At 40.0% G+C, this 72089-nt stretch overlaps 1 protein-coding gene and 1 pseudogene across 2 annotated transcripts; one reads left to right on the top strand and one right to left on the bottom strand.

Moving 5' to 3' along the window:
* Window positions 1-13288: 13288 nt before the first annotated feature.
* Window positions 13289-69413, top strand: CBFB (core-binding factor subunit beta). 2 transcript variants are annotated; one of them, XM_045818977.1, is made up of 6 exons: window positions 13289-13672; window positions 13900-13986; window positions 18540-18656; window positions 46433-46549; window positions 55367-55462; window positions 67142-69413. In XM_045818977.1, the coding sequence occupies exons 1-6, from the start codon at window positions 13595-13597 to the stop codon at window positions 67208-67210; spliced, it is 564 nt and encodes a 187-aa protein (XP_045674933.1). In that variant the 5' UTR covers window positions 13289-13594; the 3' UTR covers window positions 67211-69413. The 2 variants fall into 2 exon arrangements, with proteins under 2 accessions (XP_045674933.1, XP_045674934.1); XM_045818978.1 differs by having other exon boundaries at window positions 55367-55493.
* On the bottom strand, window positions 36213-36507 carry LOC123806098 (annotated as a pseudogene).
* Window positions 69414-72089: the final 2676 nt, after the last annotated feature.

Genomic DNA, 72089 nt, shown 5'->3' with positions numbered 1-72089 from the left:
TGTATTGGGGCCCACCCCTCCATCTGGAATGTTCTCCCAAAGGAAAGCCTCATAGCATGGAGACAGTAACAGAAGGAGCAGGGTGGGGTGTCAGCACCCCATGCCCTGTCCCAAATGCCACATCCCATTCTGCCCCCAGGACATGCCACAGATGAGGGGAGGGTGCTGAGCCTCCGGATTACGAAATACTGGGCCAACTGTGCCCGCACAGGGTGAGTCTGGCCCCCCAACATGCATGGGCAGTCTTCCTGACCGCTGCTAGACCCAATGCCCCTTCTGCCTCGGCTTTCCCTGGCTGCCAGGTCCTAAATGTCCCTAGAGTGTGTCCCTCTCTCTGTCCCATTACCAGAGTCTTCAGTTACTCAAGCATTCAAGTCATTCCCAGCTCTCTGGTTTCTGGCCAGCCCAATACTGGAGGCCGGAATCCAGAGGTATTGCAGACACGAGCACCATCCTCTGCCAGCCTGTTCATGATCTGAGCCCTTGAAGGAAGGGAGTGTTGCTGCCTGGTCCTCGTTGGGCTGAGCCTGGGAGCCAAGCTCAGGCAAGGGGAGCTACAGCGAGGTTGCCTGGGCTGCGAAACACTTAGCTTTTTTCATCATTGTCTCAAGTGCACCCCTCAGGACATCCACACTCCATGTCCACTTGTCCATCGGTTTGGGTCTCAGTGCTGCTTCCAGGCTCCTCCCTCTCTGTCCTCTCTTGCAACTTGACCCTGGCATACTCTAGCTTGTCCCACAGGTGTTCTGTTCTGTTCTGTTCTGGGTTTTTTTTTTTTGGGGGGGGGGTGGGATTGGTGGTAAAATAGACATAACATAAACTGTATCAGTTTAACCACTTTAAGTGTCCAGTTCAGTGGCATTAAGTACATTCACACTGCTGTGCAACCAACATCACTATCTCCTGAACTCTTTCATCACCCCGAACTAAAACTCTGTATCCATTAAACGATAACTCCCTCTTCTCTCTAACCTCCAAATCCTCATGCCCACTATTCTACTTTCCTATTAATTTGACTATTTAACTGATATAGGTGGAATCATACAATGTTTGTCCTTTTATGTCTGGCTTATTTCATTAGCATGTCTTCAAGTTTCATCTGTGCTGTGGCATGTGTCAGAATTTTATTCCTTTTTAAGGCTGAATAATATTCCGTTGTATGTACATACGACATGTTGTTTATCCATTCACCACATGTTGTCTATTCCATATTGATGAATATTTGCGTTGTTTCCACCTTTTGGCTACTGTGAATAATGCCATGAACATTTATGTAGTGTCCCACAGGCTTTATGCCCCAAACTACAATGCTGAGTAGGCTCTCTGCTCCTAGGGCCCCCTGAGTCTCTCAGACAACCGGAGGCTGCAGAGACCTGTGGGGTGAGGAGCACCCAGTCCTTCATACCCCAGCATCTAAGCCCCCAAAGCAAAGGGATAGTTCAAGGAGGGGAAAGTCCCTTTCTTCACAATAAACCTGTCACATGGATTTTGTTACCCCTACTTTACGTGTGAGGAGACTGAGACAGAGACATGAAGATCTTGCTCAAGGTCGTGACCTCGTTCGTGGTGGCAGAGTGGGATTCGGATCCAGGCCTGTCTGACTCACCCTGCCATTTCCGTCCTGCAATCCCTGAGGAAGGGTGGCCCCCAGAGGAGGTGTGACATCTCCGCTCTCAGGGGACGCAGAGCTAGCAGAGTACCCTGCCCACCTCTAACCAGGGCACAGGCAACCACAAAGGCCCTCATCAGTGAAAGCCTGAGGGCTGGGAGCTCCGCCCCCCGGGAAGGCGGTCCAGCTGGGCTTGATTCACCCCAGTGCCTGCAGGGGGCATCCGGACCTGGAGGTCCAGAGGTCCGACTCTAAGCTGGTCTAGGCCTGCTTCGGAGGATCCCTCAGTTCTCCCCTCCAGGCTTTCCACGTGTCTGGAGAAGAAACCTTTTCCACTAGCCACTTGTCTAGAGGTTATCCTTTCCCCAATTAGTGTGCAGCTGGGCAAGAGCCAGGGCTCCGTCAGGGCATAACCAGGCTGCAGCAAATGCCAGGATTGGAAAGGACTCTCGGGGAAACCCTAAGACCTCCTCTAGAAAATCGAGCCTGGAAGACCTCGGGTGGGCAGACGGGATGTTGGGCTGGCTCCTGCCTCCCCCAGCTCCAATTCCAGCTAGAGAAGGTTCCAGTCTTCCAGTGTGATCCTCCACAAGCGGCATTGCTAGATGAGGTGGGAGGGAAGAGCTACCGACTGCTCTGGCTCCATCCTGTCTTCCTGCCTGTCCTGGGGTTCCCCGACGGTCACCCAGAGTCCTAAAGCCCCGGCCAGGCCCCGCCTCTCAGTGAGCAGTTCTCAGGGCTGGTTGGATCTTGGTGAAGCCACCGCCACACACACACACCTTTGTGGTTCCCTCCCCTTCCCCGACTCCCGATTTACTCGGCTCCAAGGAGCCACCGTTAGGACGAAGGGTCCCCGTGTGCAAAGGTGGCGTAGAAACAGCGGGTAAACATGCCTGCTGAGGGCCCCTGCGGCTCAGCTACTGCTGAGCTCGACTCCCCGCTCCGGAAGCAGTGCCCCTTCCTCTTCTCCAATACCCCTCCAGCCGCGCGCCCCCACCCCCGCCCGCCCTCAACGTCCCCACCCCCCCCCCCCACCAGCAGCAATTACTGGCCGAGGCGGCTGGGAAAGGGCCAATTAGTGCGGGAGATGACGCCCCTACGCGGTGCCCCCTCTGACCGCAGCCTCCCGCCCCCAGGCTCTTGCCGCAGCCTCGCCAGCCGCCCTCCTTGCCTGGCCGACAGCGCCGGCTGCCTGGGAGCCCCAGGGGACGCCCCGCCCCGCCTCCAGCCAACTGCGGTGTTGGATCCAGCTGCCTGGCTCAGGGCCAGAGCCCTGGCGGACGCGGGGGCGCCGCGAGCTGTAACGCCGACGCTGGGTGGTGGGGGCAAGCGGGATGGGGCCTCCCTCCCAGTGAAGGCTCCTGCGCTCTTGACAGCCTGCGCCCTCTGGCGCAGTGGGAGCAGGGCTGCCCCATGCTCGGGCAGGCTCTGACCAAGCCCTTGTATGGCCTCATGATCCCCCTGGCTTTGGGACCTCCAAGGCTAGACCTGAGCTGGCCATACTCAGAGCAGCTTCCTGCTGGTGGCCGTGGCAGGGCCTGGCCTTAGAAACCTTCGTCTGTGAAGGATCAGCGCCCTGCGGCAGGGAGCTGGGCAGCAGGGTGGGTGGGCAGTACAGAGCCACAGGTGCTCATCACCTATCAGAGAAGGCATGGACTTCCTCCCCTGGGCCCACGTCCTGCACAACCTGACTGGCTCACCTGTGGGCTCTGGGAGACCCAGAGGAATCAGTCCTGCCCTCCAGGAGCCCCAGGCTACGTGGGCAGAGACTCCAGGGGCTTGGCTGGGACTTTGAGCTCAGAGAAGCTCTGAGGTCCAGAGAGGCATCAGGTAAAGGAGCCAGGGGCTGCCAGAGGGAGCATCAGGAGCAGGCACCACCACTTCAAGGTCTCCCCTTCGCCACTGACCCCTTTCCAGCCCAGACTGGACACACTGGGGCCCTGCAGTGAGGAACAAGGTGGGCCAAGGTGGGTCCAAGACACACTCTAGATGAGGCTGAAGTTTCTAGAAGGAAAGAAGCAGTCAGTTGGAAGGACCACGAATGGGTCTGAGCAAAGAGATTTGCAGCACTTCTGTTTCCCCCTTCACTGCCACAAGGGGCTGGGTTAGAGGTGCTGAGGCCCCTGACAGGTCATGGGGTTGAGGGTGGCCTTTTTCCGGTACCCTTCCCTGCTCTCGCCTCTTCTTTTTCAGATCTGACCTTGGCAGGGAAGGGCTGGGGGCTTGCTGTGTGCTGTAGAACCTCCATCAGGCCCTGCTGGGTCAGACTTTCTGCGAAGGACGGGGGATCACTTCCCCAAAGCAGTGAGAACGCCCCTTTCCATGCATGAAGGCCGTTAACTGTGTGGAGAGGGAGAGAGTGCCTGCAAGAAATTGGGCTGTGGGGACGGAGTGAGGAAGGAACACAAAGACACCACCTGAATCCTTCACGGAAGGAGGTGGGCATGTGTTAAAGCACAAGGAAAGGAACAGAGAGATGAAAGAGACAGTAGACCAATCTGCAAAGAAAGTCAGGGGGCGAGGAAGGAAACGGAAGCAGGTAGACACACAGCGAGGCAGGCACACGGACAGGGAGCCAGGGGGCTCTCCAGGCTGGATGAGGGCAGGGGGCTGGGCGCTCAGAACGTGATTACGGGCAGGAATGTTTCTCACTCCAGTTGCTTGACCACTGAGATCCCCTAACAAGGGTGTCCAACCCACGGCCTGCGGGCCACATGTGGCCCGGGGTGGCTGTGAACATGACTCAACACTAATTGCAAATGTACTTAAAACAGAATGAGATTTTTTTTGTGTGATTACGTGTTGCAATGTATTTAACGTGTGGCCCAAGATGACTCTTCCAGTGTGGCTCAGAGAGGCCAAAAAGTTGGACACCTCTTAGGGCCTAAGGGTTGATGGAAAGGGTCAGCTGGAAACTCTGTGGGGGCACAGAGGAGGTGACCTACCTTGGGCTGGGGTGGAAAACAGTGTCTGAAAGGACCGATAGGGAAGCAGGAGGGAATGGAGGTGGGGAGGAAGGGGACGCCCTGTCTTCTCGAGGGTACAGCAGGAATGGAGGCCTAGAGGCAGGAATCAGCCTGTCCCATCCCAGCAGCTCCGGGTCAGTGTGGCCAGACCAGGAAGTCTAAGAGAGGAAACTTCCTGGAAGGCCTGGGAGGGAGCTTGGACTCTACCCTGAGGCACTGGAAAGCCAGGGGAGGGACACGTCCTGGCCAGACATATCTTCCAGAAGGATCTTAGAGGTTACAGAGAACAGAATGACCGGAGGAGAGAACACATGTGGAGAGAACAGGGGAGGGTGGTACAGAGCAAGGAAGTTCATAAAGCAGATGGACTTGCTCACAATGAGGGGGTGGGAGATAGAAGACTCCTAGGAATCCTGTTGTTCCAAGGAGTGGTGGGCCAAGGCGGGAGGTGAGTTCTGACCACTCCCCCTTCCCCACCAATAGAACGGCTCCTGGGCACTCTGGTTCAGAGCTCTCCCAGCCATCCTAGGCTGGGAATTCACGTGACCCCTCCCCAGGGTCAGGGAGACCTCAACCCCTACTCACTGGGACCATGATAAAGCCCAAGAGAGTCCAGTCAAGGCCAGTGGTGCAGGCAGGGCCAGGTGTTGCTGGGGAACCCCTGCACTCCCATTCATCTCCATAGAAAGCCAATCAAGAAGGCACTCCAACCTCCCACCACTGACCCTCTGTTATCACAATAATAGCTCCATGGCCACGAGGAATTGGGTTTGCGCCCATTTGTCTGTGGAGCAAATCAGAAGGGGAGGAAGGCCCATTTGAGCCCTGAAAGCGCTCAGAGGCTGAGATCAGATGACCTCACGGAGCAGAGTTCAGCATGCCTCTTGTAGGCAGCATTTGGGAGCTGCGTGTTCTTGTCTGGGCCTGTCCTGGCCCTTGCCTCTCTGGGCCTGGTTCTTCTCAGCAGTGTGCTGGGAACAATGCCTGGGGGTAGGACACTACTGCAGCCCAGGGTCCTCCATCTGTGGCCCAGGACTCGTGTTTACTCCAGGCCCCTTCAGCCACAGGCGCTGTGGTAGAGCATGCCAGGGACCTCACCAAGGAGCCACTGGGTAATTGTTATGGCTCTCCTACAGTGAAAGAGCAAGAACTCTTTTCAGTGGGTAGCCTGAAGGTGGAAGAAAAGCCTTTCAGGAAATTAGCAGCAGTGGCAGGAATATTCATCAAGAGCTGGTAGGGGTGCCTTTGAGTGATTCATGTCTCTTTCCTAAGGAGAAGCTCTTCTGGCCAAAGGAAAGAACTGGTAGCCTGTAAGGACTTCCAGAGACCCCAAACCCAAGTCTCCAGACCTCTGGCCCTGTTGCTGGGCCTCTCAGCACCTGCTGGAGGTGCCACCACCGATTTGTTGCTCTAGAATCATAGGATTCTGCATTTCTAGGAAGGGCTGCTCACAGGGAGAGTTCATAGGTTCCAGTACAACTGTTCCTCTGCCGTGTGATCTCAGACATCCAGCTGGCCTTTCTGATCCTCTCTGCCACGTGAAATCCTGACATTGCTTGGCTTCTAAGTAACTAATATATCTACAAAACTCAGCACATCTGGGAAAAGAATAGTTTTTCCAAGAGTGAGGATGCAATTATGCCCAGTCAAACCTTGGTAGTGGAGTCTAATGAGAAAAGCAGGGAAACCATCTGGATATGCAACCCATTATCCTGGGTGGCACATGCTTCCCTCTCATAGCACCCGAGAATGACAGGCAGAAGAGCTGTTGCAGCATGCACCTCCAGGGGGCACCACTTACCTGGTTTACAGTGTGAACAGGCCTCTGGACAGAACCAGAACTCAATGACCTGCCTCCTCTAGGCTCGCCACCTGCACACACTCACACTTATAACACACACGCTTCAGAGAAGGCTTTGATTGGTTGATTGCTCAGTCACCATCTAACCCAAAACATCCACACTGGGCAGTCTTCGAAACCCAATGTACTCTGTCTAGCCTATCCATGGCATCTCTGTGTCCATCTCAATCTCCAACACTACCTAAGTTGCAAGGCATGCTGGGAGCTCCCCTTGGGCAGATGGGAGCAAGATGAAGTTAGTATAAGGTGAGGCTAAGATGGCTGGGGTGGAGAGAAAATGGGGGGATAAAAGGGGGAGGCTAGGAAAGCTCCCAAGACTGCAGAGTGCCTTTGAGGAGGTTGGCTTCAGTCTCTAGGGCAGGCATTGATGAGGGGATTTTGTGGGCCAATCATTCTGCCCAGTACAGTGGAGAAAGGCTTCTCAGAAGACTCTGGACCCACACTTATTGAAAGAATACGAATCTGCCTGGCTGAGAAAGAAGAAAGAAGCAAGCTAGATAGAGGAAGTTAGCCAAGGCTGAAGCTGAGCTCCTTGCCCACTCACTTAGAAGTATCATCTAGAAACAGCAATTCTCATTGCTGTTTGCTTTATTAACTTGTGTACCTAGAGGTGAGGCAGGCTGGCGAGGTGGCCATGAGCTAGTAATTCTCACTGCCAATTTACAAGGCAACATTACAGCACAATGGGAAACCTGGCCTGCCAGGCTGGTTTAGAGCTTAGGAAATTTGGGAAAGAATCCAAGAACAAAGCAGAGTATCAAGGTATCATCAGCAGGGAGACAAAAGGAGAGAAGGTAAAAGCGGATGCATTTGGATTCAAGAGTCAATAATGAGCCAGAAGCGAATGTTGAATTATTCAGCCTCCTCTATTGATCTATTGATATCTTTCTGCAGGTCTTGGTTTATTCTTGGTTGGCATTTCCTGTGTCTGAGATGCTGGGAAGAGAAATGCAAGGAGGAAGAAACTGAGCACTCCATTTTTTAAGACTCAAGAAGAGAGACATTTGGCAACAGGTATTGGGAACCTTAAAAAGCTCATACTTTTTGACACGGTGGTTCTACTATCCAAAACTTTGAATAAAAAGCTTTAAGACCCATGATGTTCACAGAAGCCTATTTAATAACAGTGAATAATAGCAAGCAACCAAAATAAATGCCCAATAATAGGTGATTGGCCAAGGTGTCATTAGGAGTTTTACATGATTGCATGAGAAAATATTTCTGCCATAGGGTTAGAATAACACAGCATTCAAAACTGCACCTATAGTTTGTCGTAACTGTGTGAAGAGATGTGGATGGAAGGGGGCCAAAGAAAATAATACTGGAATGTTAGCAATGATTGTTTCGAGGTGATGGGACTCTCCTCTTTTCCTTCATTTCCAAATTTTTCTACCAAGTTTTAAATAATTAAAACAGTTTAAGAGACACTTCTATGAAGGCTGCACAGTAGTACAATAAACAAGTTATCGGGGAACCAAATCCTCCCAGAACCCAGGGTGTTGCAGTGTCCTAGGTGAGCTGACCATCTCCCTGGCACATCACATGGACCCAAATGATCAAATGAGGGGACGCTGTCGGGCAGTCATTCTGTGTAGGACAATCAAAGACCCTTGGACTCATATTTAAAGGAAAAGCATGGGTTTTCCCTGCAAAGAAACAGGAAAAATCTCTGCTAGACAGAGAGAGTAGTAAAAGCAAAAGCTCCGAGGTATGCGGGAAATGCAAGCAGGCCATTATGGCTGGATTGCAGGGTGCCATGGGGAGACATGGAGGGAGGTGGGATTAGAAAGGGAAATAATGATTATTGGGGGGTCATAAATACTGAGCTGAGGGCCTTTGCCTTTCTGCCACAGGCAAATGGGAGACTTGAGGGTGGGGACTTAGGCAGAAGGACAGTGTGGTTAGAGCTCACCACTGTCATTCTTCAGTCCCCTAGTCTAGTCCAGGGGTCCCCAATATCTCCAGGCTGTGGACTGGTACTGGTCCAGGCCTGTTAGGAACCGAGTTACACAGCAGGAAGTGAGCTTGAATGTAATGGGCCTGAATCATCCATCCCCCCTCGCCCTGGTCCACAGAAAAATTGTCTTCCAGGAAACTGGTCCCTGGTGCCAAAAAGGTCAGGGACTGCTGGTCTAGTCTGTTTCCTATCACCCACCAGAAACTTGGAGAGTAGGGAAGAGGAAGGGGTGCAGTCCAAAGCAGCCCTCAAAGGTGGTCAGCCACAACTCCTGACCCCAGCCTCACCCTCTTCCTACCACACCAGGCTCCGTCCCCTTCCCCAGGCACCCAGACAAATCTCTCGCCTCCCATGACAAAGAGGCTCATTTGGAGCCTGGGCAAGATTTGCAAACGTCAAACTTGTAATTACAAGGATGAAATCATCTGGTTCCTTTTAAGCAAACGGGTTTATTGATCCCAACACTGAAGAAATGCTATTCTGGGGAAACTTGCTCCTCTCCGCTTTCCTCTCCCTCTGGAACGGCTGAGCCAGTGGGGGAGAGTGGCCCGGGAGCTAAGAAGGGGGAGAACGAACCTCCTGGTAGGGGAGATTCTTAGGGGCCTAAGGGTGAATTTTATGGTATGTAAATTATACCTCAAAAAAGAATTCTTTAGGGCTCAGGAAACTGCCTCATTCAGACCGATGACACCCTCATCCTGGACTTAGGCCCATCTCTCTCCAGAAACTAGAAGCTGGATAAAGCTAGGGCATTAGGCATTGTGCCAGCCACTAATTTCCCTTCTCTCCCACCCCGTTCCAGTCTCACTTGTGGCTTCAGTTACTATTTCAACTTCTAGATGGTACAATATTTCCTCAGTCACTGAAGGAAAAATGGTTTCCTTAGAAAAAATTCACCAGAGTCTCAGGGACCTAGGAGGGCCTCACTCCCTCTTCAAGGAAAGGAAGATGTTAAGGTGGCTGCCGACACCAGACCTGGATAAAGCCAATCTTTCTATTGGACTTGGGAAGGCAGGACATCTAAGCCTTGACCTTCCAAGTCAAAGAAGGACAGAGAGTTGGGCTTGGGCACAGGAATGCATAGCCATCAAGGGCAAGGGCCACATCTTGCCACAAGATCCACAATAAGACCCCTTCATTCAACCTGTTTTTGACCCTTGGGAGCATGTTTGGGTGCTCCAGGAGTAATGACCCCAGCCACAGCTCTGCATGAGCTTGCTGTTCAATTAGGGAAAAAGGTAGGACTTTTGACATTTCCACCAGCAGACGCCTTAGAGTGGGGTGGTTAAGAGCATGACCCTGGGATCATGAGCCCCTCTGAGCCTCAGTTTCCTCATCTGAAGAGTAGGGTCAATAACACCAAGCTTGCAAGGTTACAGTGAGGAGTGAACAAAGACTCACTAAGCATGGTATACTCCCATGCTTAGCTATTCTCTTATCTCTAATTGGTAGGGTCTCGTCACTGTCCCATGGTCACTTATTTACATGTTCAGAGTCTCTATTGTGTCATTTGTCAAATGGGGGCGAGAAGACCTGTCTTAGAAGGTGGTTGTGTGACTTAACTGAAATAAGAGACGCAAAAGTACCAGCTCAGAGCCAGACAATTCAGGGTTCCCATGGCCTGTTCAGTGTCATTGTGCATTCTCTGCCCACCCAGTCAAGACCAGTCTGGGATTCCTGCAGGAGCAGCTGCCCGCCCAAGATGGTAAGGAAGAGGAGGCCCTGGGCTGGCTGAATCCTTAGGAAAGGAAGGCTCCAAGCAGTGGGGCTTCACAGAATTCAGCCAGATTTGGGGGGTGAGGAGGGTGTTTCTAGAAAATAAACAGGTACCCTCAGCCTCCTATCGGTGGGCCCTACCAGAGCTGGCTGTTAGCAAAACCCTCCTTAGAGTAGTACCTGGACCAATCCAAACAAGGCTGGACAGAAGCACAGAGCTAAATATAGTTGACACGGGTGAAACTTTCCTCTATTAATTTTCTTCAGTTCTGTTTTAAAAGTAAGTTTAAAAATGTTTTAATAACAACAACAAAAGCAACAAAAAAAAAGGCATGCAGAGGTCAGCTAAGGAGATGGCTTCCTTCAGCCTGCGGCTTGTTTCCCGGTCCTCCTGGCCAGTTGGACGCCAGACAATGCCGAGTGTGGGTTACCCTGTGGCCTGGAGTTGCCAAAGGCTGTCTGTGGTGTTGCTGTTCTGGGTCAGCCTGGCAGGCTTTCTCATCCCTTTCCCTCAGGACATCATTTCCCACCCCCGTGAGGCTCACAGAGTACTATGCCGTGCTCTGCACTCCCACCCGTCCTCCTCCCACTCCCTTGAACTTACAAAGGATTTGCCTTGACCTTGACCTTTTCCTCGTTAAAGCTCATGGTGTCTGTTTGGGTATCTTAGCCTTTCTAGTGATATTTCGACTTTTATTTATTCCTTGTCAGAAACAATGATTACTGGAATCCAAAGACCATGATCAAATGCAGGTCTGTGAGCCCCAACCGGACCCATTGTGGATTAAGAGGGTTGCCTTATGCATCATTTTTTTAGAGACAGAGTTTTATACAAATGTCTACCTAGACAGAATATGGTGGTGCTGAACGATATCCTATGGATGTTCTTTTCTTCCTACCGTGGAGGCTAACAGCAGAAACTGCTTTCCTAAGCACTGGCCTTTAGACAGTCCTTGGTGACTGGGAGCAAAGTCGTCATCTTCCTCTCATTTGGACTGTAGCTGTGTTGCCCTAGTGTCCAAAGGCCTTAGTTGAATTGGGAAAACTTGAGGTAGAGGCAGCAGATGAATGATGCTTCTATTACTGTGAGTGACTTAGTGCATGGTGCCCTGGGATTGAGGCTGCTTCACTCACCTCTTAGAATAAGTTGCAGATGTTTTAAGGCTGGTTTTGTCTGCACTTTGCCTGTGCTGATGTGGAGTTTCCCCCTCCAGTTTCACCAAAGCCTTTAGGCAGCAAAATAAAAATGACATCCTTTGCTAGATGTAACTGATACAAACTGTTCAGTGGGCCCGCACAGCACTCTCACTCCTTACGTTGGGTGAAAGTGCTCTTTCCCTCTTTTAACCATCAGGCTCTCTCCGAGGCTGTCATTCCCAGGTCCCCGATCCCAGATGGGAGAACATGTGACATAAACTGGCCAGTGTCATCACATCATTCTGGGCATAGTGCGTTGGTGGAGGGGAGGTTATGTGACCCAGACTAGGCCAATCAAAGCCCTTTCCAGGAATTTTATGACTTGGAGATGAAGAAATGGCTGCTCCCATCCTTTGCCAGGAAACTAATGCCATCAAGAGAGCTTGAGAGAATAAAGGAGCGAGAAGAAATGGAGAAACAAATAAAAAAGAGACTGTCTCTGTCTGATTTATTTACTAAAATAAAATGGACCCCCTTTTAGCTTTGTTTACTTGAATTGGATTTCTGTCACTTGCAGTTGAAAAAGACCTGAGAGGAAGATTCTGAGATGCAAGGAGGCCCAACAATAGTGGTTGGTGACATCCATCTCTATACCCCCTTCAATTTGTGTACACACATACATTCATTCACACAGGCCTGGTGGGACAGGGAAGCATGCCCTTGAAAACAGTTGACTCTATGTTTGCTATTCAGAAAGAGTGTGCTTGTTAAAATCACCAGTACACAGATTTGACTTTGCTGAAAATTCCCTCCCTGACCTTAGGTGACAGAGCATGCCCTGGACCTTGGTTAGGGTTACCAACTGTCCCATTTTGCCAGGGACTGGGTGGTTTTGTGGGACATGGGAATTTTGTTGCCGAAAGAGGACAGTCTCGAGAAAACCAGGACAGTTGGTCAACCTAGCTCAGTATTATACCTGTAAAATGGAGATAGGACTAGACAGGGGTGGGAAATTCCGCCGAACTCTGCATTCACACATTGCCAATTGCCCTGGGCACTGATTCCCGGGGGTGTAGGTGTATCTTCACAGTCCTTTGCAATATGGTCAGCTACTGTCAATCTAAGTTGGCACCATTTGCATTCCTTGGACTGAGTTTCAACAAGCTGTAATTTTAAGGATCATAATTTATTGAGGCCCAACTTTGAGTCAAGCTCTGCCATAAATCTCATGTCAGACTCTCTCCAACTTGAACTAAATGGCTTTTCTAGATGCGAATCTTTTTAGGATTTCATTGCACGTTTAGGTAAAAAATATGTGGACTGGTATTAGGATATATTTATAAATTCAGCTTGTTTTTCTTTGAAAACATAAATTAATTGAGTGCTCATTATGTGTTTGGCTTACATAAAGGCTCTCACGCTAACACTGTCAACTTGTTTATGTCTTAACTTTGTAAGTAAAGAAATGGAGACTTAGCGGTCCAACGCTTGTCTAAGGCCCCAGGCAGCAGGCAGGGATGTTGAGTAAGATCCTATCTAGGACCCATCTGACACCAACAACTCCGACCTTTCCATCATGATGCGGATTTAGTGGGATGCTCTGGTCGGTTTCCACCTTTAGTCTTTGATGTGCACAGCATAAACCCATTCCTACCGGTCTGGGGAAGCAAAGTCCCCCGAAACTTAAAAAAATTGTTCAGTCACAATTTGGGGTTACTCCACGCGGCTGCGAACCCTAACAGTTCCACACAGTCGAAAGAAAGGACCCGCGCGGGCTACTCCTTCTCCAAGGACCGGGCAGATCCACACAGGGCAGCTCCACACCGACTGACTGGCCCGCGGGCCGGCAAGGGGAAGAGGGCCCAGCCGCGGGAGGAGCTCGGGTTCGCGCAACCCAGCCGCCCGGCAAGCGGGAGGGCGGCGCATGCGCGGCGCGGGTCGCGGAGTTGTGAATGGTGCGTTTTGTTTGCAGGAGTTTGGGGCGGTGGGGGGGGCCGAGGAGGAGGAGGGGTGGGGCTGGCGGGGGCGGGGCCGGCGGGCCAGTGAGGTGGGCGGTGAGAGGAAGTGGCGGCGGCGGCCGGGGGGCGGCGAGTGCTGGGTCCGCGCGGGCTGTAGGCAACGGCTGTGGCGGCGGCGGCGGCGGCAGCGGCAGCGTGGGCTGGGCTCGAGCGGGCCGCAGCACCTCAGACTCCCGGGAGCGGGAGCCCACGCGGGCGGGCGCCTGAAACAAAGGGAAGCTAGAGTCAGGGCGCCCGGGGTGGGCGGTCAGTCGGTCAGCGCGGAGCCGGCCAGCGGGTGCCCGCGCAAGTCCGGAGCCCGGCGGGCCGGCGCGATCTCAGGGCGGGAAGATGCCGCGCGTCGTGCCCGACCAGAGAAGCAAGTTCGAGAACGAGGAGTTTTTCAGGAAGCTGAGCCGCGAATGCGAGGTGAGGCGGACGGGCGGCGGGGAGGCCGCAGCGCGCCCCGAGTGGGCCCGGGCGGAGAAAAGTTTGGGCACCCGGGAGCCCCGCTCCGGCGCCCGCGGAGGGCAATCTCGCCCGGGCGACCGTCTGCCCACAGACTCTGCTTGCCCTTATCGGCGCCGCGCGGGGCGGGAGGGCGCGCGGGCGGCGCCGCCGCGGATTTGGCTCCTGATTTCGTCTCTTCCTTGTAGATTAAGTACACGGGCTTCAGGGACCGTCCCCACGAGGAGCGCCAGGCGCGCTTCCAGAACGCCTGCCGGGACGGCCGCTCGGAAATCGTAAGTCAGCGTGGCGGGGGGCGCGGGGCGGCGAGGCGCGTGCAGATCACTTGTTGCGCGGGAGCTGCCGCGGCCCCGGCTCGGTTCCGGACGCCGCTGCTCCCGGAACTGAGCGGGCGCCGTCTCACTTCCTATTCGGGATTCAAAATGCGAAAGCAGACACTGGCGGGCCGCGTCCCCGCGCAGCGAGGCTTCCCCGTGGCCCTCGGCGGGTGGGTATGTTTCCCAGACACGATCATGATTGAAACTCTGCAGTTTGCCGTCAGTGGAACTCAACCCCGAGGCCAGCTGGACAAGGAAAGGTTATTGTGTAGGCTGTGACCCGAGTAAGAGATCGGGTATTTCTAAGGAAGAAAACACCTTTTGCTGAAAAAAGAATTGGGCCTCATTCAAAGACCTGACTCCTGGGCTGTAGTTTGTTTCTGACACGCTAGTTTTGTTGGTAAGTCTACATGTGAAGCTCTCTCCCGCCCAGTATCGCTGAGAATAATAAATCTTTACGCCAGTTATCTATTGTCCTTATGGAAGAAACAAACAAACAAACAAAGCCCTAGAGAACATGCCGTGTTCTTAGAGTGTTAAACCTCAGGAGACTTCGAAAGAAACCATTATCGTCTTTTTTTCAAACCTAAAAAGCATGCCCCGTTAGTGCTGCATGGATTAGCGAAAACCACAGTTGATCTTGAGACTGTGTATTAAGTGGCAGATTTGGTGCTTCGCCTCTCCACCAAGCCTGACGTAAAAAAAAAAAGTGTTCTAGTTCCCCTTATCTCCTTTTGGCTTGTCCTGTACGGGTGCTAATGGAGGGGTGGGGGGTGAAGAAGCCAAGGGATGGGTATGAAGAAACGAAAGAAAGTGATTCTCAATTTCTTAAAAAATGAAATACTATATAATAGAATCCAGTTACCTACTCTGTGGTTGGGCCCCTTGCATTTGAAGAGACTTGAAGCTGCAGCGCAGTTTGAATTTGGGTTAACAATAGGACGACGTACTGGAACACTTATCCCACCTTCTTTATAGAGAATCTACTTATTTTCACTGATATATAATTCGCATACCATAAAATTCTCCCTTTTCATTCCTGAAACCAAGTTTATTTTTAAAGAAAATTTCAATATTTAAAGTGAACACTTTTTAGAATCTATTACAAATAATGAGCAGATACTGGCTAAATTTATCAGGAACTCTAGAACGGTTGGTTATTATTGCATGTTATGGAAGAAAATCTCCAGCTTTTAGCCCACTGTCAGATTTCTTGAGTAGTTGTAATAATCATGATTAAAATGTGTAATACAAATATTTTTTGGTTTTGGCACTGAGAGGTAGAAGAATTATTTATTAGTGCAGTGATTATATTATTCTTTGCCTGGGTTTCCTTTTGCAAAAGGTGATGGTAGACCTAACCAGTGGATTTCCTGCAGGTAATTGATACAAGTGTAAAAGGTGGGACACAGAACAGTCAGGATTTTTAAAAGCTGATGGGTTTATTGGGAAAACTAAGTGAAGAATAGCTATTATAGTTTTTCTGCATGTAAGCTATTAGACTTTACTGCATGTAATTATGAGCTGCAAGTGTAATTTAACCCACAGTATGTCTGAATTGCTGTAATATATTATAATATTTATAGGCTTCTTGTATTTGTCATAAATTTCCAGGGATAAATCAGACAGACATTCTAGTTCTTCCTCTCTTCTAAATATTTGATTTTACAAATTTTAATAAGGTCTTAATATCTGACAAGTATTAAAAGTTGAAGGTACATCGAATTCTGTATAAGATTTGCTCTTAAGACAGTATATGTGTCTTAATTTGTTGAATAATGCAACTATTTGTATTTGGGAAGGAATTTCACATTACCCCCTCTTTCTAGTTTCCCCTCTTTAATTCATTGTTCTCCACATTTAAATTATGGTATTCTTAACTCCTAAAGGGTGGAGACTGCATTAATTCTGTGGTATATTCATTTAATATACTCCCCTTTGTGCAGGTACTTTGCACAATGCCTTTTGCATCATAGGTATTTGATTAATTCAGTTTAGAGATTACTTAATGTAATGCCCAAAATTTATTTTTTGACTTATAAATAGGTAGTAGCTTTTACTTATTTGTGGAGAATAGATGTGGAAAAGGCATTCTTTGGCCTCTATTTTGACAGCAGTTATATAGTAAAAATATACATACTGGTTGTTCCCAAAATTATTCCCAACCCTTTTTTTCCTTTTCTTTTTATTTTGAATGTCTTTTTTATGTGTCAGTGAGGTTAATGAAGAATTTATTTTGTATTTAGATGTGAAATAATTTAAGGACTGTGATACTTACCTCTTCTTAACTATAAAACTTACCCAGATTTTATCATAGCATGAATAAAAGTGATTATGGATGAGGGATAGAATCTATTTGGTAAACTCTGATTTATTTCCCAGGTAAGTTCTTACTGTAGTAAAAGTGTTGGCGATGTCTTCAACAATAATGATTAATAAAAGAAAAAAATACTTAATGATAGGTATAGTGACTGTACTGTGAAAATAGTAAAAACCATGTATTTTTAATCCTGAAAATGGAAGGATAAAACTATGGTGGATTGGCACACAGTGTGCTGTTTTATAGTTTATTGAAACTTATAAAGTTAAATCACGACAATCTGGAAATTGTACATATAGCCAGGGTACCAGTGTAGCATTTTTATGTTTTGGAACATAATTTTCCCAACTCTTATGGATATGTAGATATTCCATTAAAGAATTCTGTGGTCAGATAAATTTGGGAAATGTTATTTTAGAATGATCTGTTTTTATCACTTCTGTCTCAGAGAGAGGGATCTTGATGAGATAATGGGTATAAAGTGATGAAGCAGGAAATCTCTTCTGAGGTTGGCCTTCAGACAGGAGGTGAGGTAATGAGATATGTAGACTGTTTTTACTTCGCACAGAGCTGATTTCAGGTAGGGGTGGTGGTGGAAGGATCTGTTCCTAGGTGAATACTGAGAAATATGCCTGGGGGGTTTGGCACAGGGCATTAATTTCAGGGGCTGAGTCTCTTATCTATCTCTACCATTCTGCTCTGAGAATTTCATTATCTGAGGGTGGGAAAAGCTCAAAATTATTTCTCTTATTTTATTTGGCAGATACTTATATAGCATTTACTTAGTACTGTTCTAAGCACTTTACAAATAATAATTTGTGAGGAAACTGAGGTACAGAGTTAAGTAACTTGCCTCAGGTCACACAGCCTAGGCAGTTTGCCGCCTCCTCCTCAAATCTGCTTTTCACTTGAACTGTAATGTTGGTTCATTTCATTTCACTTGATTGTTTTTTAAACTTATGCTAATTGTGGGGTAAGATATTTTTTAAGTTAATACTGTAATGACTTTTATTCAGTGTCTGTTCATAAGAAAGGGTATCCTAGTTGATGAGAGAAATGTCATTGAAACTGTCAGTAGAGATGTAGCAGTTAGGTTGACAGTTGTACCTAATGGTACCAGTAATAGAAATGGGAAATACAATTTTTACCTCTAAAGAATCTAAGCCGTTAATCATCAGGAGAACTGGAGGATAGTGGAATCAGCTAAAGGCTTTAAACAAATTGTCAAAATGTGAACCCCTTGCTTTCAGATGAAGACAGCCTAAAAACATTATGCTATAGAACTTTAATTGTAAAGTAAAACAAAATTGTTCTATTTTAATTAGTAAAAGAAAACAAAAAATTTCAACATAGAAAAATTTACATTTAGATAATGAAAAATGTATTTTTTTTTTTCAAAATGCTTTTATTCTTAATTTCCCTTGGGAAGAAAGACAGTGTTGTTTTCATTTTTTACTTGGGGGAAATATACTTAAATTGCTCAGGGACTACACAGAATGGCACTTTATTGAAATGGTTGTAGAATGTTCTGTCTGTTGAGCTGTGCCATCCAAGTCTTTTATAAATATTAGATGAATACGCTTTTGTTATAGTCAGATCCAGTTATCCTAAAGTCAGATTTTAGAAAATGCATATTTTTTTAATTACCCAAGATTTAGAGGGAATGGGAAGTGCTGTCACAGCATATGCTAATATATGGTTTATCAGAAGAGACAGTCCTGTGCACTTTCATGGGCTTCAGAGCATAGCGTTTACTTGAACAAGGGAAATAAAAAAAATTAAAATGTCTCATTTACACAACTCTAAATTGTGATGCATTTTAAAATTCAGAATGTTTAGATATTCGGTGATTTTCACATTTAAAAATACAAGTTTTTAAATTCAGGGATGGTGGCTTCTGGTTAGACATTAGCAATGCGCAATCCTAACGTCAGCAAAAACTGACCTGAAAGAAAGTATTGATTCCATGTCTTGATTTTATATTTAAGCAGCCAATGGCAAATGTCCTCAAAATGGAATCAGATGTTTGTAACTTAATACTTTAAAAAAATGATGAGTGCATGTTTTTTACTTTTAAGTATTCTCAGTGCTGCCTGGCTTAAGACAGAAACTGATGTAAAAATAAATGACTGCCTGCATAATTTATGTAATGTCCTGCTCCTGATCCTGTTTGTATTGATTTTTCTAAAAGGCTTTTGTGGCCACAGGAACCAATCTGTCTCTCCAGTTTTTTCCGGCCAGCTGGCAGGGAGAACAGCGACAAACACCTAGCCGGGAATATGTCGACTTAGAAAGAGAAGCAGGCAAGGTAGGAAACATTTCTTTACAATTTGAAATTCCGTGGATTGTTTTATTAGAGATTATCTGATGATTTACATTTTAATAAAGAAATCACTGTTCTGGTTATACAGGCATATGGTCAGATTTGTTTCCGTTTCGTATAAGGATATAATAGAATTTTTAAAAATCACTCAAATTTTGTTATTCCATTATTGATTTCATGTATATATTGTAACAGTCTCTATAGAAAGTTCTTTAAAGAGAATAGTATACTTTATTACACATGACATTCAAAACTTAATTTCTTTAAAAGTATTGACACGATGCCCTGGCCCGTGTGGCTCGGTTGGTTGGAGCATCGTCCTGTAAACTGAAAGGTTGTGGGCTCAATTCCTGGTCAGGGCACATGCCTAGGTTGTAGGTTCAGTCCTCCAGTTGGTTCTCTCTCATTTTCTCTCTCCCTCCCTTCCTTTCTCTCTAAAAAATCAGTAAGTGGGTCCTTGAGTGGTCATGAAAAAAAAAGTGTTGATGGGAAATTTTTTTTTTACTAAAATATGTGAGTACAGTGCTGTAAAAAAGAAATTAAGAGAAAAATGAGAAAAGGCTCTGTAGGCTTTAAATTTAATAATATTTAGAAATAGTTCATCGGTAACTTCTATTAATATTTTAATTTAATTTGGAAAAAACAAAATTTTTACTTGGAAATAATTTGTTTTGAGAAAATAAACAGATGTATTAAAATGTTCATGTTGGAAGTTTAGGTTGAAGGTGAAAGATGTAAGTGGAAATGTGTAAGCTGAGAGCCCTGTTAAAATCTAAGTTAAATGTATTATATGATTTTGGTGAAATTGTAATATCTTAGATTGGTTCATCTTTTTGTGTAGACATTGACTTCAATAAAATATTTAAAGAAAAATTTTTAACCTCATATATTGAATACTTAATTTTCTTCTGTTTCTTTTGCAGTGTTTCCATACCTGTTTTTCTTTTTTTAAAGATTTTATTTATTTATTTTTAGATAGAGGGGAAGGGAGGGAGAAAAACATCAATGTACGAGAGATACATTGATCAGTTGCCTCTCACATGCCCCCAACTGGGGACCTGGCCTACCACCCAGGCATATGCCCTGACTGGGAATTGAACTGGCAATCTTCCGGATCACAGGCAGGCACTCAATATACTGAGCCACACCAGCCAGGGCTCCATACTTGTTTTTATCAGTTTGTTATTACTTTTCCAAGTGTCATCATGGATTGCATAATGCAAAACATAAGAAACCTCTAAACATTTCCTTTGAGGAACTTAAAAAAATTTTCTATTAGGATGTATGAGATAGGAAAAGGATTTCTGATCTTCTGTATATACAGTGGAGAGGGGTTTTTTGTTTTATTTTATGAAATAAGATTTGATCTCTCATCAGTAACTAATCGTTGTAAAGGGAAAGGGAAAATAGATTATAGAATGTTAAAAATTAGTAATAATAAGTAATTTGCTTTCCTGTGTATTAGCGTACTTGGAAGATTAAATGCAAATGTTCTGGATTTTACTATTTGGTGATTCCTATATATAAGGGAGAAGTTTTGAAGTCACTGTAGGATTATTACTTTTGGTGGGTACGTCTATTTGGTGTATGTATGTGTGACTAAATTAAGAAATTATTGTTTCTCTTGTTCAAAATACATGCTTAAAGTTTGTTTAATGTGGTAGGTCAGATACTACAGACCTACCAAAAATAAATCCTTTCCCTTCAACTTTAATGCTAAACTATTTTTAGACTTCAAAATTGATATCTCAATGTTACTGAAGTCCTCCAGTGTTTAATAACTATTAAATGGGTGTCAACTCTACTAGGAAGTAGTTTACTTGAATTAATTTAATGATATCTGTTTATTAGATTGAAGACCATTATTATCCTTGGACTTAATCCATTGAGGTGTTTTTCATTGTTTGACCAACAATAACAAATGTTTTAACGGCATATTCTAGCACTTAGAGGATATGTTTTCAAATATATCAGAAAAGTGATAAAACTGATGATGTAAGGTATCAGGAAACGTATGTTTTGTTAATATTTGTTTTAGAAGTTTTCTTTCTGTAAAGGGCCAGATATTAAATATTTTCAATTTTGCAGGCATATGGTCTCTGTTGCAACTACTCAGTTCTGTTCTTAGTGTGTGAAAAGAGCATAGACAACATGTAAACAAATGAGTGTGGCCGTGTTCCAAGAATGGTAACACTGGCAAAAAATCAGTATCTTTCCCTCAGATTTAAATCTGTAAATGTTTATGTGTAGATCATGTATTTTTCAAATACAATTTCGCCACCACTTATAGTGGCACTAGTAGAATCTAGAGGATGAAAAGCATTTTAAAGCAAAAAAAAAAAAAAATCCTGCTCATATTACCCCATGCCACTGGGATAAAGTATGCCAGTGAATTTGGAAAAAAGATACTGACCCATGTTTTCTCATCCATGGAGTTCAGGCTATAGGGTCTCTCTTCCTCCTTTTTTATGATCTTTTTCTGTTCAACATTAGCTTTTATTTCTGTCTTAACAGGACAAGGACTAGAAACCAGGAAAAACTGAAGGAACCCCCCCGCCCCAATGTTAATTATTTGCCTCTCCTCCTTATATTGGGTCATAGATCAGTGTCTTGTTTCCCCCAAGTACTCTCCACCAGTTTACTTCCTGAAGCAGCTTTGTTCTCTTCCCATTAATGGGTAAGGCTTTAGAGTCAGGCAGAATTCAGTCCTGGTTTTATTTGCTATTATGTAACTTTGGGCAGATTATTTAATCTTATGGTTCTCAATTGTAAAATGAAGTTAATGCATACCTCCTAGGGTTGCCCTAGTGATTGAAATAGTGAATGCAAAGTGCTTAGCCCCCTATGTGACACAGTTCAAAAAGTTACTCACTTAGAAGGTATTTGTTGAATATCTGTTATGTATACTGGACACTGTCTTAGGCACTTTGATATATTAGTAAACAAAACAAAGATCTTGCCCTAGAGGTTGTTTTATGGAAGGAGTGGAAGAGTGGACAATATACATAATAAATAAATTATATGTATATTATATTGCAAAATGGTAAGTACTCTGAAATAAAGAGAAAAAGTAGAGTAAAATAAGGATGAGTAGGAATGTCTGCAGTTTTAACTAGGTAGTCTAGGTAAAAAAGTCTAGGTTGAGCAGAAACCTGAAGGAGGTTAATAAATGATGAGCCATGCAGGTATGGGGGGGAAAGGTGTTCCAGGCCCAGGAGACAGCCATTGTAGAGGCCCTAGAGTGTGTGTGTTTGATAAACAGCAAGCAGGCCAGTGTGGCTGGAGAAGACTGAGCAAGGAGCAGAGTAGTAGGAGTAGTGGGAGGCAAGACTGGGGAGATAGTAAGGAGCTACCAGTTTGTGTGACCATGGTAGGTAGCTATTGGAACAAGATGGACTTTGAGTGAAATGGGGAGTTGTTTCATGTTTTTGAGCAGATGAACCATATGATCTGCCAGGGTTTTGAAAGGAGCACTGTAGCTGCTGGGTTAACAATAGGCTGCAGGGGGCAAGAGTGAGAGACCATGGGGGCAGCAGTGGAGGTTGTGAGAAGTAGTCACAGTCTACACGTATTTTGAGATAGCGCCAACAGGGTTTGCTTATGGATTGGTTGTGGGGTGTGAGAGTCAAGAATGACTAACTGTTTTGGCGAGAGCAACTGGAGTATGGGATCACTGTCATCTGAGATGGGAAAGGCTGTGGGTGGAATAATTCTGAGGAGCAGTGTAGGGCCTGAGTTTGTGGTGGTAGCTTGTTACTGAAGCTTCTATTTTCTCACTACTTATCTTTTGAGTCATGGCACTGCTTTTTATAAGTGACCCTTTGTCTGCTTATCTCAAGAATTCAGTGGCCTCTTTTTTAAAAAGAATCAACTTTACTGAAGTATAGTTCACATATGATAAAATACACCCATTTTAAGTGTGTAGTTTGAGTTTTAACAAATGTTCACACCCATATAAAAACCACCCACAATGAAGATAATGTTTCAGTTATTGCCAAAAGTTCCCTTGCACCCTTTTAATGGGAATCTGGGAGTGGCTTGGTTGGGCGGCTCTGGATCAGGGCTGGGGCTTTGTAGTTCTCTACAGGCTTGACTAGAGCTAAACTCCAAGCTCAACTCATGCGACTTTAGTAGGTGGCTTCAGTGGCTTCAGTTCATAGTCATGTGTGCTGCTCCATAAAGAAAAAAGTGAACCCTGGCTGGCGTAGCTCAGTGGATTGAGTGCGGGCTGGGAACCAAAGTGTCCCAGGTTTGATTCCCAGCCAGGGTACATTCCTGGGTTGCAGGCCATAACCCCCAGCAACTGCACATTAATGTTTCTCTCTCTCTCTCTCCCTCCCTCCCTTCCCTCTCTAAAAAATAAATAAATAAATAAAATCTTAAAAAAAAAGGAAAGAAAAAAAAAAGAAAAAAGTGAAGTCACTCTGCCTTTTATGACCTGTTCTTAAATTGCTTGTTTATGCTCTGTTTATTAGAAGCAAGTCTACCCCACACACTCCAAGCTGCACTCAACAGGGAGGGGGGAGATTTATTCACACACTTGGAGCTGGGATTGTTGGGACCATCTTGAAGACTGGCAACTATAATATTCACTTAGATTTAGTGAATTCAGAAAAAAGTAGAATGCTAATCGGAATCAAAAACTTTATGTTCTCTTTGATTTGAAATAGGGCTTTATGATCTGAGAAAATAGGCTCAGTAAAACCAGTTCTTTTATCTATTATAGGAATATTTTCAAACCAAGGGTCTTCAGTAAGAAAGGTTTATTAATAGATAGCCTGACTATAAATAGGTACTTTGTATATGACCAAGTTAGAGCACACACTTTTATAATCTGACTATCAAATATATTTGGAACTTTTGTACCCTGGTATCTAGTGAGCTGTCTACACTGACTCTTAATACCTAAGGGTCTTTTTCAAAAGAAGGTTTAAAATGATACAGTGTAGTGTCTATTATTTTGAAAAAGCTCTGGATTTGAGTCAAAAGATAATTATTCATAGTCATTTTCCTTACCTGTAAATGAGAATCAAAATACCTGCTTTATGCATATACCTCATGTATATGCAGATTAAGTGAGGTGCCAGAATATGTGAAAATGCCTTTTAAGTTGTGAAGCCCTCTATCCAAAGCCAGGGTATTTGATGATTTTTTAGGGAGAGGTTATAGATGACCATGGAGTTTTGGTACTGGACCATGCCTTAGGCCAGCTTTACTTCAGGTAGCTGTGCAGTCTTGGAACACCACATCTTCCCCAAGTAATCCGTTAGGTGCCCTGATAAAACCCGAAAGCCAAAAAGGTTCTTAATTCTTCCTTAATCTAAACTCTTCCCTCTATTCCCCCCTGGTGTGGCTCAGTGGATTGGGTGTCAGCCTGAGAACCGTAAGGTTGTCAGTTCAATTATTTGCCTCTCAGGGCACATTTCTGTGTTGCAGGCCAGGCTCCCTGGTTGCAGTATCAGGGTGCATGTGAGAGGCAAATAATGGATGTTTCTCTCTCTCATGACAGTTTTTTTTAAGATTTTACGTATTTATTTTTAGAGAGAAGGGAAGGGAGGAGAAAGAGGGAGAGAAACATCCATGGATGGTTGCCTCTTACATGCCCCCTCACTGCATTCAGGATCTGGCCCCCCAACCATAGGCAACCTTTTGGTTTGCAGGCCAGCATTCAATCCACTGAGCCACACTAGCCAGGACTTACGTCAATGTTTCTTTCCCTTTCTTTCTTTCTCCCTCCCTTCCCCTCTCTCTAAAAATAAATAAAATCTTTAAACTGCTTTCTCCGTATTTAGCTGTCAGAAGACAAGGAAAGCAACTGATCAGAATTTAAATCGTTCTTACATTGAATTTTTGTAGGTTAGGCAACTCCAGTTTCTTTGATCTTTCCTCTTAGGACCCATTTCCAATTACTTCTTGTTTCAAACAAATCAAATGATTATGGTTGACCAAAACTTGCTAGTCTTAAGTGGTAAGATTAATGGTTTTTGCACATATTCTGTGTTTCATAGAGCCTCTTTGGGATTTTGAATTAATGATTATATATCCTTACTACATAATCCTAGTTTTTTAGTATAAAATAAAGTGTATAAAAAATATAAACTGAAAAGAATGAACTTCACAGTGCTACGGCTTGTTTACTGTTTTTTCTATGGAAATTGAATATACTATCTAATGTTACTACATTGGCCACAGAAAGAGAAAGCTTAAACTCTTGTTACAGTTGTTGTATTTCTAATTATAACTTGTGATTTTACTTGATAGTCAACATGTTACCAGACATTTAGAAATAGTTATAAAGCATATGTCATTAGAGTAGGTATTTTTTTTAAGATTTTATTTATTTCAGAGAGGGGGGGAAGGGAGGGGAAGGAGAGGAGAGAAACATCGATGTGAGGGAGAAACATCAGTTGGCTGCCTCTCACACACCCTCAACAAGGGACTCAGCCTGAAACTCAGGAGTGTGCTGTAACTGGGAATCGAACCAGTGACCTTTCTAGTTCACATGCCAGCACTCAGTCCACTGAGCCACACCAGCCAGGGCAAGAGTGGGTATTTTTCATTTCTTGTGTGGTTGCCTCTCACGTGCTCCCCACTGGGGACCTGGCCTGCAACCCAGGCATGTGACCTGACTGGGAATTGAACTGGCGACCCTTTGGTTTGCAGGCCCACACTCAATCCAAAGAGCCACACCAGCCGGGGCTAGAGTAGGTGTTTTTTAAATAAGTTTTTTGATAAAATGTGTTTTTCCTCTCTGAACTTTTATACTTAAAAATCTTTCATCATTCTTTTTCATGAGCCTCAAATAGCAAAGCAAAATTTAACAGCAGTTGATTTAATGAATGAGAACAGACTCTGGTTTTAAATGGCTTCTCAAAGGTCTGTGACTCTGCTTCTTCTGGAGCATTTTGCTTACTTGCCTGCAGGATCTTTGTCCCAAAATAAATATTGTGTCTGTTTATATACCATCCACAATTTGGCAGAGTTTAGAGGACTCCTTGATGTTAGTTTTGAGAAATCCTATTCAAGCTCAACAAGTTCCTTCTCCTCCTTCGGCATTCCAGTCACTTCAAATAAAAGATATCTGTGGTAAAGCTCTGGAATGTGATTTTCCCCTAGAGAAACTGAAGCAACTTTACAACTAGCTTGTCAGATCTAGAGTTTAAGTATTTCAGTTCAACTAAAATACGAAGTATATTTTTCAGCACTTAGTTATCAATACTCCATGCATTACAATAAGTAATCTGGCTTTTTAAAAAAATATATATTTTTAAATCACTTATTTTTTAAATTTATTATAAAGATTTTATTTATTTATTTTTAGAGAGGGAGGGGAGGAGAGAGAGAGAGAGAAACATGGCCTGCAACCCAGGCATGTCCCCTGACTAGAAATTGAACCTGTGATGCCTGCCCGCGCTCAATCCACTGAGGTGTGCCAGCCAGGGCTAAAAATATTTTTAAAGTGTAATAACAATTATAAAATTTAGAACTGGAAGTCTTATGCTTACATACTTATTTATTTTAATTTTACTTTATTTTTTTAAAGATTTTATTAATTTTATTTTAGAGAGGGGAAGGGAGGGAGAAAGAGAGGGAGAGAAACATCAATGTGTGGTTGCCTCTTGCATGCCCCCAACTGGGGAACCTAGTTGCCAACCTAGGCATGTCTCCTGACTGGGAATAGAACCAGTGACCTTTTGATTTGCAAGCCAGTACTCAATCCATTGAGCCATACAGCCAGGGTTTATGCTTACATTTTTAAAGAAAATCTTTTATTTCAATACTTTAAAAAAATATTTTATTTATTTATTTAGAGAGAGGGGAAGAGAGGGAGGAAAAGGGATAGAAACATCAATGTGTGATTGCCTCTCAAGTGAACCCCACTGGGTACCTGGCCCACAACCCAAGCATGTGCCCTGACTGGGAATTGAACTGACGACCCTTTGGTTTGCACCTATGCTCAGTCTACTGAGCTATACCAATCAGGGCTTATTTCAATAATTTTTAAATCTATGAGGGAGAATTTATTGGCTTCATGAATAAATAAGAATGTTTAAAATTAACATGTCATGTTTTAGTACCTTCCATTTAGTTACATTAATTTACATGTAATGGTAAATGTATCTCTGAAGTATCTGAAGGTTATATATTCTCTCCCTTCTTTTGAACTGCATTTTTGCCTGGATTTACCTTTTAGTATAAAGGTAGATTTTGGGGGACTTCGGCAAGATGGAGGCATAGGTGGACACACTGTGCCTCCACGCACAACCAAGATTAGAACAACAACAATTTAGAGGCAGAATAACACCCAGAACTGACAGAGAATTTATCTGAATGGAAGTCAGACAGCCAAGAAGTTGAAGTAGACCCGTTCATCCAGACCGGTAGGAGGGGCGGAGAGGAGCCACCGGGTGTGGGACGCGGCTCGGGTCACAGCGAGGAGAGTAGAGAGAGTTGGGTGCATAAGGCAACTGGGGGCAAGTAAGGCATCTGGGGTGCGCAAGATCACAGCGGGTGGACCCTGAGTACGCAAGCGGCAGCTGGCAGACCCAGTGAGGCAGCGATTGTGGACCAGGGCAGAGCGCACAACCCAGGATCCCAGAGGAGGGGCTGAGGTCCCAGGAGAACGGAGCTACTGCCATTGTTCCCCCCCTCCACCCCCACCCCCACATACAGTGTCACAATCTAGCAACTGGGGCGCCCAACCCCGGTGAATACCTAAGGCTCCGCCCCTCACCGTAACAGGAGCGACCAGACCAAAAAAAAAAGAGAGAGAGACATGTCTCAAACAGAAGAACAGATCAATGCCCCAGGTCTCATCATTTTAAGCGACCAAGAGATAGCCAATCTATCAGATGCACAGTTCAAAACACTGGTGATCAGGAAGCTCAGAATTCGTTGATTTTGGGCATACATTAGATGAAAAAATGCAGGTTACCATGAAAGAAATGAAGGAAAATGCATAGAGAACCAATAGTGATGGGAAGGAAACTGGGACTCAAAACAATAGAGTGGACCAGAAGGAAGAAAAAAACAACCAAACAGGAAGGAATGGAGAAATAAGAATTCAAAAAAACAAGGAGAAGTTTAGGAACCTCCAGGACATCTTTAAACGTTCCAACATCCGAATTATAGGGTTACCAGAATGGGAAGAGGAAAAGCAACAGATTGAACACGTATTTGAACAAATAATAAAGGAGAACTTCCCCATTCTGGCAAAGGAAATAGACTTCCAGGAAATCCAGGAAGCTCATAGAGTCCCAAAGAAGTTGGACCTAAGAAGAAACACACCAAAGCACATCATAATTACATTAGCCAAGGTAAAAATGAAAGAGAGAGCCCTAGAAGCAGCAAGAGATAAGGGGACAGTAACCTACAAAGGAGCTCCCATCAGACTGTCAGCTGATTTCTCAAAAGAAACCTTGCAGGCTAGAAGAGGCTGGGAAAAAGTATTCCAAGTCATGAAAGTCAAGGACCTACATCCAAGATTGCTCTATCCAGCAAAGCTTTCATTTAGAATGGAAGGGCAGATAAAGTGCTTCTCAGATAAGGTCAAGTTAAAGGAGTTCAGCATCACCAAGCCCTTATTATATGAAATGTTAAAGGGACTTACCTAAGAAAAGAAGATAAAGAAAAAACTTGTATAGTAAAGGACAGCAAACTCACAATTATTAACAACCACACCTAAAGCAAAACCAAAAGAAACTAAGCAAACAACTAGAACAGGAACAGAACCACAGAAATGGAGATCACATGGAGGATTAGCAACTGGGGAGTGGGAGGAGGAGAGAGGGGGAAAGGTACAGAGAATAAGGAGCATAGATTGTAGGTAGAAAATAGACAGGGGGAGGGCAAGAATAGTATGGGAAATGTATGAGCTAAAGAACTTATAAGTATGACACATGGACATGACTAAAGGGGGGGATGTGGGTGGGAGAGGGTGTGCAGGGTGGAGGGGAGTGAAGGGGGGAATGGGACAACTGTAATAGCATAATCAATAAAATATATTTAAAAAAGTAGATTTTCAGTTATGATCTTATCTAAATTATATATTCCAAATTAAAGAAGATAGAAATAATATGTCTGAGAGGAACATCCATAATTGTTCCCCTCCTTGCTTCTACTTTTTACCCCAATATTTTATAATGATTAATTCAAACACTGCAGGAATTAAAAACCTTTGAAATGTTATCAACTGGAAAAATTGGTTTTTGAAATAGACAGCTATATCCTAGTTTTACTGCTTCCCATTTTCTCTCACAATTAATTTTCTAAAAAATCATTATTGATGTATAATTTATATACAATGAAGTTCACCTATTTTGTAGGTGTACAATTCTGTGACAAATGCATATAGTCAGTGGTATACCTACCACCACAATCAAGATATAGAACATTTTCATAGCTTAAAAAGTTACCTCATGTCCCTTTGCAGTCAACACTCCCATCCCCTGGTCCAGGCAACCATTGACATGGTTTCTGTTACTATAGTTTTGTCTTTTCTAGGATTTCATATAAATGGAAGCATACAGTAAGTAGTCTTTTGTGTCTAGTTGTCACTTAACAACATACTTTTGAAATTTATCCATGTTGTATATATAATAGTTCATTCTATTTTATTATTGAGTATTTTTGCATCTTGTGGATATGCCACATTTTATTTATCCATTTACCAATTGATGGCCATTTGGGTTATTTCCCCTTTTTTGGCTATTGTGAATAATGCTGCTTTGAATTTTTACACAATTCTTTTATGTAGACATATGTTTACCTTTCTCTTGGGTAGATATGTAGTATTTGAATTGCTGGGTCATTTTATGAATATAACTTTAAGAAACTGTTAAACTGGCCCTGACTGGTGTGGCTCAGTTGGAACTTTGTCCCATACACCAAAAGGTGGAGGTTCGATTCCCAGTCAGGGCACATAATTAGACAAGATCTGTTGCATTCTGGGTGGTGTGGCTGTAGACAGGAACATAATTAGATTGCGTGTTCAATCTCTGATTGAGGCACATAGGGGAGGTGGCGGTGTTTCTTTCTCACATTGATCTTTCTGTGTTTCTCCCCCTTCTCTCTCTCCAATCAGTAAATATATTTAAAAAATAAAAAAAAATTAAAAACGTGCAGGGAGTGGAGCATAAGGAGATTAAATGGTAAAAAGAAACTGCTCTGGCTGGTGGGGCTTAGTGGATTGAGTGCCTGCCTGCGATCCAAAGGGTCGCTGGTTCGATTTCCAGTCAGGGCACATGCTTGGGTTGCGGGCCAGATTCCCTAGTTGAGGGTGCACAAGAGGCAACCACACACTGATGCTTCTCTCCTTCTCTCTCTCCCTTCCCTTCTCTCTAAAAATGAATAAATAAAATATTTTCTTTAAAAAAACTGCTAAACTGTTCTGAAAATTCCAGTTACTTCACAATTTACTAACACTTTGCATTGCCAGTCTTTTTTATTTTAGCTATTTTATTGAGTGTGTAGTGGCATCTCATTTTAGCTTTAATTTGCATGTCCTTAGTGACTAATGGTGTTGAGCATGTTTTATGTGCTCATTTGCCATTTGTGTATCTTTGATGATATGTGTGTTCACATCCTTTGCCCATTTTCCTGTATCAGGTTGTTATTGAGGTATAAGAGTTTTGTGTATTCTAAATATAAATTCTTTATGAGATTTTTGCAATTAAAGTTTTATTATGAGTCAGATTTATTTATTTTTAAAGAGATTTTATTTTTACGAGTCCCATTTAAAGTAGAGGTAGCCTTTACTGTGTATCTGACATTTAAAATATATATATATCTTTTAAGAGAGCACTTTTTAAAAAAGTGATTTTAGAGAGAGAAGAAGGGAGAGAGAGACATCCATTTGTTGCATTTATTTTATACATTCATTGGTTGATTCTTGTATGTGTTCCTCATTGGGGATCGAATCTGCAACTCTGGTATCAGAATGATGCTCTAAGAAACTGAGCTACCCAGCCAGGGCCAAAATTTAGATCTTTCTGATTGTACTGTTATTAACCATGAAAGAACAGAAATACTAGAAATAAGTAGATACTTGTGTATAAGAAGGAAGCAACAAAATGATTATCAGTGTTAATCTTTAAAATAAAAAGATGAATAATAAGACATGGATGTACTCAGGACACATGCAATGTGTGCAGTGTGCATCTGTCTAGGAATTCTTTGCAAAGAAATGTAGGAAACAGTCATTGTACAGGTAGCAGTCATGAAAAATCTTCCTTTCATACAGAAAACATTGGGCATTCTAGTAAAGGTATTGGGAGGGCAGGAAATGTTGAATAGATGGACTCCCTTTGTTTTTAAGATTTTATCTATTTTTAGAGAGAGGGGAAGGGATGGAGAAAGGGAGAGAAACATTGATGTGAGAAAGGAACATGGATCTGGCAAGCCCCCTCTGCAGGCCCCCAACTGGGGACCTGGCCTATAACCCAGGCATTTGTCCTGACTAGGAGTCGAACTGGCAACCTTTTGATTCTCAGGCCGGCGCTCAATCCACTGAGCCACACCAGCCAGGGCTGGACTCGCTTTTTCATTTTATACTTTTTTATTTTCTCATTTAAGAATTAGAATAGTAGCAGACAGCTCTGTAGCATGGGCTATGAGCCAGACCCTGTTTTAATTGATACGTAAATCATATACATTGATACTTTTATGATCTCCATTTTACTGCTAAGAAAACATTTGTAAATTTTAATACTATTTAACTTGAACAAGAGACTTTATTTCTTTGATACCACTTTTTTGATAGTTTTCTACAGAGGATTAGAAGCCACACAGACTAGCAAACATGTTCTTCACATTATAGACATGATAAGGAGTTTAATTAATTATTTTTACCTTCTTTTATGAAAGTATGCGATGTAAGTAGGTGGGAATTATCATTAGCTTTTCACTTGAGTCCGAGCCTTGTCAAATTAATGTGTACTTAGGAATGAAGAATTTAAAATAACACTTAAATTGTGCCTTTTGACAGTATAACTGTGCTTTTAGGACTCTGATGCTGTGCTGTACCATGTGTCCTAAGAAGGAAAGGGTTGAGTCTTGGAATGATTGGCAGGTTGATTTTGTGAGTGAAAACCTTTTTCCACCTATACAATCAATACAGAGCCCTCTTGTGTTTAAAAACTTCAGAAGCAAAGGCCAGTTAATCTTCAGATTAAAACAGTGGAATAGCCTAGAACATGTGATATCAACATTTCCATTAGGAAAATTTAGATGTTTTTCAAACACAGTATTCTGCTCATATTAAATGATAATTTCCAGTAAGTGGCCTTACTTGCAGAATATTGTTTTAAGTAATAGCCTCTGGAAAGAACTCTAAATTTTCTAGGGATATGTATAGCTTTTCAGTTCTGGCTTGCTATCCAGAATGTTTCTGGGCCATTTGAAAAAAGAGTAATAAAATCAACATTATGTAAAATTTACCATGTACCCTTTTTAAAGTGTCCAATTCAGAGGGTTTTAATATATTCACAGTGTGTAACCGTCACCACTAATTCCAGAACATTTTTCAGAACTCTGGACCATTTTAAATACATTTTGGCGAACTGCAAGCCAGTTTCTGTGGTGATTACCAGGTATTGTGCTAGACGATTTACATTGTTGCTAATTCTCTTAACTCTGCATTATATTATGAAGTCTTTTATTTAATTTTAGAACATATTTTGTGATAGCTTGATTTTACAGCTGGGGAGACTAAATAAATCTTCAACAGTCATGTAACCTGTTTCCTAAGACAGACCCAGGTCTTTTGTTTTTCACCTGAATATGTACATTGCTGCTAATAAATGATTATTAGGTAAGTTGCCAGAAACTCCACATACCACCCTCCAAAACCCTATGTTAAGTTATTTTGGCCAACCAAATTACTCTTAGCATTAAAAATAGTAACAATTAATATTTTAATATGATCTTTTTAGACCTCATTTTGCTGACTTTGAGACAGCCTTTAACTTTCATCTTTTTCCTTTTGACCTTTAACTTTACTTGAATTGATTTTCTAACTTGTAGTGCAGTCTTTGCAATGATAATTGCTCTTCCAGAAAATTACACATAATAAACTCTTTTGTGTTAGTGGTATGCTAATGATTTGGTAAAGTTCACTATAATATATTTTTAAAAATTCTTACAGAGATGGCAGGAGTGGATTATAATAAAATCTGCCACTTTATTTCATTACTTTTTATTTTAATAAGAAATCAAGAATTTTATAATTTAATTTTAAAGATCTTATTTATTTTCTGAGAGAGGAAAAGGGAGGGAGAGAAAATTTGATTTGTAAGAGAAACATTGATTGGTTGCCTCTTGCTTGCCCCTAACTGGGGACCTGGCCTGCAACCCAGACACGTGCCCAGGAATCGAACTGGCAACCTTTTGATTCACCAGTGCATTCTCAATTCACCAAGCCACACCAGCAGGGGTACAATGTGATTTTTGTTAAGTCATTTATAATACCCTATAGGATGTCCTAAATTAGGTTAGCTGGTTCTTATTTTTTTTACTCTTTTAGTATGTTCATTGTTGAATTCACGTCCCTCTTTAAATTCTAGTCATCTTTTCATTTGTTAAATGTATCTTACAAATAAAGAGTAGATAAAAACATAAGTATAGTTTTAGGAATAACAATAAAAAATCTGTGTACTTGCTAAGATACAACACTTCTACTACATTAGAACTGTGATTCTAATATAGTAGCTACTAGACACATGTACCACTAGTCTGAATTGACGTGCTGTATGTGAAAAAGTACACACCAGATTTTGAAAACTAAATACAAAAAAGTAATACTATCTCAATTTTTGTATTGATTACATGTTGAAATAATACTTTAGATATATGTGGTTAAGTGATATTAATATAGTTAATTTCACCTGTTTTTTTTTATTTTAGTTTTTTAATTATGCCTGCTACAAGATTTACATTTTACACATGTGACTTGCATTTGTGGTTCACATTATAGTTCTGTTGGACAGTGGTGCCTTAGAAAGCTCCGCAGTCCTAATACCCACCACACACACATACACCACTATGCTGACTGGTATATTTACTGTTTATTTCCATGCTTTTCTTTATCATTTTATTTTCCATGCATATATCTCTAAACCATGCTTTGTTTAGTTTTGAAAAACTGTATAGAGCAAGTGCAAACTTCATGGCAGTGTAAATAAAGGACTACAATGTTGTTTTAACATGAAAGCTCCTGGAGAATAAGCTGAACAGATTCTGAATCAAGTCCGGATTCAGCTTCCCTGCGGGTTCTTAAGAGCCCTTCTGGGGAGGTTTGTGATCCGAGTCGTGAGTGGGTTGTGGGAGAACTGAGGCTCACACTGGAGTTGGGGTATCTGGCACAGTGTGAGCCACTACTGTTCACAGTATGCTGGGGATCTGGAGGAAATAATGGTCAGAGGGAGTGGGCTGCTCTGTATATTCTGATTCTAGGCTCACCTTAACCTACTTTCTTTTCACAGGAATTTCTCCATAACTCTCTTCATGTTGTAAAACTGAAATTCTATACCCATTAAATAATAATTCCCTGTTCCCTTCCTTCCCCAACCCATGGCAACCACCATTCTACTTTCTGTCTAGAGTTTTGACTGTTCTAAGTATGTCGTACAAGTGGAACCATACAATTTGCCTTTATGACTGACTTATTTCATTTAGCATAATGCCCTCAATGTAACAACGGAATATAATCCATTATTCAGCCTTTAAAGGAAGAAAATAGTATGCTCCATTTTGCTTATCTATTCATCTGTCAGTAGACACGGGTTGTTTCCATGTTTTAGCTATTGTGAGTAATGCTGCTATTGACATGGGTGCACAAATATGTCTTGGGGACTCTGCCTTCATTTCTTTTGGATATATAGCCAGAAGTGGATCCTATGGTAAAACTATTTTCAACTTTTTGATTAACTGCCATACTGTTTCCTACAGTGGCGGTACTCTTTTAGATTCCCACCAGCAGTGCACAAGGGTTCTAATTTCTCTTTTTTGGGAGGGCAGTTCTAATTTCTCATCCTTGCTAACACTTGCTGTTTCTGTTTTTTGTAGTAGCCGTCCTGATAGTTTGCATTTTTCATTTTCCTAATAATTAGTGATAAACATTTTTTAAAGATTTGTTTGTTTGTTTATTTGTTTGTTTGTTTTTAGAGACAGGATTGGAGGGAGGGAGAGAAAAAGAAACATCGATGTGTGGTTGCTGCTTGCATGCCCACAACGCAGGCGTGTGCCCTGACTGGGAATCGAACTGGCGACCCCTTGGTTTGCAGGCCAGCACTCAGTTCACTGAGCCATACCAGCCAGGGCTCATCTTTTTTTTTAATCCACACCTGAAGGCATGCTTGTTGATTTTTAGAGTGAGGGGAAGGTAAGGAGAGAAAAACATCATCTGTTATTTCGCCAGTGTATGTGCCCTTACTGGGGACTGAACCCGCAAGTTCAGCATGTGCCCTGACCAGAAATCGAACCTGCCACCTTTTGGTTTATGCTTCAGCCAACTGAGCCACACTGTTCAGGGTGAGATAAGCATCTTTCATGTGCTTATTGGTTATTTATATATCTTTTTTTTTCTTTTTTCTTTTTTTAAAATTTTATTTTAATCATTGTTCAAGTACAGTTTTCTCCCTTTTACTCCCATTCCAGCCCACCCACCCATCCCTCCCTACCTCCCTACTTCCCTCCCATTACCACCCACTCCTAGTTTTTGTCCATGTGTCCTTTAAATTTGTTCCTGTAAACCCTACCCATTCCCCCCTGAAATTCCCTCTTCTCTCCCCTCTGGTCACTGTCAGTCTGTCCCCCAGGTTATTTATATATCTTTGAAGAAATGTTTATTCAAGTCCTTTTCCCATTTTTTAAATTTAGTTTTTTTTGAGTTCTCTTTATTAGTTTTGGATATTAACCCCTTAATGTGTATATGATTTACACATATTTTCTCCCACCCTGTGGGTTGCCTTTTTACTCTGTTAGTGTCTTGTTGCATACAATTTAAAAAATTTCATAACATCTTAATTTGTTTTTTGAAATTTTACTTGTATCTTTGGTATTAACAACAAGAAATCATGGTCACATCCAATGTCATGAAGCTTTTACCCTGTGTTTGCTTCTAAAAGTTTTATAGTTTTAGGTCTTTGATTCATTTTGAGTTAATATTTTAATACAGTATTAGGTAAGGGTCTTTTATTCTTTTTGGTGTGCAAATCTATTTTCCCACTACCAATTGTAGAAAAGACTGTTCTTTGTCCATTGAATGGTCTTGGTACCTTTGGCAAAAGTCACTTGACCATATATGTGAGCGCTTATTTCTGGGCTTTCTATTCTGTTCCATTGGTCTATATTTTGTCTTTATGATAATACTACACTGTTTTGATCATGTAGCTTTGTAGTAAGTTTGTTTGTTTTTTAGTAAAATTTCCCCACAAGGGGCATTTTATTAATGACACTGGTTTCTTCCCTTTCAAAAACCAATTGCAACCACATGGAGCATATATATCCTAAAGATACTAATAATAATTAAGCAAAATATGAAGATTAGAACTGGATCACTTGGACCTTTCTCTTCTTATCCCCTCCTGGTTCAAAATGCTTGCATCTCTTAATGACCAGCATTCTTTCAGATCTGCAGTTGGGCTCAACGCATTCAGGACTCAGCAGAATCTTTATAGTTTTAACCTTTTTGTGGCAAATGGACTTAGTCTGCCCACCATAGCAACTCTGCTTCCTGTCATGATGCCGAATTTCCTACACATTCAGAGAATCCACCCTTGGACTGTGTTACTTTGTGGGATTGGTGCTTGCCACACTTCTTACAGAAAGTCTGGCGGGTTCACCATGCTCGCAAAGAGCGCTATCACAGTGGAAAGCTCAAGAAGTTTTGAAATCAGAAAGTGTGGGTCCTCAAGTTTTCAAGATTGTTTTGGCTATTCAAGGTCCCTTGAAATTCCATATGAATTTTAGCATGGATTTTTCTGTTTGGTTAACACATCCATTTATTGGGTAGGTGTGTACATGTAGATACACACACTTAATCTATTAAGTTTCAGGGATATTCTGTATTTGCATTATGATTTTTGAACTGTAGTAAGTAGATTGGTCAGTTAATTGCATTGAATCACTATAGGAGAAGCTATTTTTTACATTTACATGCAACACAGTTGTGATTCAGAGGCAAATGAGATTGAATGGCTGACTCTAGTCATTACCCAACAGGGGACAGCTGACTGTGCATTTATGAATGGGAGGAACATGTGGCTAAAGGAGGATGAGTCAGAACCAAGTATCTTCTAAAAGAATCTATTAAAATAGAGTACAGAAAGAACAACTAAAAGTCAGGATACATTCTTCCTTGACGGAATATCTTGTTTTCCTTGATGCCCACAACTATCTCAGTATCATTGCTTGTCTGCTGGTTTATTGGTGGGAATAACTGTTCTTTGTCCTGAATAAATGGTTTCTTTCTCTTGGAAAGAAGTTACTATATAAAACATTGGTGGAAATATGTGTGTGTAAGCAATCAGTATTTCTGTATTAATCTAAGTTTCATAAATTTCGTGTACATTGACTTAATTTTTACTATCATCTATATAGAAGAGGCATTATTTAGCCCTGATTTCGTATGTGAAGGAATCTGAGCCTTACTATCAAACTTAAATAATCTGTATCAGTCACACTGATAGAGCTACAGTTTAAACCCAGGTTTTATTTGATTCCAAAGCACATTTTGTTTTCACTCTTTCTATACTCTCTTGGAGTTAAGTATAATGATTCTATCCCCCCCCTTTTTTTTAAGTAATTGAAATTGATTCTTTTTCTTTTATGGCAGTTATCTTCTACAAATTCACTGCAGACCTGAATTAGCAAACACTGAACAGTTCCTTCCAGGGAAAATACAGAATTAGGTTCCCGCAAGCATCTGGTCACAATATCTTCCTCAACCAGTTAGTCAGTACTGTTTTAGTGTGTGTTTCTGTTTGAAGACACCTTGTTTAATATGTAGTGCTGATTTGTTAACTTTGAACAACAATAAGATGTTGGGTACTAGATTATTTCTAATCTCTTGCCATTATTAAAAAACCCTTAAGAGTGAACATCTTTGTAATAAAATATTTTAGGTACATCTTTGATTAAACTTTAAGATTCATTCACAGACATGACATTGCTGGGTCAGAGGAAGATTCACACTTACTGCCAAAAGTACCTTCTAGAATTGTTAGCCAGTTTACACTCTTCTCACCTGGTTTTCCTCCTCCTAGACATTATTAAATTCTTTTTATTGTTGTTTTCTTAATTTTTATTTTTTAAAGATCTTATTTATTTGGTTTTAGAGAGAAGGGGAGGGAGGGAGAAGGAAAGGGAGAGCAACATCGATGTGAAGCAGAAACTTTGATTGGTTTGCCTTTCCCCCGCGACTGGGGACTGAACTTTCAACACAGGCGTGTACCCTGACCTGGAGTCAAACCTGCAACCTTTCACTTTGCAGGATGATGCCCAACCAACTGAGCCACACTGAGCAGGGCTTATTTTTTATTTTTATATTTGTTTAGATATAGTTAACTTAATGTTTGATCGCTATTAGTGAATAGTTTTTCTCATTTTTGGCCATTTATTTTTAGTTTTTCCCAAACTCATTTTTATTTCATATGTTTAGCGAGTTTTCCCACCTTCACTGGTTAAATAAAATCCCCTTTTACCATTGATTTGAAATGTTGCTTTTTTCATTTATTAAATATGTGTATACTTGGTTTCAGTTTTGGATACTTTTGTTTATTCCATTAAGTCGTGTCTGACTGCCATAGCCCTACTATATATGTACTGATTGCCTTGTTATGTGATTTAATATCTGAAAGGGCAGAAAATTACTCTTTCCTAATATTTTTTTGGATAGTCTGATTCTTTTGTTTGAACTGTAGACTTATTTCTAAGTAAGAATTACTTTGGGATAGATTCGTGCAATCTCTGGCACTAGGGGGTCATTTGGGTTTGGATCATATAGCAGTGAACAAATGGATAAAAGAACTTCAGAAATAGTTAAAGCAGGAAACCACTGTGCTTTTCGGATATCAAGACAAATGCTGCCATTACTGTTAATATTTGGATGATAAATTCTTGTGATCGATGAAGCCTTAAGTGGTTTGAAGGGGTAGTCTGTAGGAAAATGAATTTTTGAAAAGAATACACTGCCCTGATATGGGCTGTCATTAGGTCCCATTATTGTGGCTTGCCAGTGAAACATATTATCCCCAACTAGCCCTGTAGAACATTGTGCTAGAAGGTCACGGGGCCAAATTACTAAGTTCCTTATCAATCCGTTTCAGTGTCATGGTCTGTGCTTTGTATCTGGCTCCTCATTGTCTCAGTGTATGCCCAAAGGTCCAGCCAAAAGTCTTGATTATCCTGGTGGCAGGGAAGGATTGTCTCTTTGTCTCACACCGGCTCTCCCAGACACACAGGTGCTGAGGGGCTGAGGCCTCCTCCCTGACAGGCAGTTGGTGCCTCCTGGCTCGACAGGGCTCATCAGGTGCACAACGCAACCACCTACTTTGGGGTAAATTGGCATTTGTGCTCTTATTATTCAAGACCACAACAGCTCACTAGTTATTCAAATCTTTTTTTATGTTTCAAAAATTAAGTATTTTCTTTTTAGAGAGCCTACATGGTTTTTATTAAATTTATTCTTAGTTGATAACTTTTATTGCTGTTTAAAAATAAATTTTTCATTTTATTTTTGAAGGAATTACTATTGTGATATAAAAAAGTTGTTGGTTTTTGTGTGTTGTTTTTATAACCAGCCACTATATTAAGTTCATTAATTGGTTTTTCAGTTGAATATTTTAGATTTTCCATGCCAATAATCTTCAAACAATATACCCTAGCCATATGTATATGCAACTTTGTTATAACTGTGGTCTTTAAAAGGAGGTTACAGAGCTGCTGGATTGAGCTTACATTTTTACTATCATTGGTACATTCTGTTAACTTTAGAAGTTGAGTTCTGCTTAAATACAATGAGTGAATTCAATTTTAATTTTTACAGTTCTTTTATATATTCAGCTCTTCCTCATTAAAGACTTTAATGTTAGAGTCTTTTTTGGGTGGTGGGATATCAATCCTTTTTTAATTCCTTATATATTCCCATTGTTCTTATAATATCCTGTACAAAATGACAGGTAATAAACATGTTTTGAGTGGGTAGATTGTTTCAAATTAAAATTATAGGTAAGATACAAGGGGGAAAAACTAAATTCCAGCTGTATTTTTGCTCTCTATTAATCATTATTCAAATATTTACTGAGGGCCTGAGAGGTGCTGACCATTCCCTCTTACTTTTTCCCTGATACTTCAGTTTTATAGACTAGAGTCACAAGTGTTTAAGCTGTAATGGTTTGCTGCAAAGAAGAGAAATATTCTTGAACTGAAATGTTTTTCTGGAGGGTGAAGTATCTGCCTTTTGCTTTTTTCAGTAGCTTGACACTTGGTTTCTGTGTATATTGATTTTATGGCTTAGTACTGGTATGGATGGTGTGGATTGCAAATCTATAGTTATTCTAATTATCTTGAAATTATCTTTAGAACCACTGAAAAAAAGGTAATTCCTTCTGGTATCCCTTTGTACCTATACTTTCTATCCTCTGCCCAGCTACCTAGGAGCTAGAACACTGAACTTCTATAAATATATAGTATTATAGAAGAAAAAGCCATTTTTCTGTAGCTCTACTGCTACAGTGATACGGAATTTAAAGCTACAGAATGTGAACATTAAGTGGTATCGTGTAATTTGGATTGACTATAACATCATAAATACTGATGATTAGAGCTTGAGTTGATTAAAAATTGTGTAATACTTTTTACCTTATTTCTGAAAGACTGAGGCTATAGTCACTTTTAATTTCTGTGAAGTCTCAAACATTCTCTGATATTTTAGTTTTGGAAAGATAAGGAGGCCTTTTTGTTGTTTTTGTGTATAATTAATTTAACCTATTTACTCATTTTAAAAGGCTTTATAGAATTAATTTTGTATAAATATTTCATTGTTCTTAGGACAATGGGTTTAATCCCTAGATCATATTTTAATAAGTTTCTTTTCATAGTTTGAAATAGCACATCATTATTTTTGGTGAAAAATGTCTTAGTATTTAAATGACATTATTGAATTATATTACAAAATGCCAAATTGGTAAGAGACAGAATTTTATTTTTTTCCTACTTTGAGGTTTGGTATTCATGAATGCAGGAAAGTGGCAAACATTTACTTTGAAAATCTACATATAAAATTGTATTTATTTGAATGTGAATATTTAAATCATGAGGATCATCTAAGTATTAAAGTATGGTTTTACACACTGCACTAGGCTTGGTGAAGAACTGTAGCCATTTTCTGAATCCATTTAGGAACGTCCTAAAAAGAAAGGATCAGTGGTTTTCTTTGTCATGAGAGAACTTGTATAAAGAAGTAATAGACTTCTGGTCAAGATGGAGATGTAGGTAGACATACTTTGCCTCCTTGTGTAACCATAGAAAGAATTTCAACTAGATTTCAAAACAAGTAACACCTAGAACTACAGAAAATTGAGCTGTATGGAAGTCCAACGGCTGAGAATTTAAAGAAGCCACATTCATCCAGGTGGGTAGGAGGGGCAGAGTCGTGGAGAGGCATGGAGATGCATCAGTGGCGGAACCAAGGATCCTGTATTCACATGGCGGATGAAAATCAGGAGGGATACCTTGGGAGTGAGTGACAGCTCCCCAGGCCAGACCACACAGCCCAGGGTTCCAGTGCCAGGAAAATAAATTACCATAGCTTCTGGCTGTAAAAACTAGTGGGGGTTGGGGCAGTGGAAGAAACTGCTGGATTTTTCAACGTAAAGGACCCACATGGATTTAGAACATACACAAACCCACCCACTTTGGGATTCACCACTAGGGCAGCAGCTAGAAGGGGGTGCCAGTTGCATATAGGAAGTAGATAAAGTGCCTGGAAACGGGTTGAGTGCCAGGTAAACCTCCAGAGGCCAGGCAGCAGCATTGTCCCTCTCCAGCAGCAGCATTGTCCCTCTCCAAGCCCTCCTCCTACACAGATCCACATAGCATAGAAGTCTGTTGCCCCGCCCTGGCAATTACCTAAGGCTCTGCCCCACACAATTTACAGGTGCCTTTTCTACAATAGGTCATGCTACTAAGATAGGGAGGCTGCCAAAGTTGAGACAAAGAAATATGGCCTGAATGAAAGAACAGAACAAAACACCAGAAAAAGAACTAAATGAAAACAGAGATAACCAACATATAAGAGGTAAAGTTCAAAACACTGGTGATCAGGATGCTCAAAGAACTTATTAGGTATGGCAACAACATAAAAGAAGAAATGAAGGCTACACTAAGTGAAAAAAGAAAAATCTATAGGGAACCATCAGTGGAGGGGAGGAAGCCAGGATTCGAATAAATGATTTGGAACATAAGAAGTAAGCGTTCAACCAGAACAGCAAGAAGGAAAAAGAATTAAAAAAAAAAAACAAGGATAGTATAGGGACCCTCTGGGACATCTCCAAACATACCAACATCCGAATCATGGGGATGCCAGAGGAGAAGAGGAAGAGCAAGAGATTGAAAATGTAGTTGAAAAAAATAGTGAAAGAAAACTTCCCTAATTTGGCCAAGGAAATAGACATACAAGTCCAGGAAGCACAGAGTCCAAAACAAGTTGGACCCAATGAGGACCACACTAAGATACATCATAATTGAAAATGCCAAAGGTTAAAAATGAAGAAAGAATCTTAAAAGCAATAAGGGAAAAGCAGAGAGTTACCTACAAAGAAGTTCCTGTAAGACTGTCAGCTGATTTCTCAAAAGAAACTTTGCAGGCAAGAAGGAACTAGCCAGAAATATTCCAAGTGATGAGAAGAAGCAAGGACCTACAACCTAGATTACTCTATCCAGCAAAGCTGTCATTTACAATGGAAGGGCAGATAAAGTGCTTCTCAGACAAGTTAAAGCTAAAGGAGTTCATCATCACCGAGCCATTATTATATGAAACGTTAAAGGGAATTATATAAGAAAAAGAAGAAGATCAAAACTATGAACATTAAAATGTCAACAAATTCACAACTATCAACAACTGAATCTAAAAAACTAAGCAAACAAGCAGAACAGGAACAGAATCATAGATAATGAGATCAGTTGGAGCGTTAGCAGGGAGGGAGAAGGGAGAGAATGGAGGAAAAGGTGCAGGGACTAGGAAGCATAATTGGTAGGCATACAATAGATGGGGGAGGTTAAGAACAGTATAGGAAATGGAGAAGCCAAGAAATTTATATGCATGACCCATGGACATGAACTACGGTGGGGGTATTGATGGAGGGAAGGGGGGTCAGTGGGTAGAGGGGAGCAAAAGGGGAAAAATTGGGACAACTGTAATAGCATAATCAATAAAAATATATTTATATATAAATTTTTTTAAGAAGTAATGACTTTTGGCTCGGAGGAGGCTTAGGTGCATTTTTTTTCTGTTGTCCCGAATCTGGGTTCATCCAACACCAGCTGCCTCCACCATGCTGCCAAAGCTCGACTCCAGTGAGATCAAAGTTGTGTACATGGGGTCAACTGGTGGGGGACTTAGTGTGATATCTGCCCTGGCCCCCAAGATCTGCCCCCTGGGTCTGTCTCTGAAAAAAGTTGGTGATGCTATCACCATAGCAACTTGTGTTTGGAAAAATCTGAGGATTACAGTGAAACTGACCATTCAGAACAGACAGGCTCACATCATACCTTCTGCCTCTGCCCTGATCATCAAAGCCCTCAGAGAGACAGAAAGAAGCAAAAGACATTAAGAAGAGTGGAAATTACCACTTTTGATGAGTTTATCAACATTGCCCAACAGATGCAGCACCAATCTTTAGCTAGGGAACTCTCTAGAACCATTAAAGAGATCTTAGGGACTGCCCAGTCTGTGGGCTGCCATGTTGATGGCATCGACAGTGGTGTAGTGGAATGCCCAGCTAGTGAAGAACTACATGGTAGTGCTTGCTTTGGTAGCACATATACTGAGAACTACAAAGGAAAGTATTTCAATTAAAGATCATTTGACACCCCTCCCCCAAAAAAAGTAATAAATGGGCTTTTTAAAAATCTAGTAATTTCTTAAGGAAAATATTTTTGGCTATGAAGTTAATATGAATAAACTACACCTATGGAATCTTTGATTCTAAAAGATAATAAACTTATTGATGAATGTAGAATCTGACATGAAGTTGACCTTTCTCTGCCATTAGAAGAATGCGCTTCATGATTAGTATGATAATTTAAAATAATGAAGCACACTGATGGGTGAAATGTTACACTCCTTACTGTGTTGCACTCTCCCCATTCCCCATTAGAAAGAGTAGGTGAAATCTTGATTAGAAGATGTGGTAAATCACAGCATATTGATGATAGGCAGTATATAGATGGGCACATTTTTAGGTTTTGTGAGTGTCAAATAATGAGTTCATAGTCACTTGCTTCACTTAGGTGTACGTCAGTGGAGTTTTAAATTTACAATGTGGAAGGGAATGAGCACTTATCAGAACAGAAGGAAATGTGTGGTTAAACGGTTTTAGCTATAACTGTAGACTGTTTCCCTTGGTCCAAATGGGAGGAGACATGGAACTTCATGTTTTTGGCTTGTTTTTAAATGTGAGTAGAAATTAGTCCAGAGTGGTTGATTGGAGTCCTTAATAGTAAAAAGGGTTGTGTTTAGTAGTGGAGGGGAATGACATAAATAATGTATTGAAAAAGAGCAAATCTTATAGGTCTTACTTTACAGCTGTTTTGAAACTTTTCTACCATGTTTATAATTTTTAATAGTCAATTATTCTTATTAAACCTCTCTGAAAACAAGAATGCCCAAAGATTTTTTGTTGAGGAAATTGAGTAACGAAGTTGGTGTTTCCAGCTTTTTCCTCATAATGAGAAGTTGTCTTACTGATTTTATATAATTAAAGGTGATAAATAACACAAATTTTAGCTCACAAAAGCATTGACATTCACAGAAAATATATTTGTTATGGGCAAATAAAGAACCTTATTTATTTATTTATTTATTTTAAAGATTTTATTTATTTATTTTTAGAGAGGGAAGGGAGGGAGAAAGAGAGAGAGAGAGAAACAGAGAAACATCAATGTGCGGTTGTGGGGGTCAAGGCCTGCAACCCAGGCATGTACCCTGACTGGGAATCGAACCTGCGACACTTTGGTTCGCAGCCCGAGCTCAATCCACTGAGCTACGCCAGCCAGGGCTAAGAACCTTATTTATAAAGATACATTTGGTAACCTGGATATTAAAAACTTATTAAAGTCCTGCTGTAGGACTTTAAAAATCATGATAAAACAGTTAATGATTAAAAAAAAAACAAAAACCTGCCCCAGCTGGTGTGGCTCAGTGGATTGACTGCTCTCCTGCAAGCCAAAGGGTCACTGGTTCAATTCCCAGTCAGGGCACATGCCTGGGTTGTGGATCAGTTCCTCTGTTGGGGGCGTGTGAGAGGTAACCACACATTGATGTTTCTCTCCCTTTCTTTCTCCTTCACTTCTCCTCTCTCTAAAAATAAATAAATAAAATCTTTTTTTAAAAAGTAAAAAAAAAGCCCACAAAATTTTAAAAATCTGTGCTGACTTTTGTTTAGAAGCCCATGATAAATGAGGTATCAAACACCTAAAATAATGTGTTTGTAACCTAAAATAGAAAGTTTTAAAGTAACTCATAGAATAGTATGGTATTATGGTTGGGGAGATTGTAGGCACTGTACTAATTTTTTCTTAATATTTTTTACTGCATCACAGTAAAATCTTCACCTCAAGGTTATAGCATTAGAACCTTTTCTTTCTTGATGGGTCCTTAAATGCTCTTGAGAATAATGATTGTTTCAGGAAATATGAGAATTTGGTGACTGAAAGTAGAAGCGATCTAAATTTGGTCATCATACCTAAAGTGACTTTTGCTCTAGGGTTATTTATTGACTTGAAAAAGAATGGTAAATAAATAAATGTTACATCAGTTCAGGCTGTTTGGTTAGAAGCAGGAGAAATCAGCTCTGGCTAATTTAAGTTTAAAAGAAAAGCGTCATTACTTGACTTGGGATGGTAAACACACAATACAATATACAGATGATATATTATAGAATTATACACTTGAAACCTTACAGTTTTATTAACCAATGTTGCCTTAATAAATTCAAATAAAAATAAATAAAGCAAGCAAGGGGCATTGCTCATCAGGAAGCTATGAGGCTGCTTATACAACTGAAGGGAAGTGTGTAAAAGAGCTTGACCCTGGGTGCTTGAGGGATCCAAGCAGGGAAGCACTGCGTGCTTTTTTCAGGGACTAGTGAATTACAGCTGTTCTCCATCTTTATATCTTTTTACTCAAGATTCAAAAATCAAAGTACCTGATTTTCCTAGCTTCAGCTGAAGGAAGAGCAATGATGCCTTCTTCAAGTTATCTTACTATAGTTTTTACAAAATCTGTAAAACTTCTTTTTAAAAAATAACCTGAAAGAATTGTAACTAGAAATAAAATCCTGGCAAACCAGGTTAATTTAATTTATAGATTATGGTCAGAGGCTGTAGTTTATATACTTTCCTGTAATTCTTAATTTTATAATCATTTTATTTATTTATTTTTTATTTCCTAAGAAAACCACAGTTTTCATAAATAACTTGGTCCTTTGTTTTTCATGTGTCTGATGGCTTATTGGTTTTCATCCTTCTTTTCTGTGTCTTAGGTGTATTTGAAGGCTCCCATGATTCTGAATGGAGTTTGTGTTATCTGGAAAGGCTGGATTGATCTCCAGAGATTGGATGGTATGGGCTGCCTGGAATTTGATGAGGAACGAGCCCAGGTAGGGCGACTTCAGGCTTAAGAGTGTGGTCCCTCTATTTATCCCTAATACTGCCTTTGCCTAGGGATCTGTTTTCCCCAGTCTTTAACAGTAAGTATAGAAAGTCTCGTGTGCAAGTAATGTCGGAGAATTCTAAAGATGTCGAAACCCAGATTCTGGTCCTGGTTTTAGGTAAGTTTTTTTCCTCAGTGGTTCTAAATTTCATTTGATTACCTTTATCTGCTCAGTGGGCCACTTCAAAGTTCAGTAAATGGTTCTGTTTAATATTTGTTCTAGATCTTTAGAGCATTATAAAAAAGAAAAAAACAGTTCAAAATAAAATGTAGGAGCAGTACTTTTGAAATGGCAGAGTGAGGAGCTTGGCACATCCTCTCCCCCAAAAGCAATAATTAATCTGGACAAAGTTGTAAAAAAAATAATAACACAAAAGCCATTTAAGGTCTCTGGACATTAACCAAAGGACATCAATTGAGAGGCATTTATTCAAAAGAAGCTGCCTGGCTGGGGTAGCTCAGTGGATTGAGCACAGACTGCAAACCAAAGGGTCGCTGGTTTGATTCCCAGTCAGGGCACATGCCTGGGTTGCGGGCCAGGTCCCCAGTGGGGGCCATGTGAGAGGCAACCACACATTGATATTTCTCTCTCTCTTTCTCTCTCCCTTCTCCTCTCTAAAAATAAATAAATAAAATCTTAAAAAAAAAAAAGGAGAAGCAGCAGCTACTGAATTTCAGTAACAACAGTAGTAGTCTGTCGTTTTAGTCAGAAGCTGCTCCCATCTTCTCCCTCAACTCTCTGGTCCCTCGAGTTCTACCCTTGGCAGGCAGGGCAAGCCATGAGAGCCAGCAGCTCTCTTCTGTTATGAGGAGGAGCTGACTTTGTTTAGAACAGTGCTTGGAAAAATTCACGCCCGGGGACGTTCTCAAGAACAGTAGAGGTCTCTGGCAAACAGTCCAGGAAAGCTAGTTTTGCAGGAAGCAGCAAAATGGCAGACTAGCCAGAAATTTATCAGGGAGATCTAGGGAAAGAGATAGCTAAAGTGGGTCCTCCTAAGATGATACTCACCCCTCAAGGTCTAGAAGGCTGTGTGCATGCACAAAGCCACATGTGTTCAGGAGAGAACGAAGAGGGCCTTTGCAAGATGGTAATTCCTGGCTAAATAAAGGTAGACTGATAAGTTCCCTGCACCTTGACAAGATTCCTCCAAGCCACACAGAGATCCAATGACAAAGGATCGAAGTCTAGTGGCTACAAGTGTTTAAGCAAAACCTCTGACCAGTCATTGGCTGACCAGGGGCAACCCTCAGAAAGCAAGGCTTAAAAAAAAAATACTAAGAGGTGACTTCAGAAGCAGCATGCTGCTGGGGAAACAAGATTTTACAGTACAGAATTAGTCCAGGCAAGTCACTAAACAAACAAAAAACAGTGATGCAACAGGTTGAACTTACAGTCAGAAAAGTTTCTGATTAGGATGACTTCTAAAACTGAAATATTTTATTAGAATGATAGGTAAAAAATTAGCTTAACCTACAACATTTTCCATACTTAGAATTTTTTAAGCCTTGTTGCCCCAGTGCACAAATTGAGCTTTATCACTATAATAATAGGTTTTACATAATTAAAAAATTTCAAAGCAGGGAATCCCAACCATCCAGTCAGCAGTCAGAATTTCTCTGTGGCTTTCCCCATTCCAAAATCATATGTAAAGAGGCAGTGAATATAGAAATTAAGGGAAGGAGCTTCATAGTCATATAATTGTGAATCCTGGCCCCACCACTTACAGCTGTTATAGACTGCATGTAGTGTTCCCCCAAAACTCATACCTTGAAGTTCCAACACCCAATGTGACTATGTTTGGAGATAGGACTTTATGGAAGTAATTTAAGGTTAAAGTCAGGAAGGGCCCTCGTGTTAAGAGATCTTAATAATTCTGTCTCTGCCATATAAGGACAAAAGTCTCTAACAGATACTGAGGTACCAGGTAAGCTAAGATATAAACAGAAGATACAATTCCATTAAAAAAATTAAATTGTGTGGCCCTGACTGGTGTGGCTCAATGGATTGAGTGCTGGCCTGTGAACCGGGAGGTCGCCGGCATGTCAACCGATTCCCAGTCTCAGGGCACATGCCTGGGTTGCAGGCCAGGTCCCCAGTTGGGGGTGTGTGAGAGGCAACCACACATTGATGTTTCTTTCCCTCTTTCTCTTTCCTTTCCCCTCTCTGTGAAAATAAAATCTTTTTTAAAAAAGTTTGAAAACATGGACCCCAACATGGAAAGGTTTTCTTTAATAGAGAGGAATGTTCCTAGTTCATTATCATCTGCCTACAAGCAAATCTATGATGGGGGGGTGGGGAACTCTAGCAAACTACTATGGACAGGTTTCCGAAAAGAGCAGCATTTGCTTAAGAGGAGCCTTAGGCTCATCCTTCAGGAGATTTACCAGAAGGAGATACTGGTATCATAGGAGATAACAGCTCCAAGCAAGTTATTGCTCCTGAAGACCTTCCAGTGGGATGAGATAGGAAGGTAGAAGGCTGTCGATAATCCTAATCCTGTGTTAGGGCTAGGCATTACGGTGTGTGTGTTTATGCCATAGTTTTTAACAAGGAGAAGTTTGGTAAGTAAAAAATAAATAAATGTAAAATGAAAAAAGCTTATAGAATGAGGATATAAAGAAAATAGTTTTGTATAACTGTACATGTTTGTGTTTTAAGATGTGTTATTAATAAAAAAATTTACAAAGTAAAAATGTTACAATAAGCTAAGTTTAATTTATAACTGAAAAAAGAAAAACACTTTTATAAATTTAGTGTACGTAAGTGTACAGTGTTTATAAAGTCTACAGTAGTGTACAGTAATGGCCGAGGCCTTCACATTCACTCATCCCTACTCACTGACTCACCCAGAGCAACTTCCAGTCCTGCAGGCTCCACTTACAGTAAGTGCCCTATACACGTGTACCATTTTTGTTTTTTATAGAGCATTTTTACGGTACCTTTTCTATGTTTAGATACACAGTACTTACCATTGTGTTACAGTTGTACAGTATTCAGTACAGTAACATGCTGTATAGGTTTGTAGTCCAGGAGGAGTGGGCTATTCCATGTAGCCTAGGTGTGTAGTAGCCTACACCATCCAGATTTGTGTAAATGTACCACTCTATAATGTTCATACAACAGAACAGCCCAACATGATTCTCAGAACCATATCCCCTATGTTATGCAAAGTATGACTAAATAATACACTTCAATAAAATATTTTAAAAGTTTCCCACAGATGAAGATATTTCTGAGTACAATGATATGAACTAAAAAATACAGTAAATCACATTTACTGATTATATTTTCATCTCTTAACTTATTTTCTGTAACCTATGGGGATAGTTTTCAGTAATTACAATTATCTAAAAACTTGAAAAACTGAAAATTTTGGCACTTCACCATTTAATGCTTGAATCAGAGTATTCCAAGTATTCCGAGTATTTTTTTTGTTTTGTTTTTACATTTTATTTATTTATTTTTTAGAGACAAGGAAAGGGGGGGAGAAAGAGAGGGAGAGAAACATCAATGTGTGGTTGCCTGTCTTGCACCCCCAACTAGGGACCTGGCCTGCAACCAAGGCATGTGCCCTGCCTGAGAGTGGAACCAACAGTTTGCAGGCTGGTATTCAATCCACTGAACCACATCAGCCAGGGCCCAACTAACTTTGAACAATGTGAAATAATTTACAAAAGAAAAGTCATTGTAGCCCTGACTGGCTTAGCTCAGTGGATTGAACGCAGGCTGCAAACCAAAGCATCACAGGTTCGATTCCCAGTCAGGGCACATGCCTGGGTTGTAGGCTATGGCCCCCAGCAACCGCACATTGATGTTTTTCTCTTTCTCTCTTTCTCCCTTCCCTCTCTAAAAATAAATAAATAAAAATCTTTTTTAAAATCTTTAAAAAGAAAAGTCATTGTCAATATAGAAACTAGGTTGATTTCATAGTATTCAGCATTAATGTCACAAAAATTTTATAATTTGGTTACTTTAACTGTGGGTACATGAATATTTATATTTGTAATTTATGCAACTATAACTTCTGAGTTGGATAACACTTATGAATTATGTGTGTACCACATATCCTACTAAATTTTTATTTCATAGGTTTTAAAATTCACTGAGAATGATATTTTTTTTACCAAATGTATGCTCCGCCAGCATTTGTGTTTGTGTTGCCACTATAAAAGCCAATAACCTTATCTTTATTGTAATACTCCCTTAATTAATTTACTTTGGCAGTCACAGAAAGACATTTTACTTTTAATTTAATGACCCTTCCAAAGTTTTACAGGCATACCTTGAAGATATTGCAGGTTTGGTTCCAGGCCACTGGAATAAAGCAACTACTAGAATAAAGCAAGTCACACCAATTTTTAAATTCCTAGTGCATATAAAAGTTATGTTTACACTATACTCTAGTACTTCACTGTGCAATAGTATTATGTCTAAAGAACATTATACATAGCTTAATTTTTTTTTTTAATATTTTATTTATTTATTTTTTAGAGAGGGAAGGGAGGGAGATAGAGAGAGAGAGAAACATCAATGTGTGGTTGCTGGGGGTTATGGCCTGCAACCCAGGAATGTACCCTGGCTGGGAATCGAACCTGGGACACTTTGGTTCCCAGCCCGCGCTCCATCCACTGAGCTACGCCAGCCAGGGCCATACATAGCTTAATTTTAAACTTGATTGTTTCAAAAGGCCCTGGCTGGTATGGCTCAGTGGATTGAGTGCCAGCCTGTGAACCTAAAGGTTGCTGGTTTGATTTCCAGTCAGGGCACATGCCTGGTGGCGGGCCAGCTCTCCAGTTGGGGACATGCGAGAGGAAACCAATCCATGTACCTCTCACAATTGATGTCTCTCCCTCTCTTTCTGCCTCCGTTCCCCTCTCTCTAAAAGTAAATAAATTAAAATTAAAATAAAATAAAATATTTTATTGCTTAAAAAATGCTAACCATTATCTGAGCCTTTAGTGAGTTGTAATCTTTTGTGACAGGGCTGCCACAAACCTTCAATTTATAAAAAACACAATAAAGTGAAGCAGAATTAATGAGGCATGCCTGTATTTTGATTCTATGATCAGGTTAGAAAAATTGAACTACTGTTGGAATTTACAGGTTTTGTATTTGAAGTACTTGATGACACTGATGTAAAACTGATGTCCTTCATTTTTTTTGCAAATTTTTTCTATTACTGAAGTTAATATATGAACAGCATTGCTTTTTGTATGTGCTTGAGAATGTGAGTAAAATTAATTTAGAAGAGCCATTATCTTTAAAAGAAGTTAAATTTGCCCTGGCTTCTGTGGCTCAGTGGACTGAGCACCGGCCTGCAGACCGAAAGGTCACTGGTTCAATTCCCAGTCAGGGCACATGCCTGGGTTGCAGGCCAGGTCCCCAGTTGGGGGGTGTGTGAGAGGCAACCACACGTTGATGTTTCTCTTCCTCTCTTTCTCCCTCACTTCCTCTCTCTAAAAATAAATAAAATCTGTAAAAAAAAAAAAAAGTTCTACAGGGAAATGTTAAATGCATCGTTTGTAGCAGCACATGTTAAATTGTCGCCTTTGAAGTGTATGTTGATGCTTCTTCAGCAGATTTCTTTTGATCTCCAGGAGATGTGAATCAGTCATAATTTCGGTCCAGAGCTTATTACATGTCATCATTTCATGAAAATTACACATTCACCATTCTTGAAAATGAATTTGATTCTTAATTTTTAATTAAAAATGCACTTCCATTTTTAAAATTCACTGCTGCAGAAAGATAATTATTACCAAACTGTAAAATAAATATAATTATAGATTTATGCAATACAAAAAAAGCAGTATTACTGCAGCAAGAATGGTCAGAATAGTCTTTCCCTGGCTGGTGTGGCTCAGTGGATTGAGCACTGGCTTGTGAACCAAAAGGTTACCAGTTCAATTCCCAGTCAGAGCACATGCTGGGTGGGCTGGATCCCCAGTAGGGGACGTTCAATCAAGAGGCAACCGATCAATGTTTCCCTCACACATTGATGTTTCTCTCCCTCTTTTTCTCCCTCCCTTCCTCTCTTTAAAAATAAACAAATAAAATCTTAAAAAAGGAGCGGGGGTGCTGGCTGGCGTAGCTCAATGGATTGAGTGCGGGCTGCTAACCAAAGCATCGCAGGTTCCATTCCCAGTCAGGGCACATGCTTGGGTTGCAGGCCACAGCCCCCAGCAACCGCACATTGATGTTTCTCTCTCTCTCTTTCTCCCTCCTTTCCCTGTCTAAAAATAAATAAATAAAATCTAAAAAACAAAACCTTATTGTATAATGCATTTCAGTTAAAAAAAAAAAGGCATGGTCAGAACATTCTATATATACTATATGCAAGCACTGAGGACTTTTATTTCCCACATAGGTTTCAAATTCACCCAGCCACCTTTTGTGATGTCCCCACCTGACTACTTTGTACAGGTCACAGTATAGACCATGGAGTAACAGACTAATACAGAACATGTAGCTGGTGGGCAGTGGAGTGTTGAAAACTTCTCCCACTACCACTTGAGACTAGAAGAGTTATTCGTTCAAGGCCATCTGAGCATATTTTTATTGGGTAAGAGTGTAGTTTTATCAGCAAGTGCCTTTTGTGTTGTCCTTGAAAGGGAAGTGTTACTTCAGGTTCCAAGAAGAAAGGCTCAGAATAACACTGGTAATCAAGGAACATCCTTCAGATTTAACAGTTTATTAAAGTGCAAACTGTTTACTGCACGTACATTTCACAGATCACTAGAAGAAACCAAGATAGAAGGTGGAATTAGAAAGTAGAGGGCTACCAAATCTCTCTTATTTTACTACAACTATTAATAATCGTACTTTTTTTTTCTTTTAATGAATAAAAATCTGTGACCATTGCTAGAATTACACATTAGTGGCTAATAATTTCCTTAGGGAACTAGGTCACATCTCATGTTTTATGCTCTCATTTCATCAAGTAATTTCCCTCTACTGGACTAAATCACAGCTGATAATTACATATTGATTTTTGTAATTATTTGTTCATTGTCCACCTGCCTCACTGGGCCAGAAATTGTGAGGAAAAGTACTATTTGTTCGCTCGCATTGCATCCATGACACCTAGCAGGGTGACTTGGACACAATAATGACTCAGTAAATACTTGTGGAATAAATGTTAAGTGAACGAGTGAATACACAGGACAGAAAGCTCATCCTGTTAGCAGATGTGTACTGGTTGACACCTAGCTAAATAATAGAAATCCCTTGGGACTTGGGAACGGCATTCTTTTGCAGGTACTTCTGGCTTATATAGTGCCTTCTGAGACGACAGTAGGTATGTGTAATTATGTTTGGTCAAATGTGTAAGTTTTATAGATTCATGAATGTAAAATAAATAGCTAGAACTTGTTAAATGCTGTCAGGTAGTGTGCTTAAGCACTTTTTAAATAGGTTATCTCATTTAACCTTCACAATGATCTTGCGAAGTATTCCCGAGGCTTAGAGAAATGAAATACCTTGCCCTGAGAGATAAAGCTCATAAATGCATCATAAGAATGGAAATTTGATATATCTTTTAATTTTAAGTTACATTGTGTCAGTGAAACTTGTAAGAATAAACTCTACTCAGTGACAGAAGGTTTATCACACAGAACAAGACCTCCAACAGTACATGGTCCAGACCTAGTATCATACTTAATTATAATCAGGACCTCTAGTCCTTTTATCTTCTTGCTTTACTATGTTCATTGTGCAGCTACATCCTTATTATTATGTTGCAAGCTGACTGCTCTATCTGTGGGCATTGCATCATTTCCCATGAAGGAGGAAAAGTGAAATGTCCCTCAAATGACTTTTTAGAAGCCCTATTAGGTTGACTTATACTTCTATCCTATTGATTAAGAACTAAATTACCTGATCACCCCTTGTTGCAGTGAATCTAGGGAGGTGTATATTGATTACTTTTTTGGTATTGTTTTTGATCTTTTAGTTTCTCCAGTTGTACCATAGAAAATCCTAGTATTAAGGAGGGCATGACCGCAAAGGTTGAACATCCTATGCTGTCGATGGGGAACTTTTTTAAGTTGGAGGGTTTTGTGGTCAGGATATGGAAGCAGGAAGAGACTTTAGGAGATGGTTGCAGTGATTTAGGTAAGAGATCAAAGGAGTCTGAATTAGGAAAACATTTGTAGGGATAAAAAGGAGACTAAAAATTTCAAAAATATGTAGGAGGTCTGATGGATGTAGTACTTGGTTGTTGGCTCTGTGGAGACAGGAGAGTGAAAACTCAGAGGTGGCTCTGGTTTCTGGCAGAATTGAATGAGTGGTACCACCAAGTGAGACTGAAGAAGGGGAAAGGTTAAATTGGTTGCCTTTTTAGACACAGTCAGCTTGAGGTATCTGGATTTCCTCTTGTGCAGTGCAGATTTGTCATATGTTAGAAGTATTATTTTCTTGATAATATGCCTTCGAATTACATTTACTTTTTATTGTCTGGAAGTTTTATTGACTTGATCACAATGTTGTTTTCTTCCTTTTGGATGGGGGTGAATAGGATAAGGTACAGAAAGAAAAGCGAAGAATGTTTTTAGTTGTTAGAATATAATTGAACTATTTCCAAGATGCGGTATAAAGCATAGAAATACTGAAGTTTTCTTTTTAAAGTAGCTCTAACATTAACTTTTTATAGTTTTGATGTTTAAGGAATTCTGTTATTTCCTTCCAAAAATAAAACACCCCATTTTGATTTTTTTAAATTACAAATTAAAATTAAAATATCTATTTCTTGTATTCTTCTGATAGCAGGAGGATGCGTTAGCACAACAGGCCTTTGAAGAGGCTCGGAGAAGGACACGTGAATTTGAAGATAGAGACAGGTCTCATCGGGAGGAAATGGAGGTGAGAGTTTCACAGCTGCTGGCAGTAACTGGTTAGTACTTTCCCCCAAACTCTCAGGATTTATTGTGTGATGTTTGTTCATAATGTGTTTAATAGTTTTAAGTTTAATTTTGGCTTTCATTTTTTAAAAATTGTACTTTGTGGCTTTGTGTTAATTAAATGTAATTGCTATAAAGAAACTTGATTTTAAGGTTGTACATGAATTTTTCGTTTATTAGTCCTTATAAAAATCATTTAGCATGATATATATTTCTCTTAATTCATTGATCCAAATATTTTATCTATTGTTTCTTAATTATTTTTTCAGATTATTTGCTTAAAAATACCTTATTATCATAGAATATGTATTTTTAGAACATTATTAAAACTCTTTGGTCCCTGGCTGGTGTGGCTCAGTGGATTGACTGCTGACATTTTTTTTAATGGTTAAGATGGTAATTTTGATGTTATGTATATTTTACCACATTAAAAAAATTTAAGTTGGTATCATAATACAAGAAATGTGTGGATTTTGCATGCACAACATTTTGTGTACAGTGTTATCTAAATTAATATTAAAGAGAGAGAGAGAGAGAGAGTGTGTGTGTGTGTGTGTGTGTGTGTCTATACACACAAAGACTGGTTAAGAGACCAGACTCTAGAGCCAGACTGCAAGGTCTGAATCTAGCTCTGCCATTTACTTTTGTCATCTCAGAAAGGTATTTCACCTTTCTGTGACCGAGTTTCCTCATCTGTAAAAGAGGGCTAAAAATCATGCCTACCTCATGCAGTCATTGTGAGGATTGAATGAGTAAATACATATGAAAGCACTTTTAGAGTATGTGGCATTGACTAGGTGTCAATGGCTATTACTGATGTTATTTCATATATTTTTTCTACTACATTATAATTTTTCTAGAATAAAGGAAAAACTCAAGCCTACTCAGTGGTTAATGTATGAAATAGTGAACTCCCCCCCCCTTTTTTTTTAAAGAGATGAAGGGACGGAGGGAGAGGAACATTGATGATATGTGAGAAAGACATTAATTGGTCGCATGATTGATACTCCCCTTTGTCAATCAGTAAATATCCACATACGCTGATGGCAGCTGTGATGATGTTCCCAAGAATACTTAATTAGCTTAGTAGAGACAGGAAGAATATAATGCAATACATTTGTTTTCTTTGAGGCTTTTACAATATTTGTGATTGAACTTCCCACAACATTTTCTTTCAGAATGCTCATTATCTGTAATAGTAGGAAGTTTTTAAATGTATAATACGCATTTGTTATACTTTTGAACATTTGTGCTCATGTCGTTTGTCTCCTCGCCAAGAGTGTACTTTTATAAATGTACTTGATAAATGTACTATCCATTTATCAAGGCCCAGCTTAAATGTTATCTGTCAATCCCTTCTGTTTTCTTTATCATAATTAGCTCTTCCACTTTGTAGTTTCCAGAGCACTTCATACTTCTTTTATTGTATGTACTGGACAGTATGTTGGAACAATTATAAATGTGTCTGTTTTCCCCCACTCTGTTGTGATCCCCAGTGAGATGGGGACCCGGATTTTTTAATCTACACACTACCCGTCACAGTGCTTTGTATGTTATGTTTACTTGTCAAATGGAAATGGTCAAAAAAAGCTCCTTTCCTCCCTATCTGAAAGTTAGAGTTAAAGGATAGCCTATAGGTTAAAGTAGAAAAATACATGTTAGTGGTCTCTGGAGAGATTTAACATGTTTCTAATTAATTGGTTTATATTAATTATGTTGTTTATTAAGTAATGAACCCAACTGTGTTGTGCTGGACTCTGCATTAGGGACAAGGAAATAGACATGCAAATGCATGGTTTCTGTCCTTGAGCAGCTCTCAGTCTTGAGGGAAAAGAGATGTATAAACAGATAACTGCAGTCTTGTTTTAGCAGCAGCCATACACAATGGAGCAGGGGAAGAGTGGCATTGTGGAGGATGGAACACTCACATCTGCCTCTGTTGGGTGGTTTACAGGAGAAACACTTGCAGGGAGTTTGAAGGATGACTTGAAGTTTGTTAGCTGGACAAACTAGAGAGAACATTGTGTAGAAGGAACAGTATATGCTGGGGAGCGAAGGAGTAAGAGATCTTGTCATGTCAGAGGACATGATCGTTTTGTCTTTCTGGGACAAGCTAACATGGCCTTAAATGAATATAAGAATTATTTTATAAAAAGTCCTTCAGCTACATTATATTTGAAGCATAACTATTTAACAGTTAATGGAACGATTATTTAGGAAGTTGTATATATTTTGCTTTAAATAAAATTCTAGATTGAGACTGAATTATCTTTCTAAAATGTTAGTTTGAGTGTTCTTATTTATAATGTTACTTGAGAAAAAACATTTTGGTGTGTGAGTTTATATGTGTGTGTTTATGTTTGTATATGAACAAAAATATAGTCTGTTGATGGAGGTGTCAAATAACTTATTGCACAGACAGATTGTTTCCAGTTGGGTGTATGTCAGGGATTTGAGAGTGTGGGCTTCATAGACAGGCCTAGTTGAGGTTCCTGCTCCATTACTTGCCAGTCTCTCTTGAGCTGGTTTTCTCATAGATATTGTTGTGAGAGTTAAATAGGAAAACGCTTGTAAAGCACTTGTTGCTTTAGTACATATGGTGCTTGGTCTATGTATGTCTACAGTAAATAGTAGATCTAAAGTACTTTAGCACTAAAATCTCTACCACAGTGACGGTTCCAGTTAATTGAATTACCTGATTGCCAAGAACATCCTTTTAATTCTCTAAAATGTATTAGGGCACTTTCCTTGCATTATGACCTGGAGCATAGAAAAATGGTTAGATTTTCTTCAATGATTTAAGATCCTGTAGTTCTTTATGGCAGTAATTTGAAACATCAGTTCTTGTAGAAAACTAGCATCTAGAAAATTAGACTGGAATTGGACTCCAGAGCTTGTACTGTCAGTCACTTAGGGGAATTAGGGTATGCATGTGTTTTGACATTTTGCTTGTGTATATTTTGCTTCCCTTTTTATTTTTTAGTATATTTTTTCAATTACAGTTTGCATTAATCTGTATTAGTTTCAGGTGTACAGCACAGCAGTTTAGACAGTCACATACTTTGCAAAGTGATCCCCCCAATATTTCAAGTATCCACCTTGCCCCATGCATAGTTATTACAGTTTTATTGACTATATTTCCAATGCTGTAATTTAAATCTCGGTGACTGGTCGGTAACTACCAATTTATGCTTTTGCTTCCCTTTTAAAAAAATCCATAACAAATTCCTTATGTCAGCTTTTTTTTTTTCTTTTAAGATTTTATTTATTTATTTTTTTAGATAGAGGGGGATGGAGAGAGAAGGAGAGAAACATCAATGTGTGGTTGCCTCTTGCACCATCCCCTACTGGGGACCTGGCCCACAAACCAGGCCTGTGCCCTGATTGGGAATTGAACCAGCAACCCTTTGGTTCGCAGGCCGGCCCTCAATCCACTAAGCCACACCAGCCAGGGCTCAGCTTATTTTCTTGCAGTTTACCTCTTTTTTCCTAAAAGGAGAATGTTAAAGAAAAATGTTTTCTCCCTGTAATTAAACGTCTGTAAGAGGCCTTAAGTCACAATTTTATAAAAAATTGTTACCTTACATTCATTTTAACATTCTTATTATAGTCGAAGAAACAGATCTCAAAAAAATTGACTCACTTTCTTTCAAATAGTTGGTTAATGGAAAGAAGAGTGAAGGCTTAAACCAGTTTTCTAACCAAAAAGTCTCCACAAATACAGGCTAGCACTGGGAAATGAATTTCCACACCACCCGTAAAGATGATTAAGCTGAAAAATGAAATCTGCCAGAAGGGGTTAGAAATTGTTTTGCCTGGAAAAGCTGAGGCAGAACATAATATAATGGTTCCAGTGGGTGGTCCTGATAGCCTGGCTAGAGACTGGATCCAAGGAGTGGTGGTAACCCGTGGGTGGCAGTAACCCAACAGTAGATGGTCCTTGGAAGCTTGAGATCCTGGCAGCACAGAGACTTAGGGATGTCCCACACCTGTTTGGATAACCTCTGTGGCGTCTGGTCCTGCCATGCTAAACTTGTAATGGTGGTGTTCATGAGCATTTGGTGTATGTGGAAAGTTGAAGCAGTACTCCAAGTGGTAACAGCCCAAGGGGTTTGATTTTTGTCTGTGTCTTTTAACCTGAAATCACTTAGGAAGGTCATTGGGTATATTTTTATTTCACCATCTATAAAATTTAGAAAGTTTCAATCCATCATCCTTGGTAGGGTTTAATATTGTCTTTTTCACAATTTTTCTTTTTTTTTCTTTTTAAAAAATATTAATGACCTCTTTTAAATTAAAGATTTTATTTATTTTTAGAGAGGAGGGAAGGGAAGGGAAGGAGAGAGAGAGGGAGAGAAACACTGATGTGGGAGAGATTCATGGATCGGTTGGTTGCCTCTCACCAGCCCCCCACCCCCGAACCAGGCATGTGCCCTGACTGGGAGTCAAACAGGCGACCTTTCCATTTTCATGCTGGCACTTGATCCACTGAGCCACACCAGCAGGGCTCTTTTCTTCTTTAAAAAAAATATTTTATTTATTTATTTTTAGAGAGGGGAAGGGAGGGAGAAAGAGAGGGAGAGAAACACCGACCAGTTGCCTTCGGTGCACACCCCAAAGTGGACCAAACCTACAACCCAGGCATGTGCCCTGCCCAGGAGTCCAACCAGCGACCTTTTGCTTTGTGGAACAACGTCCAACCAACCACACCAGTCAGGGCCTCTTTTTCTGATTTTTCTGCAAAAAGATATTTTAGTACTCTGGCACTTTCTTTACTTTTCACAGTAATGGCAGGCTATCATTAATTTGGCAAATGAAAAACCATAGTGAAATGAAGAAACACTTTATTTTAGTAACCTTGTCCAAGTTACTGTTAAATCTTTGTTATATAAAAAGAAATTGATATGCAGAAAGGTACAGAACACTGTGTATAATACCTTACTACCCTGTGGTTATTTTTGAAAGGAATACATACACGTATTTGTTGGAATGTGCATAGCCTCTCTGGTAGGAATTGTTAAGAAACTGGAATTGGAAACTATGGAGGGGAAACTGGTATTTGGGGGCCATGTGGGAGGATGATTACTTTTCACTGTTTATCTTTTGTACCTTTTGAATTTTATGTCATGTGTGTCTATTACCTGTTTAGAAAAGAAATAAAATTTGTTTTTAGTGTTAACACAGAATGATGAGAATAGAAGATTCTAGGACTTGGGTTCTGTATTCTCTGGCATATAAGTTGCTTTAAAAAATATAAAATTTGCCCTGACGGGTGTGACTCAGTTGGCTGGGCATCGTTCCACAAAGTGAAGGGTTGCCTGTTTGATTCCAGTCAGGGCACGGGCCTGGGTTGCAGCTTCAGTCCCCGTGAGTGCAAGAGGCAACCAATATTTCTATTCCTCACTTTCTCCCTCCCTTCCCTTCTCTCTAAAAATAAATAAATAAAATCTTTAAATAAATAAATAAAAATTTAAAATCTGAAATCCTTTCTCTGCTTGAAACTTCACACAGAACCCCAATATAAATAGATGTAGAGGTACGGCTCTGAGTGAAGCGGGTAGAGATTATTCTGGCCTCCCCCTCGAGTCCCTGTGGTGTTTTGGGGGAACCCAGTAGCTGAAAGCATTTAACTTGAGAACCTTTGATGTAGAAGAATGAACATGAGGTTTGTAATAGATTTCCCTGGTGGTAAATCCTAATGCCACTACTTGTTGCCATGTGACTTTGGGAAAGTCACTTACTCTCTTGAGCTTCATCTGTCAAACGGGCTGACACCCTCCTGGGTTGCTCCCTGGCTCAGTATCTGACATTTCACATTGGGGCTCGGTGCAAGCTGTTTTCTTCACCTCCTCATTCTGTGCACCTTTGCTCACAACATACCTGGAGTGGCAGTAAAGGTGGGTGTATCCTGACTTCAGATGGTATTTTGCTAAGCCACTTAAATTCTGGTTTTGTTTGCTTGTTTATTTTTTAACAATAAAGGGTTTTGAGTTTTTCTTGGTGCTTTGGAAGTAATGATAGTAATTACCTGGGGGTGAATAGTGACTGGGAAAAGGTACAAGGAGAACTTCCCAAATTTTGGTAATATTTCTTGATCTGGTTGCTACAACATGGGTATGTTCGCTTAGCGAAAACTCATCAAGGTACATATTTGATTTGTGTACTCTTTCTGTATTTTAATAAAAAGTAGACTTTAAAAAAGAATAATTAAATTTCTTCTATAAAATTAAATTTCTTCCTCATTAATCCTTTTCCATTGCTCATTCTTAGTCTGAGTTCATAGTTCATTATCCTGGTTCACTCTCACCTAATGCCTTTAGCCAGCACACGCCTCAGAAAGGCCCTGCCCATTCAGTGTCTGTTGCCACATAGAAGTAGCCCCGATGCTTTTTCTGCCTGAGAATTCTTCCATGATTTGAAAATGTTGACATGTTACCCATGGCAGTTTTCTTTGGGTTACATAGCTCTGTAACTATATATAATTCAAATGCCTTACCTTTGACTTTTTTTGAAGGGAGATTGAAGTTAATAAGGGACAGACTAAAGTATTTTGGGCATAGATAAATTGGAAAGATACTTTGCATCATCAGTTTGAGAGCAGTTTGTACACACTCACTCTGTCCAGAGGCAGCTTTCTCACCTTGATTGGCCTCTTAACCTAAAACTGTGATAGGGCACTGTTTGCTTTTAATTCAGCTGCAAAGTGACAGTGCTGAAGGAGATTTTCTCTATCATTATCTAGAAAATGGTTCCATTGGGTTAGGTTATAAAGCGTTAGCAAATAAATTGCTATCTTTAATGTAACAGAATGGGTAAATAATTATTGTTTATTCTACTTTAGAGAGTTTTAATGCAATGCAACAAATCATAGGAGAATTTTATGTGGAAACTATTTGGAAATAAAAACAGGCAAAAGGCTTTATGTGGTTTTTGTATTTGTATTTTGTATGTTTTTGGAGCCTTCTATTCTGTGTGGTCCAAGAAAAAAATCCTAACCTTATTTATTTTAAATAACCACAGCCTTCAGTTTTCAAGTCAGTTAACTCTCATATTGTGTAAAGACAAATTAACTGAAGAATCTGTCTATACTGGGCCTTTCTGAGGTGTGTGTTGGCTAAAGGCATTAGGTGAGAGTGAACCGGGAATATGAACTACGGATTCAGACTAAGGATGAGAGTCAGGAGAGGACTAATGAGGAAGAGGATGCTAAGTCTGTTCTCTCTCACACTGAGAGAGAGCGCGGGCGAGAGTCTTAATTTGCTGTCTATTATAGGAAACATACACTTTATTAAAATGTATTTTGTTTTAACCATGTTTTAGTTTATAAAACTTACTCTTAACTACAGGATGCAATTTTTTCTAACATTTGAGAAATTTATATAGATAAATTGGAAAGTGCTAAGCAGCTTTGTTGTTAATGACAATAGCATGAGTACTGATTATGTGCCATGTGTGAGAAATGATGACATGACTGGATACACAACGATATTCCTTTACACTTGACTCTTAAATGATCAAGGGGTATCTTCACTTTGAGGAACCGAGGCTGAGAGAGAATGAAGAGCTTTACCTTTAGCTAAGGTGGTAGAGCCATCCCCATCCAAGTCCAGTAATGTACACTATTTTCCCTATCTTTTATTTTTAAGTACCACTTTATATTTTAAGTATTTGTGAAGTGATATACTTTTATAAGAATTATATTTTTGACATCCCTGTTAGACTGACTTTTGTAGTCTCTTTATTTGATGGGTATTTATAATTATCTGCCAACTTGAGTTTTTTTTACCTTTTTAATAATGAATCTGGGGAAAGTACATTCTTTTCTTTCATATTGGAACCTAAAATTTCTGCTTTCTTCTCCATCCTTAGAAATGGGGAGAAATAGCAGTGGAGGCTAATTAACAGTAATGCTAATTGTGTATTAAAAGTTCATCTTTTCCTGAGGTCTCACTGCCACCAGCTAACTGTGTAATCTTAATGGAATCACTTAACCTTCTTGGGCTCTCAGTCTAATCATCTGTAAAATGAGAGTTGAACCAGATCTCTGAAGTACTGTGATGCTCTAAAATTGTATAAATCTGTGTTCTTTTAGCCAAATGTCAAACATAAAACCATTAGAAAGTATCTGGACATGGTATACATTCAATAATTTGTGGCTATTTTGAACTACCACGACGATCTGTCATGAAGAATATTCATGCTACCCTGACCGGTGTAGTTCAGTTGGTTGGGCATCACTGCACAAGACGAAGGGTTGCCCGTTCGATGCCTGGTCAGGGCACATGTGTAGGTTGCAGGTTTGGTCCCAGGTCAGAGCACCTACGAGAAGCAAATGATTGATGTTTCTCATATCAATGTTTCTCTCCCTCTCTTTCTTCCTCCCTTCCCTTCTCTCTAAAAATAAAATCTTTAAAAAAATGTTCATGCCAATTTGATGATCTTGACAATAAAGAATGGAAGTTAACCAAGAAATTTTACTCTTTTTAATTTGGTTGTTGCTACTCTTGGCTACTTCTGCATAGTCCTGACCAGTAGGGAAAACTCCTAACACCTGATGACTTTTTGTCTCTTGTCATTTTTTTTAGATGGGAAGGGAGAGAGAAAGAAAGAGAAAAACATTGATGTGAGAGAAACATTGATCAATTGTCTTTTATACATGCCTCAACTGGCAACTAAACCTGCAGCCCAGGGGAAAATTGAACCAGCAATCTTCACTTTGCAGGGTGATGCCCAACCAACTGACCCACACCAGCCAGGGCCATCTCTTCATTTTAAATTCATGCCATGGTTGACTCCTGGAAATTGTATTTGCCTTGTTTCTTGGTCATATATTAAAAGAAAGAAAACTGGAACAACTGGTAGAAAGCGATCTGTACTAAAATCTACACTAATTCTTTATAAATATTAAAGATGTAATTGTATTCTAAAAAGGCTCGTGGGTATCTGCTTTCTATTAAAACCCTGTTCTGAAAAACTGTTAATAAATAGTTAGAACCAAGGGTCTATGTGTATTGACTAGGGAGAAAGAAACTAGAAATTATGGACTTTGTGCTTTTAGAATAATTGAGTTCAGAGTTTCTTCACCATCATCCAGTTAGGGTTATTACCCACAAAAGAATTCCTCCTGAAACATCCATCCTCCATTAGAAAACTGCTGCAGTAGAAAGCATTGCTTCTTGAGACAGCTCATCCATTTGTTGAATTTCAGTCCTGTGGAAGCTATTTCGCTGAACCTAAACATGTTTCTGTATTTGTCTCCTTCATGTGAGCGCCCATACATCTTCCTTTCTAGCATTCAGTTTCCTCCCAGTATGCCAGATCTCTCATCCTTTCCTCTTCTGCTCTCACTGATACTCCGTCAGACTTCTCTTTTTTTTTTTTAAGATTTTTTATTTATTTATTTTTAGAGAAGGAATGGAGGGAGGGAGGGGGGAGAGAGAGAGAGAGAGAGAGAGAGAGAGAGAGAGAGAGAGAGAGAGAGAGAGAGAGAGAGAAACATCAATGTGCGGTTGCTGGGGGTCATGGCCTGCAACCCAGGCATGTGCCCTGATTGAGAATTGAACCTGCGACACTTTGGCTAGCAGCCCGCGCTCAATCCACTGAGCTATGCCGGCCAAGGCTAGACTTCTCTTTTAATTTTCCTATTCTTGACCGTCCTTCACAGTGTCTTCCTCATTCTTTCTTAACAATGTAAATAGAAACTAAAAACACAAGTAAAGAGCAAAAAAACTTTATTCTCTATGCATTTACCAAAAATAGAAACAAACCAACCCATGGCAACCTGTGTACAGATAGCCATGACCAGGGAGAACTTTAGCTGCTGATGGCCGACTGTTCTTTGTACTCTTTTGGAGCCATCCCATTATTAAAATAATTTGAAAATTACTTTTACCTCAAAACAAAAGCTGAAATACCATTTTCACAAAGTATCTTTGGTAGATTTGTAGTGATTTATAAATATGTGATTAGGATTGATTTTTCTCAGTGTTTCTTCATTGCTCAGCCCCTTTTCTCACCTTCATTGACCGAAACCAGATACTCAAGTCATTATCTTTGATTTTGCAGAATTGATCTGTCCCTACACTACTTTGAGCATTGATTCTGTATGGAATATAAATTGTTTTCTTGATCCATACATATACCATAGCTCTTTCAGCCTATAACCAAGTGGCATAAATTTAACCTGAGTAGTTAATTAAAAGGAATGTGCTAAAATTTAGTCATTGTACAGTTTGCTAATAAAAAAATAGTTAAGTTCTGCTAGAGGAATATATAAAAATTTATGAGAAAGATTACTGAAGGTAGTGGTGGGTTTTATTTGATTTATTTAAAGTGAATAAAGCAGTGTCATTTCCATGTAAACAACATAACCCTCTTAAGAAATGATGACATAGCTGGAGCTTCTTACTGAATTTGATCTTACAGTACAAGTGTGACTTGTTGAGATGTTTCTTTGAAGGTCAAGAATGCTCTAACCACTGTTTTAGATATTAAGAATTAAAATCAAGCCCTTGCTGGTATGGCTCAGTGGATTGAGTTTGGCCTACAAACTGAAAGGTGGCCAGTTTGATTCCCAGTCAGGGTACACACCTGGGTTGTGGGCTGGGTCCACAGTTGAGGGCGTGCAAGAGGCAACCAATTGATGTCTCTCTCATACATCAGTGTTTCTCTCCCTTTCTCCCTCCCTTCCCCGCTGTAAAAATAACTAAAATATTTTTTAAATTTTATTTTTAGAGAGGGGAAGGGAAAGAAACATCAGTGTGTGGTACACCAAGGACTCTAATTTTACATTTCTCTTTTTGCTTTTGAGACAATACTTTATCCATAATGATTCTGGATTTTGTTTCTTTTTTTCCTAAGATGTTATTTATTTCTTTTTAGAGAGAGAGAAAGGGAAGGAGAAAGAGAGAGAAACTGCAATTGGTTGCCTCTCATACTCACCCAACTGGGGACCTGGCCCACAACCCAGGCATGTGCCCTAACTGGAAATCGAACTGGTGACCTTTCAGTTTACAGTTCAATGTTCAATCCACTGAGCCACACCAGCCAGGGCTGCATTTTATTTTGTGAGGCGTGGAGATTTTTAGTTCGAGCTCAGGTGGCAGAGAAGGAATTCAGTAAGAAATGAAGTTCACTGTCTTTTTCAACCATTTTTCTTCATCTGTAAAATAGATAAATAATAGCAACTATATTATGGATGGTTGGCAAGGATTAAATTAGTTCATCCTTGGAAAGTGCTTAAAACTGTGCCAAGTGTATAGTTGGTGCTCATAAATGTCTGCTATTACTAAAAGGGAAAGTTTGCTTCTAAGGTGATTGGGTGATATGTTAAAGTTAAACCTTTTAGTCCCAAAACAGTAAATGTATCAATAGATTAATTGTTCTTTTATACATGGTACATATTTCAATTATGTTCTTTGAATACGAGATTTCTATTCTTGTTTGTTTGTTTTTTAAGGAAACTTTAGCCAAATATTTCATACATAATTTAAATAGCTATTTTTCGTCTTACATGTGGAGAGATACTGGCTGAATATACTTTAGTTGCAAACTTTTCTTGTGTGCTATTGTCTTTTGTTTATCTAACACTTTGATTTTCAAACATGTTTTGACCACACACTATGATTTTTTGTCATTTCAGGCAAGAAGACAACAAGACCCTAGTCCTGGTTCCAGTTTAGGTGGTGGTGATGACCTCAAACTCCGTTAATTAGTAGCACAGCAGATGTGCTCCCCAATCTTTACATATACATTGTTTCTAGTCAGCAAAAATAATTGATTAAAAGACCAGAAACTGTGATAACTGGAGGTACTACAGTCTATTTCTTAACCTTAGGCAGTAACAAGACATCACAAACTGCCATGGTTTTGCACTATGATTATACCTGCATTTCTAATTTTGTATGCATGTAGCCAGTAATAATTTTAATTTTTTTCTATGCAAGCTTACCTTGTTGGCATTATTTTAGTGAGTTGAAACTATATACTTGTAAAGCTCTTTTTCCCCTCCATTTTAATTTAAAAGTTCATGTCATTTAAAAACAAGTCAAGAAATTTCAATTTTTATCACAGGTTTTTTTCCCTAATCAGTTTCTCTAATTTTTCTTTTTTTGTGATTTTAGATGTGTTGGTTATACAGCTTCACTTCAGTTAGGCATTCTGGGTTTTTGTTTTGTTTTCCTCCATTTTCTTTTGTGTTATTGTTTGTTTGTTTGTTTTTTGTCTATGGCATCTTAAAACTGCTGATACGTTTGCATTATTTACAAGCTAAAAACCCAGTAGCATAGAGCTGTCTGCCACAGCCTTCTACCAAAGTTTACAGTTGTTAAAGTTGCAGTATCCTTTTAAATGTTGATAATCAGCTCCTTTTCTTTCCTTTTTAAACATAAAAGTTTTAAATTGGCATTAAGTCTAATCTGCCCTAATCTGTTTGAGATTTTGTTTCATAATCATGAGTTTCTGTGGAGATATTCTCCATAGATAATAATATTCTACTGAAATGCCTAAAGAAGTCACAGGCTGGCTTCTGTTTTATTCAGGGATTTTTTTTTTTAAGTCATTCAGAAAAGGGATACTGGAGCTTCTTCATATATGTAACAGCATATTAAACTGGAGACAGTGATGAATCAGCTACAAGGGTGATAATGTTTTAAAATCATGTTTAAGATATTTGCTTTTATGTGTATTTTATAATGCATGCTTTTGTAAAAACAATGCTGGGTGATAAAAGATTAGTCTTAGAGAGAAAATGTTCATCTGTGCAGATAATACATTTTCTTCCATTAATTATTATGAAAACAAATTCACAGGTTATATATGGTATTTTCCAAAAGGACTATTAATAGAACCTTTTGAGATGAATTAGTATGAGAATATTTTTTAAACAGGCTCACTGTCAAATTGAATGCAACTTTTTTTTTTTTAATACAAGACTGGAAAAAAGTGCTAAGTCATTTGGTACCTCCTTACAATATTTTTCATGGTCACATTCATTAAATGTTACTACATTTCTGAATTTTTGCAAAAATGTATTTTATCATAATAGAATGGCATTATTTTAAAGAGTTTGAAAAACTGACATGGTCAGTTCAGCAAATGAATTGAAGTCTGAATAAGGTCATTGCATTTAAAACATATATATATACTTGATTGATGAGGAAGGTGTGACTTTCATTGTATATAGGTCTTATAACTCATAAACATATCCTGTATCTCAGAATAAAAATGTTTGTTATATATTTGAAGTCATGCATGGTAAGGAGTGTGTTTAAATTGTTATAAACAGTAATACATCATAAAAGACCATGCTGATCTTGTGTATCTAAGTACTATAAATGAATTGGTTGCTATTTGGTGTTGTACAGCTCACATGTTTACACACTCAGTGCCCTAACATCCCCTGAGGGAATCACCTTTTAAGTGGTCCTTACAGTGGTGTTTTAAGGTTACTTTCTCACAGAGCTCCTTGGTTTTTGAATTCTGCACTTAAATTTTTTTTAATAACGTGATGATGATGGTACATTTTTCTCTATTGCTTCTAGCTAAGGGCTTTTAGTCCACCAGTAACTACGATCAAATGTTATTAAATGTTAATGTTGCCATTCTGTAAATACTGAATTTTTCCTGTCATTTAGCACAATGCTGCTTCCATTTGTCTTAATGCTGGCATTAAGATCATGAGCCCTTTTTCTCTGATAGTGAAGGCTTTGGAGCTACTTTTATTAAGTTATTGATGCAATTCGATATTTTTCCATAATCTATATTTAAACAGAATTACATCATTGCGTCATCTTTTCTAAATTCATCTCCATTAAAACTTGCCTTAACCTACCAGATTGCTTTTGCCACCATTAGCCATAATGTGTGTTTGTATGTTTAATTTACTTTCACAATAAACTTCTGTGCAGTGAAAACGGGGTCTTGGCTTTTTATTGACATAATCTAAAAATTTCTGTTCTAGTGTTCATTATGACATGAAGATTGATTTTGTTTCTGAACAGCTCTTTCATCCTGCTTTGTAACCTTAAAAAAAAACAAAACAGTGGCATCTAGTGGTTATTTCTCCTAATTCCAAAGAAAACCTGTAATGTAAATATCACAAAGAATCCTAATTTCCCAGTATATGTTATGGTTTTCAAAACATCTGGCTTAATTTACCCACCCATTGAGATATGACTCTAGAGGAGTGCCATCATCTTGCGGTGGGGCGGGGGGAGAATTCCAAGAATTACATATCCAAATTAGTACCATCTTTTAAGCTAGTCATTTTAGCAATATACACTTAACTTGTGTGGTGTTATATCAAACATTCTAAGGACTTTTCTTGGCCTGGAAACAGGTATTTGGATATTCTTATTTTGGGCTGCTTGGGAAAAGTATCTTACTTGATTTACACTTTATTTGGCAATGAGCTTTTTTAAACCATAAGCTATTCTATGAATACTCCATTGCTGCATATCACACTGCCCCCAAACTTAGGAACTTAAAACAATAAACATCATGTTATAGATTCTATGGGTCAGAAATCTGGAAGAAGCTAAGTTCAGTGGTCTGGTCCAAGACTCTCTCAAGGTTAAGATTCAAATTGCCAGCCAAGCCTTATGACTATAAAGTCATCTTAAGGCTTGACTATGACTGAAGGATCCCCTTCCAAGCCCACCCATGGTCATTGACAGGCCTCAACTTCTTGCAGACCATTGGATGAAAGCCCTTGATTCCTTGCTAGGTACTGGGATGGAGACCTCCTTCATGTGAGCGTCTCCACAGGGCAACTCACAGCTTGGCAGCTGCCTTTTCCCAAAACAAGTGATCCGAAGAAGATTGCATGCCCATAATGAAAGCCACAGTCTTTAATAACCTAATCTTGGGTTGCCATATTCTATGTTAGAAGTGAGTCACTTGTTTAGGCCCACGCTCAAAGGGTGGAATATTAAACTTCACCTCTCAAAGGGAGGGATGTCAGAGTTTGTGGACATTTTTAGAACCACCACAGTGTCAGCCCTGGCCAGGTTGTTCAGTTAGAGCGTCCTCCCAATACTCCAAGGTTGTATGTAGATTTGATCCCCTCTCGGGGAACAAGCAGGAAGCAACCAATGAATGTGTAAGTAAGTAGAACAAGTTGATGTGTATATCTAAGTGAAAAAAAAATCTTTATTTTTAAAGTTAATTGATTTTTGGAGGGAGAAAGGGAAAGAAACATTGATGTGCCAGAGAAATACAGGGAAGTATTTGGGATCTGCTCTCTCACACCCGCAACAGGGGACTAGGAACCTGGGCCCAGGCCAAAATCCAGGCACCCACCACCACCTGGAATTGAACAAGCTACCTGTGGGTTTGCAGGACAATGCCCAACCCACTAAACCACACTAGCCGGGGAGGGGGGAGGGGAGAATTAAACCACAGCTGTATTACCACATCTATATGTATATACAAGACAACATCAGTGTTTTGATCTTCTAAATGTTTTTTAAAGATAAGCTTTCATTCCTTTGCAGGCAGATTTCAAGGCACGATTCCCCCTAGATAGCATCACTTTCTTGCATTGCCACCCTATATACATACATATATAGCCTTTCAAAAACATTTCAAGGCTAGAAAATTAGAATTGTAGGGTAGGATCATGAGTAAAGGTGGCAGTTCAGTTTAACCATATAGGATAATCAGGCAAGTCACTGTATTAGTCAACTTTAGAATAATCTAAGCAACTTAGAGTTAATGTTTTATTTGCCTTATTCAGGTCAGGAACATTGGGAAATGTGAGTAGATCAGATAGAGGGAAATTTTTTATTAGAGACGATAATCTGTATCCACCATTCCAATATGGTAGCTACCAGCCACATGTGGATATTGAGCATTTGAAATAAGGCTAGTACAACCAAGAAACAGAACTTTTTATTTTTAAAATTTTAAAGCTCGGGCAGTGTTAAATATTTTTCTGTTAAACAAAACTTTGTTTTAAGAGGGCTACATTTTGCTTAAACTTTTGAAAATTTAGTGTCTGGGTTAGAGATGAACTGCTAATGTAAAATACCAAATAGCAAAGATCCAGTACCCCCCAAAAAAGAATGTAGGATATTTTACTAATTACTTATTTTGATTACATATGAATATTTTTATATACTGAGTTAAAATAGTATTTGATAGATTAAATAAAATATATTTAAATTTTATCCTTTTAATGTTGCTACTACCGATTTTTAATTGCATATATTGATTGGCTCACATCAATATTCAGATTTTGAGTGGGCAGAGGACATAGGTCATACAACAAAAGGAAAAATAAAAATATTCAGGCTTACTATTACTGTTTTTTGGGGGTTTTTGTTTTTTTATACTTTGTTTTTTTGTTGTTTGTTAAGATTAAAACAAAGTATGATTACTCTCTAGGATCATTTAGGAGGGGGAATGTATATTCAGTGCCCAAAACAGACATAGTCTCTGACCTCAGAGAACCTACAGTCAGCTCAAAAACTGACCAAAAGCAGTAATAACATTTAAGTTATTGGAAGTACTGGCTGTTACAGGGTACATCTAACATGGTCAGGGTGGTCAAAAAAGGCTGCTTTGAGACATTTGAGCTGAAATCTGAA

This window comes from Phyllostomus hastatus, unplaced genomic scaffold (genome assembly GCF_019186645.2).
Source record: "Phyllostomus hastatus isolate PE091 unplaced genomic scaffold, TTU_PhHast_1.1 phas_scaffold_345, whole genome shotgun sequence".
NCBI classification, from domain to species: Eukaryota; Metazoa; Chordata; class Mammalia; order Chiroptera; family Phyllostomidae; genus Phyllostomus; species Phyllostomus hastatus.
This window is presented reverse-complemented; position numbering and strand designations above follow the sequence as displayed.

Bases quoted from the DNA above. Each gene is read 5' to 3' on its own strand.
- CBFB (XM_045818977.1), top strand. From the start codon at position 13,595: ATGCCGCGCGTCGTGCCCGACCAGAGAAGCAAGTTCGAGAACGAGGAG. The intron at 13,673-13,899 runs GTGAGGCGGACG...TCTTCCTTGTAG, and splicing joins AGCTGAGCCGCGAATGCGAG to ATTAAGTACACGGGCTTCAG. The intron at 13,987-18,539 runs GTAAGTCAGCGT...TTTTTCTAAAAG, and splicing joins GGGACGGCCGCTCGGAAATC to GCTTTTGTGGCCACAGGAAC.